At 48.0% G+C, this 60,948-nt stretch overlaps 1 protein-coding gene across 5 annotated transcripts; it reads left to right on the forward strand.

Moving 5' to 3' along the window:
- Positions 1–4,376: 4,376 nt before the first annotated feature.
- LOC144169426 (uncharacterized) lies at positions 4,377–54,917 on the forward strand. 5 transcript variants are annotated; one of them, XR_013322444.1, is made up of 14 exons: positions 4,377–4,624; positions 13,783–13,868; positions 17,710–18,144; positions 27,855–28,472; positions 30,618–30,788; positions 31,803–31,901; positions 35,858–36,004; positions 40,279–40,440; positions 44,770–45,030; positions 48,731–48,862; positions 50,151–50,246; positions 52,006–52,176; positions 53,533–53,813; positions 54,233–54,370. XR_013322444.1 is itself a non-coding variant. In XM_077698564.1 (14 exons), exons 2-14 carry the CDS (start codon positions 13,795–13,797, stop codon positions 54,456–54,458), a joined length of 2,787 nt encoding a protein of 928 aa, XP_077554690.1. In that variant the 5' UTR covers positions 4,381–4,624; positions 13,783–13,794; the 3' UTR covers positions 54,459–54,917. The 5 variants fall into 5 exon arrangements, 4 of the variants coding, with proteins under 4 accessions (XP_077554690.1, XP_077554687.1, XP_077554691.1 ...); XM_077698564.1 differs by having other exon boundaries at positions 4,381–4,624; positions 17,713–18,144; positions 53,533–53,730; positions 54,233–54,917; XM_077698561.1 differs by having other exon boundaries at positions 4,383–4,624; positions 53,533–53,730; positions 54,233–54,917.
- The last annotated feature ends 6,031 nt before the right edge of the window (positions 54,918–60,948 follow it).

Raw genomic sequence — 60,948 nt, forward strand, 5'->3', positions numbered from 1 at the left:
AAGCTAATGCTCAGTGTGACAAGCTAATGCGGGGCCGTGTTCCTGCCGCAGCATCCATCGTTTTCATGGTGAGGGCTCAGTGATGATGGCGCTGGTGGGACACGTAAACTCGATAGAGGCCTTAAAACCTTCGAAGTGGCTGGAAGGGTGACTTCCGGCGCAGTGGTCCAAACAACTGATCGGATTGCTCAGTGTACTGCAGGGAATGCTTCAATCGTGAAACTGAAACTGTGTTTTTCTTCTGCCAGTTAATTTTAAATTTTCTTCCAAATGAAGAGTGCCATCCTGCGCTGTTTTCCTGTTCCATTCACCTGTATTTTTTCTTTGGAGGGGGGGGGGGGGGGGGGTGTTAGCAACAAAATAGGGAATATTATTACTTCACCTCGTTTCGTTTTTTTAAGTGCGAATGCACTTTATAAGCGACCCCAAACCATCCACCGCCGCCGGCGGCGGCGGCGGCGGCGGCGTCCGCAGTGCTCCTCTATATTTAAAAAAGAAACAGCATCCGGCGCCAGGTTTCGATCCGAGGACTTTGCGGCCGCAGCGCGACGCTCTACCGACCAAGCCACGGACGCGACGCTGATATCAGTGTTAGTGACGCGGCTTATATGTTTAACGCATTCAAACTACGTCGTCAGCGGCGTGCGTTGGCGACTCAGCGGCGTTATAGCGGCTTGATAACTGCGTGGTGTACACGTGATACTACAAACCCGATGGAAGAGATGGAAGTGAAGGCGGCGAGGCGGTGGGCTGCGGGGGCCGAGCGCAAGCGCCGCAAGCGGGCCGACAACCGTGCATTCGCACTTTCACATTCTCCCCCTCGGGGAAATGCGGGGGAATTTTTTCCTGAACTATGAACAAGGTTGCGTCACCAAATACATTTGTCTCCTGCGGATCTTAAGAAGAAAATTCAGTTGGTATTCGTTTTATCTTATTACCATATTACCGCCATATTGTCCTGTCTGCTTCTATCTTGGTCCCGGTGTTTTTTCGCTGGTAATATGGTTTTAAATGGGAACCTCTAGTTTCTGACCGTACAGATGGCCTTCGAACGAGGCATAACGTACCTGGTGTAATGAACGTTTCGGTTGTTCATTTTTTATCTGTCAAAGCAACTGACATTGACAGCAAGTGCAATGTATTTACCAAACAAGTTACGTTCGCTAGCTGTTCGAATGAAAAAAAAAAAAATTGGAACGCGGGACCCGTGCGAAATCAGTAGCGTTCAATTGCCATACGGATATGGCGGGTCGGCTCTTTCCTCCACGTTCCGCCAGTCCCGCATTTCTGGGGCGTGGAATTACTTGGGGCAACCACGTTTCACTTCTGGTATTGCGGTGGACAGTTCGGAGTCCATCGCCGCACCGCAACTGTGAAATTCGATAAACAAGTGTCGCGTAGAAGGTATACCGCGCTCATTCCGTTTGCAGTCACCACGCCGTGCCTGCAGTGGCGCCACTGTCTCCTTATCGGGTGTGTCTTCTCCACCATCGATGTTGCCATCCTTTTCCCCTTGCGTCGTTTTATTCTTCTCTAGCTGTTAATTTACCGAGACGCTTGACCCTTTGAGGTCCAGCGTTACTTAGGAACAACAACCCAAACAACATATTTTTTTTTTCCTGCGCTTTGCAATTCTTTCTACATTTAATGGGACCTGTTGACAGACGAAGGTACCTGGACCTTAAAAAAAAATTAAAAAGGAAGACTGATCAGCACGTACTTCTGTGCGCTAAAAACCATTCTTGTTTATCCCATTGAGCCCGGCGTATCGATGGTCTCGTGACAGCTAAGCGAAATTGTGCAATTTAGTCGTTATTACAACTGATAACATTACAAAGTTGGTGTTAATAGTTTCAACTTGAACCATAATATGAGCATGTGGATATTTGGTGGATATATGGAACTGATATATGGAACTGGAACTGATGGAACTGATTTGTGGATATATGGAACTGATATTTGGAGCAGCAAGTGTCCGGTATTGCTGTAAAACAACACGTCATTGTGTCCAACCTAATGAACCTAATTTTTTTATAACTTGATATTTGTGACGTCTGGTGTCCTTTTAGAACATAAAGTTGTTTTGGCAATCTTGAGCAAGAAATGAAAGGTTTGGGCATCAAAAGCTGCATTGACCAATCTCCCTGGTTGGCCCTGATATCTCTATTAGCGTAAGCTTGCTTCGATACTTCTGCAATCAGCAAGCTCAAAGTACTCTAAGTAGGCTTCACTTTCATGTCTCTCGCACACATTTCTACGTCGAAGGTCACAGCGCCTTCAGAAGGGTTTGCTGAAGGGCCAGTTGGTACATTGTACTGCGAAGAAAAGCAGCGCAAAGAGACTAGACAAAGTAAGGAACCACAAAACACAGGCGCTGCACGTCTACCTTCACTAGGTCCTCCTTCAGTCAGCTGGAGTGGAGGATAGACTGTGTTGTTTGGGTACTAATTTGTGGAAGTGCAAATCTGCCTTCGTGAAGTGCTGTCAAGGGTAGAAAGAACCCTTGATGACACTTGAGGAATTTATTGTTGGGGCGAGTTGGTGCAACACTACTGATGACCATTGCACTTTACAATAACCAGAGAGAAACAAGGACTAAGGATGAGGCGGAGGCATAAACATTGTTTGCACCAATTTTTTTTTTTTTTCATTTCTGGACCCACATTGCGATGGGAGGCCTTCTCAGTAGAGGTCGAAGTTCTTGGGTGGTCGCTGCCTGGTGGGCCCTCTCGACCAGCCGATGCTGATCGTCGGGGTCCGGGTTGGCTAGCATGCCTTCCCCCTGCTTGTGGCTGGGGGAGGGAATGGGGGTGAGGGAAAGAATGCTGGAGCACTCCCAGGTCATGCGGTAGAGCGCGCAGGGTCTTGGACAGAACTTGCAGGTGGCGGCATGGGAGCTCGTGAAACAGGCGGGGGACAGAATTTGCTCTTCAGTTTGTTGTAACCGATAACAAAGGTACACTGCATGGCGATTGATAATACAAAAAGTGATTGATGATTGATGGATTGGCGACTGATAATACAGAATACAGAAAGTGCGGTGGCATTCGTCAAGAAGAAGCAAAAATGAAGGCAGTTAGTATTTTGCGCCCATTTTTGTCGGTAGTGCGTCACCAAGTTTGCGTGCAGGTATACTGCTCAAGCGGAAGCGAAATTTCCGCGAAAAAGAACGGTGACTTTTTTTGGCTTATGTCTACCGCTAACATGGTGCGGATTTGCGCCGTAGTGAAGCGGGGAGGAGGAGCCGGGGGTGCTGAAGTGGTATCGGTTGTTCCGTCTCGCAGACCACGACGGAGCGACAGCTGCGCAACTTGCGCGTCGACAATCCGGAGTTCAGCGAAATCCTGGGATCGGGACACCGCGAGAAGCGCAAGGTCACCAAGAGGATCAAGAACTTCACCGAGACCTACAAGTGAGGAGCGCACGCACGCCTATACTGAATTGTGCTTTTGCAGTGTTTGGCTTGCTTATATGGTGCTTGCTCGTATGGTTGCAGAAACTTGCTCAAACGATAAGCCTTCCGGCTGACAGCTCTGGAACGTGCCGCTGGATCTGCGTTTCAATAAGCTCCACATGGCTGGCCAGCGGCACCGTCATCTCGAGCTGTCAGCAAGGCTGGAGGTGCGGTCCCAAACTGACCTCGCTGGGCCTATCGAGAGTCGGGGACCACGCGAGTTGCCGCGATTTAATTTTCAATTCCTTCGAGTTTCAAAGCTCGTCCGAGTTTTGTCTTTCAGGATCGACCATGGAGGTGGCCAAGGTGGCGGCACGGTGACTTGACCGACGGCTTCGTTCGCGTCCATTGCTGCAGCCGTTCGCGTCACCGCGCCCATTACTCGTTGATTGACAGTGATGAGCAAAATTTCTCGTGTTGAGTTGCCACGAATTACTGCCGCGATTAGCAGCACTCGGCAAGCGCGATACAGAATGGAGTGAATCGGCTAGTACGCAATCCCTACTGGGACGTATGGGGTCGCACAGGCAAATTCTGGACCAGAATTTCTGGTACTCGACTGTTCAACAGCTCGTCTGCACGTGGCCTTAAAATTCATCTTCTTTCGTTCATTAAGTATAGTCTATTAATTTGTGGTATGCTCGTATACAGTTTGTATGACCTTTAGCGTTCTATAATTTGGTGCGAAAATCGCGTTGTCTTGCACTAGTAGAAATAAATCGCAGTTCCCCTTTTGGAAGTGCATCTTTAGTGTGCAAAAAAAAAAAAAGCATACGTTTTAGGCTGTGGTGCTACAACGGAAGACGAATTCGAACATGCGCGTGGATAATGTTATGGCGATAAGTTTTGCTCGCTGGGCGTTCATCGGCCTTATCGCGTCCTTTTTCAGTTGTCGACCAAGCTTGTCGATTACAACTGCGCTCGGTCAGTGGAATCACGTGGTCTCTACCGATTCGCCAAACGGAACATAACCGGCGCGGCCCTTTATGCCGGCCTACAGATTGCACTGCCGTCGGAGGCGCCACCGCTTCCTTTTCAGAGCTCTCCAAGACGCTCCTGCGATGGCGGCCTTCGTCACCTGATGGTGGCTGAACCATCTCTGCATCCCTCACGTTCTCGTCTCTACAGTTCCCCCGACCAGCGAGCCTTGATTGATCTACTATAGGCAGTGTAAGTACTCATCTTTTTACTTAATTTTAAGAACCGAAGCCGACCGTTATATTTCAATCGGGCTGTGAACGCCGTGTGTCTTACGTGATTTGCTTTACGTACAACTTTGTATAATGTGCACCGACGGGTTATGTTTAATTAAAACACAGTGTGAGTGGGGCTCGCTACGTTGATGATCCGTAGATATTTCGGATTTAGAACTGTAAGTTGCTCCCTGCCTATTTGACAATGCAGCTTCGCTCGTGGCGATTCGGATTTGAGGTTTATCTTTGGGTGACAAGAAGGGCACCATTTCAGGAAATGTTGTGGCGCACGTGTGCGCTGCATGTATATCTGACGTCCCTAAGCTTAGTTTCTTTGACACATGTAACGTCGCTCGATTTCGTGCGTCAGGGCTGTTCGCGCCTTTTATTTACAGTAGCCGCTAACACGCCCGACAATTAGCGTGGTGGTGCTGGTCGTCCAACTGTGGAAATAGCCTGATTTTGTACGTGATTTATTCAGTTCTTTTTGTCGTAATCCTGAATTGACTACGAAATTGAATTTTATTTGTGTATGCCTAACAGTTGACACTCGAGTATTTTTTTAAATCTTGCGATGGCAGTATCGGTTAATTAGATGTTTTCCTTCTCCGATCGTTCTCTATATGTTCAACTGTTTTTACGTTTTTTTTTTTTCATTTATAAATTTGTGTAAGTGAGAGCATTTATGCGAGTTTGATCTGGGAGTAATATTTCACTTATTTGTTTTTGGAATGTTTTTTTCAGATTGGTTCGATTTTTATCTGTCATTTACCGCAACCGGTACAATTTCCCCGACGGTCTACTTTGCGCGACTTTCACGAACCGCCCTCACTTCGCAAGCGTTTCCGTCAAAATGTCATCCCTTCGAAAGCAGAGATATGATATGTGTTTGGGGCCTCTTTAGGGTCATCCCAGATCATTAAAAATGCTGTTTGAAACGCCCTCGATAAAATAATAAAGCAACAATAAAACATCGCGTCTAGAGAAAAATTGTAGAGAAAAAATCGGCGCTCCTTGTGCTAAGTGCACTGCATCCAAGCTGTGTAGGCGCTTATTCGCCTCGAGCGAGGGAGTGCAACAGCTTGATACAACAGCAGGTGCTATCTTCATGTGCTGTCCCGGTGGGAGGTGACCTCAGTCGAGGATACTGGCGAAATGGGCCCCCTCCACCAGCCCACGCTTGGCGGATAGGGCCGAGCTTGTCTGCAGCACCCCGGCTTTCCCGCCCGTAATTTCGACCTCTGCAGGAACCTAGTAAAACTCGTAAAGAAAATTGATATTTCTCACAGAGAAAGGAGTCCACTTGGATATGAACGCTGTAAAAAATACTTTGCGGAACTCGTGATAGTGTTTGGGTGATTCGTTGCCAAAAGTTAATGTCTATGTGTTTCAATGGAATAGTTTCTATTGCTATGGAAACTGACACAGAAACGCGCTAAATTTGAAACGGCGCTCAGAAAGCTTTGTTTCGCCTCCGATACTAGCTGTGCAAAATGACTTTGCACTTCACTGAATAGCTTTGGAGTAATCACTTCTAAACTGACTCCGATGAGCGGGAAAGCTGCACCTAAAGTTGGTGTTTGTGGGCATGCAACTGTTATGTGAAAGGGTGTGCTATAGCTGATTGCTGGCAGTGTTATTAAATGCACACGAAAAGCCGTATAACCTAACATCACGGAATAGTATGTAGCTAAAGCGAGAAGTGAATCCGAGGTGCATACTTTCAGATATAATTAGTCAGGAGCGCACCGAGGTCCTTATCAGCGACCGACTACCAAGACATCTTATAGCCAAACGCGAGGCAGTCAACGTTGCTATTATGACTGACAATGTGTGCAGGTGACAGTCCGGGCAGAACAAACCGAAATAAGACATGTAGTGCTCCGGCAAGCAAATTTCTCCAAGTTTCGGGCGCACGCTACGGATGCAGACAAAATATCGCATGGCGGATGCGCTGCGCAAACACGCTATCTCGCTAAAACGCGGCGTCTTAAATATCTCTAATACTGCTATTACTTTTAAAACTGTTTATCAGTCCCTGGTGCTCTACAAAAAATAAGTAAACTAAGCATGGCAATAAAGCCGGCGTCGTTTTAAATGCAGAGCATTTCAGTAACTCACGATGTCACCCGCGTTGGCGTCCGTAGTCCGCGTCCGCATCGCTCCCCCTACACTATATAAATACTTGCCGGCGCCAGGTTTCGATCCTACGACTCTGCGGGCGGAACGCAAGGTGCACGGTGCTCTACCAACTGAGCCACAAAGCCGACACAGAACGGAAGGTTACGAACGTGCCTTATATCCTTGACTCATTCAACCGTCGGCCAGAGGTGCGCCCTCTCCCCCGCGTCCTCCTCGCCTTCTCTCCGCTCGCAACGCCCTCTCTCGCCGCGTTCGGTTCGGGCGCACAACAGGTGGGAACGTGCGCAACACCCTCTCTCGCCGCGTTAGGTTCGCGCGCAAGAACAGGTGGGGCGCTCGCATCGCGCTCTCTCGCCGCGGTCGGTTCGCGCTTAAACCACATGTCGTTCGCGCGCGCTGCGGTCGCTAACATCTGTGGCGTGATCGTGACGTCAGCATCACGCGTTCGCGTGGTGGCGATTTCGGCGCTATAACACTCTCTCGCGAGGGGCATTGGATTGGATTCGATTGGATTGGATTGGATTAAAATGGATTGTGTTGGATTGTGTTGCGTCATAGCCGCGCCACGTTGCGTCATAGCCGCTCCACGTTGCGTCATAGCCGCGGCAGGGGGTTCACGGCACGTTTCACCATCGACTTCATCGACAATGTCTACGCTGGAAGACAACAATTACAACAACAACAACCAATACGTAATCCATACGACTTGCAGGCGCGCCCCCCCGCAGAAATGCTCTGCATTTGATCGTGCCCCTCGCGAGGGGGATGTTTTTTTTTTTTAAATTACAGATGCCGCTTTGGATTTTATTGTTTCCATACATGCCAGTGTAAAGTATCCTCTGTTTGCAGTCCTGGACTGTCTAGAACTGCCTGAGGGTCGGTTCGGTATTCTTTTATTGATTGATTGATTTACGGTTTAACGCGCCGACGCAACGGAGGCGATGAGGCGCGCCGTAGTGGAGGTCTCCGGATTAATTTTGACCACCCGGGGATCTTTAACGTGCGCCGAAATCTCGCACACACGATCGTTCTTGCTTTTCGCCTCCCATCAGAAAAGCGGCCGCCGCGGCCGGGAATCGAACCCGCGTCCTCGTGCGGGTATTCTTTGAATCCTCGGATTCCTAATGGCGAGGAATGCCCGCGAACTATCCAGAATTACCCGGGCTGGTAATTCGAAGAGGCCAATATTTTTAAGTGGCGAGCAAAAGACAATTACCATTTTTTTTTACAAATTTGTAAACTAGCCCCTATATAAACGGAAAGGCGTTAGTATCGAGGCATGTTTGCGGGAAAGCGCAGTGAAATTTGGGTCAGGAGACGTGTATTGTAGACGTGTAAAAAGAAAGCGGTGTCTCAAATTCGACTGCAACAAAGCGCGTCTCTTGTCAAGGAGGTTTCAGGGGGAGACAGTTTATCGGTTTATGCATCGCCTACAAAGGCGAAGGCGAGCGGTGGCGGTATGTCCTGTGCCGTGACGGTGCAGATTTATGGGGCGGGATCAGTGATGAGTCGGAAACAAGCCGGTCACCGCAGTGAGCGTGCGGACAACCTCAGACTCATCCGCGTGAGTGCGAAGTTGTCATGTGTGCGGTTGTTGCGGGTTTCGATGCAGTGTAATTCCGCAAGAATACCCGCTTTGCACGCATTTGTTTTTGTCGAAAGCAAGTGTCCGGGAAGAAGTTTCGTTCCGTTCGAATTCCGTTTTGTATTCCCGACTGATTCACGGTGAGAAAATCCTTGTTTGTTTGTTTGTGAGGGTGTGGGTAGCATTCACAATTTTACCGCGCAATTTAGATGAGCTAGGAACTACGGCTGCTATTTTTAGTTGACAGTGGCATGACAACTAAATTCATTTGCGGATAGCATTAGGGCCACAGCATAGCATAAAATATGCAAGATGTCTAATGCCTTCCCTACATAGGGGTCCTTACGTATACTAAACAGGAATCTGGCTCTAGCGTCATTGAGGCTCGCCCGGGGCCGTCCGTGTTTTGATGGGAATTAGGGGAAGAGTGTTGTATTCCATTAGTGTTGTATGGCTTGTCTCGCAAAGGGTTAGTGGTCGTGATAACGCGTAAAGGGCAGCAAAAGCGACGATAAAGGCGTTTTTTTTTTACACGGGCAAAAAATTAGAACATGCCGTAGCGACGGGCAAGAGGAAATGTGCATCGGCTTCCGTTCTTAGTTTTCTTTTCTTTTAAAGACGATAGTAGTTATTGGGCTATTTTGGTCTGTCTGTATGTGTCTCTGTACCCCGATTCAGCTGCTCGGCGAAAGTTAAGGTAGGCGGTGAACCCTAGGTCTGTATACCCACAACCAAATCTAAACGCCTGAGTCCGGTGGCAGCGTCCATACTTCTCAACATGGTTGAGCCAAACCAAAATATTACGCATATCTGAGGCCAAACATAAGTGATGTTCGCAGTGTTCCTTTATTATAATACACGAATGGTTGATTTAATGAAAAATACGTTCAGAAAAATACAGAAGTGGTCGTCCGCGGCATGAAGAAATCAAACAGCAACGAAAGGTTCCACTAGGCAGGTTTTACGGTTTGCTTGGAGCGCGCGTAGAGTATGGTGCCTCGATTCACGCGCGTCTCCGCTGTACGGCAGCGCTGGCATCGAGGCACACGGCGTGGAGCAGTGGAACGCGGTAAATTTAAATTGATTTGAGCAAACCTCTAGCGTGTTTATCCTGGGAGGAGTGAAACAGGAGAAGAACAGCATGAAAGATGAGCGGGAAAGAGAAGGGAGGCATTTACTTGGCAGGGGCGTCAGACGACCATCGTCTTTCGTCGACATTTGCAACGAAGTGAGCAGATACGCGGTCTTTTTTTTTTTTTTGAAAGGGGGGGGGGGGGCAAAAGGTGTGTATATATATATATATATATATATATATATATATATATATATATATATATATATATATATATATATATATATATATAGGTCTGCAATTTTGCCGGGCCATGCCAGCCTCTACAAAATACTATCTCACAAAGGCACATTTTGATCGTTTCATTATTTAACAGTCCGTAAATGTTGTACTCACCAGAAAAGGAAAAAAAAAAAAACATTTGCACCGCGGCCGACCACACCGACACAGTTCGTCTGTCATTGCGAACTGCGCGTCACTTACTAGTTGACCAAGCTGTAGTGTTTTTTCGTTGGTATGCAACTTCTACGGGCTGGTATCCTTTAAACAGTAGTGAAACGATTGATATCCTTTAAAGCAGTAGTGAAACAATTAAAATGTGTATTTGTATGGTATTGCGAAAGCTGAAAGTATCGTCATGCTAGGAAAAAAAAAAAAAGAACGGATGGAAGCGCATATTTTGCTTCCTCGTTCCTAAGGTTAGTTTTTATTTCCCGCCTACGTAAATAAACACGTTTATCGTCGTTTTTTTTTTCTTTGCCGCGCTTGATGTGTTTTCACATCCCCTAAAACGTTACAAGCCAAACCCATTGCGGCGCAGATGGAAATCTCTACTTTTCCAATTATTCTCAGCGTTGCACGTGCAGCAGCGTCAGGTTCATCTCCAGTACATTTTGTAGCGTAAGCTACACTGGCCGAGGTTGAGCACTTTCGCGTGGACCCTGAAGGGCCGTGCTGCGCAAGTGCGAGGAGGACAGGATTGGATTAGAAATCCAATCCAATTGGAGTATACGGGCGTGTAGAGAATTGGCTCTGCACATTCGCCGGTCTGCGCATTCCAGAGGAGTGACGTCATAGCCGCGGCAGGCGCACTGGCGCCGGCGCATGCCCAGCTGTGCGCCTCCGTTGCGCAGTAGCCAAGTCTGCGTGGCTTCGCACTGGTGGCACGAAGACTGGGCAAACAGCGAAGCTGGCGGCCCCACCTAGCTTATCCTTGGTTCGGCTAAGTTTATGCGCGGTTATGTTTGGAGACTCGGTCGAGTTTTCTGCGTGGTTATGCTTCGAGACGCGGTCAAGTTTTCTGCGTGGTGTCGTCGTTAGCCCCCCCTAATGGCAACGAACACTCGGTCATTAAAGTAGGTCAATGTACGCGTGCCCACCGGCCAGGCGGTCAATCTCAAAGAGTAGCGGAGGGCGCAGCGGGGCGAACGAGCGTTAGCTCAAAATTTTTGTATTCGTTCGGTGGCCACCGCTCGGCTTGGGTGGTCTGGCGAATGGGACGCTAATTAAGAAGCTGATTAACGCTATCGCTTCTCGGCCTTTTGGCTTCTTCCAACTTGACATTTATTCTTCTCTTTGCACCGTCACAACTGCAACACTCGTCGCAACAAGCGATAGAGCGAGCCACCCTGCGACAGGTGGCGACACGGGTCCCGTCCGGGCGCGGCGAGGTTTTCCTGCGCACGTTCGCCGGCCCAACTACTAGCGTAAACAGCGTCGCTGTTTAAAAAAAAGCTACACGTCATAGCGCGTTGTCATTGTCGCCAATCAGTCAAAGCTGTGCCGTTTTTAACGCGTAGTGTCAAGTATATATTGGGTCCCAGAAAAGCCGTGGTCATCGGAGGCGTTGACCGTGAGCGAAAAATCCACTAACGCCTTCTTGCGGCGCCCACTGAAGCCCCCGGGATCGTGCGAGCGGGAGCCGGAGTTTCACCGCTCAAAGTTTTCGCGTGATGCGAGCGGGGCCCGGTGACGCTATCGCGCTACCGCGAAATTTTTGCGTATATGTATATGGTCGTTTCGAATATGTACCGAGCCCTTTCTTTCCCTTTCATTTCCCGTATCCCCTTCCCCCTGAGTAGGGTAGTCAACCGGACAGTATCCTGGCTAACCTCCCTGCCTTTCCTGTACTGTTCCTTCCTCCCTTCGAACTTGCAGTACTATTCTACTCGTGGTTCTGCATTCGTGCAAGCGCAAGAGGCACGGCTCTTAACTCGCTCATGACGCGGCTTGCTTACATGAAACACCAAACCTTTACCGATTGCCGTTTCCCGAGCTTTATTTTGGCCCCTGTAAAGCGAAGAGAAAAAGACATCTACGGCACGTGCAACGACGACAAAGAGGCGGCGAGCGCACCCTGCTCGAGGGTACTCTGCCACGAGCGTTCGAAACGCGCGGTGTCGCAGCACACCTCGGAGCTGCAGCATCGCCGTTCCTGCCGCTCCCCGCGGACCCTGGCCGCTACCGAGCACTGTTCCAACTCTGCTCTGTCGGCACGGCTTTGTTGGCATTACTTTTGCTTTTATCGTCGCGGTACTCATCGCGGGCGGCTTCTTCTGGAAGAAGCACCTTTCGGCGGAGATATTGCTTTTCCTCGGACATCGCCGCCCTTTTCCCCTTTCACGTGAGCTTGCTCTTATTGCTATTTATTACTCGAGCTTAGCGTGTACGTTGCACTGCACCGATTTTCGTTTGAGGGAGGCAGTAGTATTGTGCAAGGCTGTTTTCTTTTTTTCTCTCTCTCTGCGAGGTATTGGTGGCCCTGCAAACTGCAAAAGCGCGTCTTCGGCCGGACATGGCGAGAGCAGGTTATTACGCATTAAATTACTCGATTTGCTGCAGTTTTGTTTCGTGTTCACTTGCCTTTCGCGTTGTGGTTTTTGCGGCTCTAAGCAGGATACATTACTTCGCTAGCAAGCCAGAACACGAGAACCAAAGACGTGATCCACTTCGCGGTGTCGTGAGGGATCGAGCGACTCGAGGGAAGGCATTTCAAGGAGGTGCTCGGAGGCGAAGTCAACAAACCGCGCTTTAATGCTGCACCAAACGTGCAGCACGCACTGGAGCGGCTGTCGTGAGATTAGGTGGGAGACGATGTCTCCGCGAGCTCGTAATGCGGTCAGGTGGTGGCATACTCATCAGCCTTCCCTTCGGGGCTCGCCTCGTCTCGTGGTCGAGGAGCAGAAGTCCCCAGTTCGACTGCTCGTTTCACATCATGACATCATGGACGCCCCTGAGAGAGCCTCTTCGGCGCGCTGGCCAGCTCGGTCTGGAGATGATGGTCTCTAGAGGGGAGGAGGATGACGGCGGGAGCGGAAGACCGCTAGGGAAAGCAGTCTTGTGTCACGTCCGCCGGTAGGGAGGAACGCGCCCTTGCCGTCAAGGGTGGTGGCCCTGACGGCGGCGTTTGGCTACTAGCCCTAACGGCGTCGCAGAACATGGCCTGGGGCCACACGTGGTCCCACAGCGTTGTTTACTTGTTACTGATATTCGCTAAACTGTTTTTCGTTGATATGGTCAAAATCACGGAAAAAATTGATGCACAGCTCGATGGCAGCGATGCTGGGTTATATAAACTTCCCGACAGTACGAATCTGCCGAAGTGAGATACCTTCCGTCACCGAAGACGGAGTTTACACGGCACTGATAGCGAGACAGGAAGAAAGGGAGTTACGAAAAGTGGTATAAATTGGTTGTATGACTGCAGATTTGTTAAGTGTGGGAGGATACTGTTCATCGAATCCGTCAAATACGTAAATGTTCCAGCAGTATGAAAAAAAAGTTGGCTTACCGCCGCAGTGGCTCAGTGGCTAAGGCATTGGTTGTGCTGCTGAGCCCAAGGACGTGGGTTCTATGCCGGCCGCTGTGGCCTCTTTTCATATGGAGCCAAATAGAAAAAAAAAACGCATGCGGAGAGTGGTTCTTCAGCGGTATCGTTACGCCATCCCTGAAGGGAGACTGCAACCGCGTTAACAAATCCTGTTTTTGCCGTGGGCGGCAGCCTTAGTCAGCATACTAACTTGACAACGTATCCAGGGCAGGTTTTAAACCTGTCCTATTGTCAACCTCACGAAACTCACGATACGGCGGGAGAGTTCAAATTTTGACTTAAATATTTTAATTTATCAGTGAATAAAGCATCGTTTTCCGCCGGACTGGCGCTCAGGGCACTATAAAACGCCAAATCTTTCGTATAACACAAACTGATATCTTCTCTTCATGTCCCCTCTACCACGCTGGTCGCGGGTGGACGAATGGGCGCGTGGGAAATGCGTTTTGGGTTGCGTCGCACAAGACGTTCCTTCCTGCAGCCGTGCATATCGTTTTCTGGTTGCAGAGTGCCTGAAAAATGGAGACTTCCCCAGATGGCCCCAGTGACAGTAACGGTACTCCCGATGCTCCGGCCCACTCCGATGACGGAAGGTGAGCAGTCCTTCTTTCTCTTTTTTTTTCTTTTTCGCTCCTCCGGTTTAGTGCGCAGTTAAATTCAATGCACTACTCATTCGAGGAGTGTAGATGCAAGCTGGCATGCGCTGACGTCACTTCAACTGCCGTGTTGGTGTGCTGCGTGCGCGTTAGAAGGCTGCGAAGTTGTCTTCCTCCCTTATCCCAAGCAGCGCTGAAAAAAGCAGGGCACTAGGAAGGGTGGTGGTGTCGTCATGTGCAAATCGTGTATGTGTACAGCAATTCTTGAATAAGGTAGGAAATGACAAAAGCGCGAAGCCTTGTATCACCGCCCTTAAAAATAAAAAAAAAAAGACAGGCTGCAGCTTCTAAGCATTCTAAAAACCTTGCAAATGATGGCCGAGAATTCAACTCAAATTTGTGATGGTGAAAGTGCGAGCTGCCGACATTCGCTGTCAACGGCAGGTGAATTCAGAAGACCAATAATAACCGTCCTTTTTTTTGCGTTCTCTACGCGCTTCTGCCGATAAACAATCGCCGCTAAACGCGCCCCTGTATCTTTCCACCCAGAGTTATTTACCCATCACTGGCCCACGCTGTAGCCGGACTTACGTGTCCACGTGCGCAAAAATTTTAACCGCAGTTTGGCATAGCCAGTATCGGGGCCACCACGCCCGCTGATGTGTCATGAACTATCCGGACAATAAATGAGGCAAACTTTTTTATTGAGCAAAAATGATGAGGCAATGGGGTATAGTGGTCAGCCTCGTATGTCCAGGATGCCGCGAGCCCGTGCTGAATCCAGGGCTTGTTGGCGCTCCGGTGCGGAGCTGGTCAGCCCAGAAGGAGGGGAAGTATAGATCGGATTAATGGGGCGTCAGAGGACCAGGTTAAGGTGGCTAGAATTCGAGCCACCTTAACCAGGTGGTATTGTAGGGAGGTGAGTGTCGCAGTGCGGACGGTTATTGGGGAAGATGGATGGGTAGATAGGATTGTGTGGTTGTATAAGGTGCCCGTTAGAACTCTGCGATGGATGTACGCTTGATATTTGGATAGCGGTAAAAGTGAGCTGTCCAGGTAATTTACTCGAACAGGGTTGGGAGTTTCGTAGTCCGGCCCTCTCGTGGCTCCTTGTCTTGAAGGAAGAACGCCCAGGCGTGAAGTTCTGGTGCCGCGGCATGGACCGCTTCGTTCCGTATACGAGGACGGAGTGGCCAGGGGTTGAGATAATGCTTATTTCGATAGTTTCGGGAATTCGCTCTAGGGTGCAGTTATTGTGCTGTTCTGTTTTCTTTGATTGCATCCACTGCTTTCCGGTCCGTATTCCCGGGGCGGACGCCTCGTCAGGAGACGTACGAATCTCCTTTTGCCACGCCTCGTGGACATAACTACATCTATGTATTCATGTCCGAAATAATAATAAATTGAAATTGAAAGTGGGAGAGCCTGTGGCGGAGCCAGTCCTGATTGGTGTAGCCGGCGTGCAAGTGAGAGCCAGATAGAATTGTTAGGTATGGCTGATCTGGATAGGTTTTACGTCGTTGCGCGAGCTTATAGCTAGGGCTTCTGCCGAGGACACGGTCATATTGGAGGAAGTGGCTGCCGTGGCGACGTGACCTTTGGAGTCGAGGTACCAATGTGGTGATCGGGTTGTTGGCAGTCGTGGCGATATCGGTACAGCGGTTGTGGTTGTCTTCGGTGTACCGGACAGGAGGAGGAAAAAACTTTATTTATCCCATCCGTTGTGAGAGCAGTCACTCCGGACCAATTAGGGTTGCCCTCAGTCCAGGACATCCTGGCTGTAGCCGGCCTTCCGTGCCCTGTTTACCAGCTGAAGCTGGGAGCAGGGGTCGGAGCTGGTCAGCGTCGCCACCCACTGAAGGGGTAGGGTGGGATTGGGACAGTGAAAAAGAAAGAGTACCTATGCGCGAACGCGGTTAGTGCCGATTGTGAGTTGCCACAGAACCACTTCGGCTGACTCGTTAGAATTATCCTGCGATCCACAGTCCTTTACAGAACATTCATTGCGCTAAATGTTCAACTGATTGTACTCTGCGACCTATGCTATCTTAGCATGATAAGTTCCGCGCCTTCGCTCGATATCACCTTGCTTACCATTTTTCGCGTACCTTCTCTTCCTTTGATAAAAGGGGCGGGGAACGTAAGAGATTAGATACTAGCTTGTAATAGTTTAGGATGGAATGAAACATCATTAGGCTTGAACCCCGTACAAGAAGCCTGATTCACAAAGTACTTTGGCGTTAGTTAAGCGCTACCGCGCAAGACAGCATTATACCCTAAAGTTAATCAAAACGGCCTTTCTAGATCCATACCCACATGTCTTTCTTAAATACAAAAAAAGAAAGGAGTCGAACTATAAGATGCACGCACACACAGCAAATGTTAGCTGTTGCTACTGCGACTGTTTCAGCACCCGAATGTATTTCCATTCCGGTGTAGTTAAACATGCATTGCGAACTTCCCATCGCACCTATGCGATACGAGCGCTATTGCGTGTGGTGCGGTTTTGTTTTCAAGCCTCGCTGAGGACGCACATGGAGGCATGTTTCGAGCAGTTCGGAAAGCGCGCCCCTTGCTCTGAAAGTCTCCAACAACCGCTTGGCGCTCACGAGGGCTGTATTGGCGAACTGAGTGTTCATTCCCGTTATGTGAGCAACGTTAGAGCGGTTTTCAGGGCTTCCGGCACACAGCTCCGTTTGGGAGGGTAATTACGCTGTGGTCTTGAGGGACGAGCAAGCTGCAGTCGTACTGGACAGGTCTAACAAGTACTTGGCGTAACAAAGCCCCGCCTCATTGTCGACGCCCTTTTGTCATTTCGCTGTTTCGGCGAATTCCTTAGCGACCTCTGTTTGGCTGTACCAACTCTAGTTTACGTTGCTTAATGCGATGCCATTCGGATCGACTCGACTCGCTCGATCGTAACGTCGATGGGATTGCGATGTCATGCACGTTGACAGTCGGTGCAGAAACGTTGGTGCTGCTTGCGGTGAAAGCGTCTGAAGACTGAGACGTAATGCTAAGTAATAAAAAATTGGTACCAGCACGTACAGGGACCACAGCTGTGATCAGCCATCATCATGTACCAAATAGAGGTGCAAGGTAGATGTGCGAAGGCTGCATTGCTGAAGTTCTTCAGAGCTTGCCTAAAAATCGACTTTCGAAAGCTTTAGTGAGGGAAAAAAGGTACAACAGAAATTGGGAATGATCTTCAGATTCTGACTTGACGTTCTAATCTTAATATTTCCTGTGAGGGAGCCGCAAAGAGGTAAGAAATGCGCCGAGGAACTGTACGGGGAGGCTGTAACGGAAGGAGAATCGTAAAATATGAATTGCTCTACAGAGAAGCAGATAATCACCAGCGCGGACTTATTTATATTTATACTGGACCAATAAATAACTATAGCATGTGGTTTTGTTTTAGGGGACGCCTTTTAACTCTTCCAACTTGAATGAAATAGTGCAGTCTATGCAGGCTGCCGCCGACAAACTTGCGGTCAGTTCACGAAAAGCAGACTCGACCCTGAAGCACGGAATGGAAGGGGGGAATGAAAAAAAAAACTGGAGGTATAACGATCATGGGCAGGAGCAGGCAGCCCCGATGCGCAGTTGCACGTGTAGTTTAGACAGGAGGGCGATGATGATAATAATGATGACGCAGTGCAGATTAAAACGAAATGCTAAGCATTAGTTTCAGCTCGCTTAACAAGAACAGTTTTGCATTTGTCTCCAAGGCAGGGTAGAACTATAAGCAGTCTTTAATCGTCTAAAAATCTGCAAATGTTAGTTGAGCACCGAGATGTGCGTTTCGCTAAGACGCGTCGTTCGGCGGCGCCCGCAGCAGCGACTCGTCTTCGAACGCCGAGGACGACGAGTGGAAGCCGTGCAGGCGCAAGGTGGTCCGCCGGGTGAACCTGGTGCGCTCGCAGGCCACCAAGCTCATGTGGCAGCGCAAGAAGGCCGCCGCCCTCATGCTGAAGCAGCAGCAGCAGCGAGAACAAGCGCTCCCGCTGGGCGGCGGAGCGTCCTCCGAGCCCTCCTCTGCGGACGCCAGTGGCCAAGATGGCTCTTCGCCATTGCAGCCGGCCCGTTCCTCGCCGGCCTTGGCGTCCCCGAGCGCTTCCGCTGCCCCGTCAGACGCCGGTCCAAGTACCAGCGCTTCGTCGTCGTCTTCGGCCGCTGTTCCGGCGTCTGGAACTCCGTCGCGGCGACCGCTGCAGCAGCCGCTGCAGCCCCCGAAGAAACGCCGGCTTCAGGGCAAGGCGCCCGGCCCCAGGTACGTGGGCTTCTCCTTCATGGAGTGGTAGCGCCCTGCTCGCACAGGCGAAAAGGACGGGCGCTCGTTATTTTGTCGCGCGGTAACGTTATTGGTAGCTGGTGGCTGCTTGGACAGGCTACTGTAGAAGCCTTCCGCGAACAACTGCAGACGCGTCCCTTGGCAGGTATTTAATGGAGCCCTGGTGTTTTGCACAAACGCGGTGCATTATGGTGAGCGCGTTTCGTGCTACTGCTTGCTTTTTAAAAGGACCTGTGACTGGCGTGTGTCCCTGTAACGCAAGGTTGGACAACAGACTGGGTAAAAAAATTTTTTTTTAAAGTTGGACGTCGGTCGGCGGATGCCCTGTAGTCGCGCCAGCCCCGTTTGCAGGATGTCGGATCGCGTTGTATTTGGCGTTTTTTGGATGTCTGTGTTTTCAGGTACGCTGTGGCCTACCATTCGGCGAATACGCTGGTGCCCGAGCGTTTGTTTTGTGACGCCGGGAGTTTTCCCGCCATATCCGAACCGCTCGCGTGGGTCAGTCGTGTTGCAATTTACGGGCGTGGATGACTTTGTAAGCATGGGATCCGGGTGTTCAATGGCATGGGGATTTGCTACTTAATGAGGAAGTGGTGTTACGCATGTGAAGGGATGATGTACGGAAAGTGTACGGAAAGGGGGAAGAGGGATTTACGCACTCTTTTTGAGTTCATGTTGCCTGCTTAGAAGATAACGCTATTTTCCTCGCTTTTTGTTGTTGTTGCATGTGGCCGCATGCTGTTGATGTTACTTGTTGTTCTACGTACTTGTTGTTCTACGATGGGTTGGGATTGGTAGCATAGCTGCACAAATTTGTTCTCCATCTGCTCTAGTTGGAAGCACGTTCTCTTTTTTTTTTTTTTTTTGACGCGGCATTGCCGCGCGCACGTAACCACAATAAGGTGCACGTTTTAAATTAATGGATTGCCCGAATAGTTTGTTGCAGGCGGTCAGTGCCAAGTGTAACACAAGCACGTTCTTTGCATGACTTTTCAGCACTGTACTTGTCGCAGCGCCGCACTACTCGCATGCTATTCGCCCGGTGCGCGCAAGTGGTAGCCCTAAAGTCCCTCGATCGGCGCTCAGATGAAGGGACTTTAGGTAGCCCCTAGCCCCGCAGGCATCGCCGTTTTATCGAGTGGCACGGGTCTCTGTAGCTGCCGCGCGTCCGTCGCAGCAGCAGCAGCAGCAGCAGCACCAGCAACAGCAGCAGCACCGGCCCGGGAGTCGATGGCGTCCCGGGCAAGAAGAGACGGAAGCGCGGGCCCTCGGTCAAGCTGAACTGGCAGCAGCGGAGGCTGGCCAAGCTACGTCTGTATAGGCACAGGATTCGCGACCCGCTTTCGCGGGCGATCCTCCGCAGGGACCCCGTGTCAGTATACGAGGCTCGCCTCTCTCTCTCTCTCTCTCACGCGTTGCATGCTGGGAGTGCTGGCTTTGCAGAAACGCCTGCCTTTTGCCCTGAACGCCTCCCGAGGCGGGGATTTGCGATAGTGGCGCCGCGACCGGTCCAAACGCATGCCAAGTATCTGAGGTGGTCCGAGTCAACGTTTGTCCGAGTAGAAGGCAGACGTTTTTGCACGGTCCGGCCCACGTTTGTCTGCTTGCAAGCTGTGTGTGAACTTCTGCACGTTTGCCTGAGAATGGTCACGCATGCCTACATAAGTGGTGACTGTGAGTAACCAGTGATGGTGTGCTAGTACCGCTAATACAGTGTGCTGCTTTGCATTTGCGGCCAACGCAGACCCTGACGCCTACGACACGCGCACTTGATGACAATTAAAAACTGACACCGACCTTGAATGTTTATAAAAACCGAAATGACGGGGGTCTTAAAACGTCTTTTCGGTTTTTAATAGTTATTACGTCTTTTCGCGACCACACCGGCTTCCGCCCAACTCTTAATTACACGCACGCTGCGCTTACTCCAAAGCGGGACCCTCAAAGCACCTAAGCAAGTAGACCAGCGGGCTATACTCGGTGACAACTTAAGAACGACACCGGAAGTTGCCGCTGTGCCTTATCACCGTAGCCGGATGTTTCTCCGCGCGGCGCAAGTACGGCGTTACTGGGAATATTTTGAACATGGCGTGAGCCGTTCCAGTGATTTTTTGGACTTAATATGCTTATAAACGACTCCAGTGACGACAAACTGCGTGAGACAAGACAGACGATATCACGCATTCATAGCAAACCCCTTTCAAAACGCGCGCGCACTGACGTCACGGGTCCGGCGCTTTGGCGGAGTGATACACTGCATGAGGTGGTGCCGTTCTTGAGTTGTAACTAGCGTCACTAAATAAAGGCTTTTAGAGTATCGGCACTCTTTTCTCTCATTGTTATGTGCCGCCGGGATTTCCATTGGTCGGTCGGCACCACGTGATGTTTGTTTACACATGGGCGCAGCCATTTTGTTTTTGGGCGCCTCCCCTCTCTCTCTCTCGGCTGCGCGGGCGCAAGAGCAGCCGGTCGCACTCTGCCCGTCACAACCGGCGGCGGTTGCGTTCGGAGAGATGGCAACTCTGCAAGCCAGAAACAAAATGACCCCCAGACGCCTCCGGGTGCGTGAAGTGGCGGTACTCTTAAGCGTAGCTTATTTAGTGACGCTAGTTGTAACCGAGTGTAGCAAGAGCTCCGTCTAAGGGTTTGAGTCCTATCCCAGATTTGGCGCGAAATTCAAACGCTTACTTTCGCGCACTCAATTTGATTTCGCCATATCGCGCCGTCTGTGTTGCGCGGTGCACTCGCCAGGGAAAGCGGCGGAACGCGATACCTGGCGTGCGCGATTCTTTCGCGCTCGTTGCGGGAGGTGAGAGCGCTTGTCTCCCGAATGGCGCGCCTTTCCGTGCAGTCGCGCGCGTCCGTCGTCAACGCTTGCCGCGCTCTCCGTCCGCGCACCTAGCTGGCATCCGCAAAAGCCGGTTCGGGATAACACGTGATCTCTCCCGCTAAAACTGACGCCAGCGCCAACACCTGCAGCACAAAATTTGCATCATCTAAGCAAGAAAAAAAAATCAAAGCCCCCCTTAAAAAAAAAAAAAAAAAAAGGTTTCTTCTACCGTGCCGGAGTGGCGCAATCACATAGACGTCAGCTTCATAACGCGAGGGACCAAGGTTCTATTCTGACCACGGGAAGCATTTAGGCGCTTGATGTGCGTCCACTTATCATCATCATCGTTTTTCGAAACCCATTCTGTACAGTTGGCTTTCCTGCAGTGCATTTCGGCGCCACATCGAACGCCATCAGAGAGGCGTATAAAGCTTTGCTTCCATAAAAACCATGCTAGGGACAGCACGTCAACCTGCCGTAAAATACTGAGCAGGTGCCCCCCCCCTCACCTTTCTTGGGGATAGTTCATGGAATTTTGTTGAGCGGGCCCTTTTTCAGAACTGCCCTGGAATTCAAAATGGCAGCGGAAAATTGTTAACCCTCCTCCTCCCCAAAGGAGGAAAGATGTTAATTTATTGAACATAAAAGTGGATGGCTCTTGTAGTCCAGAAAGCCGCGAGCCAGTGCAGCAGCCTGGTCGCAAGCGATGAGTCCTGGGGCGGTATTCTCGTGTTTCGTCCCTTTTGTGTCCGTTTCAAAAGTGTGCGTTTTGAGTGAGTCCTAATCGGCTAAAAGCAAACAGCCGGATGTGACGTATTGCAAGCGCAGCAGAGCTAGTTCGCGGATCCTCGGAGCACACGGAATTTCAAAAGGTCGCTCATGGAATTTCTGGTTATTGCCTTGTTGGCTAACCGGTGGAACAGGCAGTCGAGAAGTAATGTAGACGCATTCGAAATGCCTACTGAAGCATTTCCGCCCCTCAAAGAGGACTTTTCTTTGAGCTCTGGGACAAACTTGGCAGGCTGCAGCATGGACTCGGTGTTGAGGACCAAGTGATATGCACTCTTTGTTTTTCCGCTACCGGAGGCTTTCATTCAGCGGTCGCTAGTGAAATGATATCGCTGTCGCAGCTCCCTTTGGGAGCCGGTGTATCCACGCCATCGCCATCGCCATCACGCAGTGAAATAGTCGTCTGTGAGCTCGATAGGTGTCGTCTACGCTATCGCCATCACGCAGTGAAATAAACTGTCATCTGTGGGCTCGATAGGTGTCCACCAGACGACCACAATTACACTGCGAGCTCGATGGTGTCATCTGTGAGCTAGATACTAGGTGTCGACCAGACGACCACAATTACACAAGCACCTGTATTGGTACTTACTAACAATTACACATACGAGCTTAGCATTTTTAGGCTTCACACACAACAGGCACGCCGCCATGAAACGCAAATCCCCGCCACTTACACATTTTTTCACTCGTAGAGCACAACTGATCCATTCTTGATACACTGAAATTGTATATCGTTATCGCCAACTACGGCTTCAGTACCCTCCTCCTCACCCATCCCTCAGCACACAGCCTGCTTGCATTGGGCATCGACTACAAACAAATACATCTCGATATTGCACTTCTCTCCCCCCCCCCCCCCCCCCCCCTCCCTTCCCCAAAAGAAAAAAATAATGCAGTGCATCGGAGAATGCAACCGTGAAGCCCCTCGTGGAGCTACCAGTGTTAGCAATACGCAATGATCTTGCCAACCGCGTTGTTGGTCGGTCCTGTTAGCCAGATTATGTCTGGTCATTATTTGAAATGTTGATCGAGGTGTACTTGTGGTGCGTTCGGAGCGTGTTCTCGGCGGAGCAAGAGGCCTCTGAGAAATCTTCGGGTCTCTTCTGGCTTTTGTTCGTGGAGTGGCACATTGTAACGTCGAACCACTGTTTATCACTGGATGTACTGGCTTTATGCAACAAAATTGCCAAGCTGCAAGCTGTGTGCTATTAATGCGTACCATTCTTTGCATAGTACCCCCACAGCTAGGACCTTGTAACGCCGTGCATTTCCACAAAAATGCAGATTTGCAAAATTAACACCTGTAATCGTTATAATGGCATAGATGTAGATAATTCGTCAAACAGAATTGTAAAAAAAACTAAAGAAATAAGCAATGCAAAAAAGTTTTCACAGAAGTGATCTGACAAAGTAAAGAAATATGTATCTTATACATCTTCCCCAAAACCGAAGAAAAAAAACGAAAAAAGAAAACCATCAGAAACATTGGAAAGACGTGTAAAAATAGCGTAAATGGACCAACTCTGTAGTACGCCTCCAGTCTTCAAAAAACAAACATAATTAGCAGAGTAAAGGCACTTCACCACTATAATTGTATATATTTACATCATTGGCAAAAAGAAAAAAGAAAACTTAAAAAGAATAAAATAATCCAAAGTCTTTCTCTACTCACAGCCATATTTGGCTGTAAAGAACTCACTCTGCGAAAGCGGCATAAGAATGCTACACATTAGTGGACCAACTCTCTAAAATTTCTGAAGATTTTCTTATTAACTGCTTCTTCAGACAGAAGCCTGTGACACACTGCACACTTCGCGCATCTTTCTCATTCAAGAAACTTAAAAAAAAAAGACATCCACTTTTGTCAAAGCTTGGCCTTGCCAAAGTTCTGCTGCAATAAACTCGCGTACTTAATACCGAAGTGACAAAATGTCGCATGCACTTTTTTTCTTCCGGCGTAGTGATGCCATTCCACGACTCGAATTTTCTTCCTAAGTGTATATCAGTAGTACATAGCCTTCACCATAGGGGTCACAAAGTCACAAGCACATTCGGCAGTGTCAGTCAGCAATAACAAAATGGTGAAACTCAAATTCCAAAATTGCTAATCCCAAAAATACTAATCCCAATTTATTCCAAGAAATTGCGCTTGCACACAGTTTCTTGAATTGGATTTGGGATTAGTCCAGAGCACAGCTAAAAGTTTTTGGGTGGTTTCAATTTCGGTAATTCGGGTCGTCAGAGTGGTGGGGTGAGGGGTGCTTGTTTGGTAGTACGCAAAAACTCAAAATACTCAGGTTATGGGTGGGGGCGCTTGATCGGTATTTTACAGTAGGAATGCACAGTGCCAAGCATTCTTTATAACTGCTGTATGCCGAAGCCAGGTGGATCGTGGCATACGCGGCACTTTATTACGTACGAATGTGTGCTTAAAAGAAATAAAACTCAAAGAAGATTCGTGCACCTCTAGCTCCAACCTGAGGTTTACAAGCATGACACTATGCACTGCAAGTGGTTGGGCGCTGCCTTGCAGGAAATCCGCTAAGTGAAATAAGATCCTGTGTGTGCCACTTGTTCTATTTTGTTTTATATAAACCACTTCTACATATCAGTATGGGATGACTCCTTCAGTACCCCTCGAGACTGGAATGATAAAAATGTTTAAGTAGGCATGTTTTACATAGGTAAGACCTAGGGCACGCCTTTGAGGACCTCCTTTCCATTTTAACACTTGAGGCGTAATGAGCCATTAAATCATACAGACTCAAAGGAGAGGTGTTTTCTTTGCATGATTGCTACATTTAGTAGTCGCTTTATATCTTGAAATGAAAGCAATAATAGTGCAGACCGTGCACCTGCATACAGTAAAACATCGTTAAGTTGCCCTAAAATCCGCAGAAATATTTGGCTGAGAGTTCTGAAATAAACAAAATACCGAAAGTGTTGGGGCCCGGGTTGGCATAAGCTGCATCACATATAAGATAAATCCTTTAGTGTGTTACTACTTTACAAACCTCATGGAAGGCAAAGGTGTTCAAGATTTTTTCTTTTGGTAAATGATCATGTGTAAATGATCCTTTACCGAACGCGAAATGATCATTTACCAAGGTAAAAACGTCTCACTTTTGAAATTATGCTTTCTCATTCCTGTCTTCTGTAGCCCCCCAAAAAATACCTCTATAATAATGTTTCAAGGGATCATTGTTTTTTTTCGAGTTTCTCTCGAAAAATTGCTGGACGGGGCAATAATTGAATTCCAAGGAATATGCGTGGCAGGGTAGTTGAGTATTCTAGAAAAAAGTTTTTTTTATGAAGTACAGTAACCCCTCGTTAACTCGACCTCGGATATCTCACAATATCGGTGTGGTCGAAACTTTTCTTGACGTGCATTTAAAGGGACACTGAAGTGAATTTGTCAAGCTCCCGTTTTTGCTTGCACTGCGTAGACTGGCTCAAATTAGCACACTTTTCATCGTTTATCCGGTTGACAAATCGGTAATTATTTTACAAAGCGCGAAAGAAGAAAAACTACCATGCGCGGTTTGCGGCGGCCGCACCAACTAAGGCTGTGACGTTGGGAGGAGGGGCGCCGTGATTGGACGATGCCCAAGGTTAGCAATCAAACAAGTTTCGGTTTCGGTTCTGTAAAACATAACCAATGGCGTTGTTGGATGGGCATTCTCAATATCTCAGTAATCGTACCGCACTTCTGCCATGTTGTCGGCTGTAAAATGCACAAGATAAGCCTCCCAGGACGGCTTGTAGTCGTAGCATTCACTAGCCGAGACCTACACAGTGCATGAACGCCCTCCGCGTACCCGCAGACGCCCAAATGTCATGCGCTTTTCCCCCATATTTGGAGCTTGCCTCCCTCATGCCTGTATCGTAAAAAGCGTGTTCGCACCAGGCCAAGGGTCTGTTCATTCTGGCCTGTGCCCACTGCCTGCAAGCAGTCGGTGCTTATGGCAACAGCACGCCAACGAGAACTCGCTAGCGCGCCAGTGCCAGCCTGCGCGCGTTTTGTGAACTAGTTCGTGTAGCCATGAACGTTGCGGCCAAAAAAAAGGTGAACTCAATATAGAAAACATCGGCGGAAAACAAAAAAGTTAACTTACAAAAAAAAAAGCACGTACCCGCCGGGATTTGAACTCGTGACTTGCAAAACATTTGCGGTGACATACCTAGCGCCCCAGACCACTGAGCCACGGAACGGGACGCAAAGGCCTTCCTAATATAGGGTATATATTGTACAACCGGTTTACACTTTTATTTAGTTTTGGCATTTCAAGTAGCTTAGGTGACTATTTGTTGTACTGCGCTCGTGCAGTAAGCGTCGCCCGAGTTTCCACAGTAGCTCACGTCTAGCAATTGCATTTCGTAGACGGAAAAGCGTTCGCAGATGCGTAGTCGTGCTGCTGACCGCTGTGCTTGTTCGCCCAGCGCAAAAAAGTGCTTCCCGTGCCCTAGTTTTACGCTGTACGGTAAAAATATCAGTTGATTTTATTTCCTTAGTACCTATATTGACTTCGCTGACTCTTCTTCCGCCTTCAAGAGGCCTTATATTTTCCTACTGGCGTACCAGTCAGCGAAGCGTCGCATGTGCGCTTGTGCAGCGCTTGTGTGAAGCAACCTTGACTTGGAGCTAGATATAGTGTACAAACAAACCAAGTAAAGAAAGGCACATTCTTCCATTCACAAACGTGTCCTGGCTTCGTTTCAACTAAGCGAACGAATTGCAACCAAGCAATTTTTTTTAACCTCCTTGATTGCGACGACCCGCCGGCGGCCGGCGGACGAAACGCTGGGCCGACTGACTCTGTCTGAAGGCCGGGGAGCCGTGCAGTAGCGCAGCCAATTGCCAGCTCATCCCCTCCTGACGTCACACGAAAACGCCACAGAAAATGGGCGAGCGTAAAGAGAGGAGGACAGCATTTTCGAATTAGTTTTTCTACTAAATAAAATCGCGTAAACGCGCCTAGAGTGGTCGAAACATGGCCTGGGGACTCCGGACTACAATTAGCACTAGTAATCCCGCAATGTTTACATATCACTTCAGTGTCCCTTTAACTCCCATACGTGCTATGTATTCGCCCCCCTTTATCTCAAAGAGCATCTTTGGGTGACCACGGATATCTCAAAATGTTTACAGAGAGGACACCAGGCAAAGTCACCCCTCGTTAACTCGACCTCGGATATCTCACAATATCGGTATGGTCGAAACTTTTCTTGACGTGCATTTAACTCCCATACGTGCTATGTATTCGCCCCCCTTTATCTCAAAGAGCATCTTTGAGTGACCACGGATATCTCAAAATGTTTACAGAGAGGACACCAGGCAAAGTCCGCTACAGGCAGCTGATAAAGTTTCCGTTCGAACAGTTAGCTCCCACTACGCGCCTAATGCAGTCATGAGCGGCAAATTTACGAGGAGTATGCGCTGTACGAGGCTGATGTCGCCGTTGCTGGAATGCTGTCCAGCGTCTACATTGTTGAGATGGCTGTGGACGATGCAGCTGATCATGTGGACGACAAGGAGCCTCGAGAAGTGCCTACAATGGCAGAAACAATAAAGAAGCTCCGCCTGCTTCGCAACAAGGTACAATGTAGGGGCGGCAGCCAACAATTGATGCAGTGTATTGAGCAGCTCGAGAACTCTTCCCTGGGGCCGGATGTGAACGCAAAACAGATGAGCATCACACAGTTCCTTGCAATAATGAAAATTCACTTTTGCTGCTAAGTTTCTTGCCTTTATTAAAAACGCTCTGCTGTGCAGTGGATCTTTTGTTGCCATCATGCACTAGCTCTTATTTTAGTTACTTGGCAAGTTTTTTGACATTTCGCTAAACTCAAAATTATTCTTATCTTGAACTTTTTAGTGGACTGTGTGACTTTGAGTTAATGAGGAATTACTGTATTAGAAAACTAAAACGGGCTGTTTCGGCTGGAAGACTATCTTTGGCAAGTTGTAGCATGTTGGAGTTAACATTGGCATACATCCCCGAACTTGTGTTACGTTGAAAATACTCTCGCTATTCTTGGCAACTTTCATGGTGCTATATTTGTGCAGGAGATTTTCTATGTGTTGGGCAGACACCACTTTGGGATCATCGCGGGCTGGCAAGCCTTCACCTGGCAAGCCTTCACCCGACAAGCCTTCACCCGACAAGCCTTCACCCGCCAAGCCTTCAACCGACAAGCCCGGGCCCGACAAAGTCTCGCACGAAAAGATCCTGCACGAAAAGCTTGCGACCGAAAAGCTCCCACCTGACAAACACTTGCCCAACAAACATTCGCCTGAGAAACACTTGCCTGAAAAGCTTCTGCCGGAAAAACCCGTGATTGAAAAGCTGCAGCCCGAAAAGCCCCCATCCAACATTTCACCCTGCAAGCCTTTGCTCGACAACATATTGTCCTACAAGCCTTCGCCCTACAAGCCTTCACCCTACAAGCCTTCTCCCTTCAGGGCTTCACCATACAGCACTCCACCTCACAAGGCTTCACCCTACAAAGCTTCACCCTACAAGACTCCACCCCACAAGCCTTCCCCCTTCAAGCTCTGGCAAAACAAGGTTTTGCCCAGTAAGCCTACACCCGACAAGCCAAGTAATGCTCTCCCTAAGGTACCCAAGACTTCACCTGCTAGTCTGTTTGCGCCCAATCTTCATGACTATGCTAGCCGTCCCAGGTGAGTCATTGGGGGTGACTAACAGCTTGGTCCAGGTTAGAAAAGGAAAAAAATGATTTAAGCTTGATGAAGCTTATTCTCTCTCGCACACGTCCATGGCAGAACACTTGGCGATTGTTCTTTAGTGGCAGGATGTAAAGGCAGGTGACAAAGTATATCTCCAAACAGAGGAAAGACAATGTAAAAACAGTGTTTTCTAGTTGCGTTCAGTTCTATGGTAGCAATAAAGATATCTGTTCTAGTGTCGAAAGGTCAGGTTTCAGCCTTCTCATTTAACTCTGCAAATGTCATTGATGACAGAATGCAATGGGGTTGAAGGCCAACTGCACTCAAATTTCACTTCGGCCAAATTTAATTCGAAAGTACGGTACATATCACCAAACCAACTGGGAAATGAGTAGTAGCTCCGTGAAATGTGTTGTTAATCAGTAAGAAAAGTTTAAAATAGCTTCATCGCAAATGACTCTGCACCTGCCGGCAGATCATGCAAATGGCCATGAAGCGGAAATGACATGCTGGCCGGCCTGTGTACCTGATCCTCCGACTAACCAGGAGAACTAGTCGAGGCGCACTTCTCTGAATGCTGTCGCGCATGCATGGCCGTTGCGCGCAGGTTTTCTCCAACCGGCTAGCCGCTCACTCGCCGGCGGCAACATCATTGGCCATAGTCTGGCCAAAACGGCTGTGCTCTTCTCAATTTCGTTTTAAAAATCGCCGATTTTTGCTGGGGTCCGTTGCGCCGTGCGTGCACGTAATTCAGCGGTCATATTTTGTATCTGTCTTTTTAGGGAGACCTTAAAGAAATGGGGCTTTACAAAGTCGGAATTCAGTACAGTTGGCCTTTAAGGGAAGAAGGCGAGATGGGGGCTGTAGTGGCTAGCTGCCTTACCTAACTATTGTGGTGTCATGATGCACTACACAGGTTTCGCGAAAGTGGGAGTTGTACGAAAGGAAACTTTGTCCGTGCTTATGAGGATGTAAGGTGTTGGTTGGATGCAACCACACTAGCAGTGCCTTTGCATGGGTTTATATGGAAGAACTTTTGTTCTGAGAAGTAGGTATTGCCCTCATACACTTTTCCAAGCAAACACTTCATTAGTTTGATGAGGGGACTCTTTAAAAACCATGCTTAGATTAATGTCTGTGGTCAGTAGCGTTAGTGGTAGACCAGCAAAAAAAGTGTGAAAATTCTCCTTTAAGAAAAGTGTTTGCTTTGCACACTGCCACCTCGCGACTGAAATTGGTACTTTTTAATGTGTCCGCTAAAATGGCTAGGTGGTTGGGCCAGGTTTTACCTCCCTACACATTCATTGCTCTTGTTCATTGTCAGCTGATATGAAGCCACTGCCTCTTCAGCAGTTCTGGCAACGACGGGTGGCTGTCCCAGGTGTGCACCTGGAGTTGTAATAAGAATTTTCCACACAAATTTCAGCATGTTTGTTGGCCGTGGTAAATAAAGCTCTGACTCTGGTGCACGAATTATTGCTTGAACGAATTTGGGAATGGGTTGGAGAATGGTCCTCATTTAAATTACATGGCCGTTGTGATTCTCACAACCGTTGGGATCATTATGAATGCACCTATTTGCCCTCATAATGACCACATTTGTTTGGTCACTACAAATATACCGTGACAGGCCTTCTGTATTGGGTCCAAACATTCGTTCAAAGTGGTATTGCTTGGCATCTTGTTTCTCCCGGGTCTTGTGTCATTGCTCTGGTCATTTAGTTAGTTATTGCAGCAGGTTAAAAATAAATATACGGAATAGACATACTTCAGGTGATCTTGGTATGACAACCGCACTTTACAGTAAAAGGAGCACTCTACAGTTTGAGGCAGTGTTTCACCTACATTGCATGAATTTGGTGAAGTGGGTGTCCTTTATTTAAATATAAATGGAAACTTACAGATCTCTTTCTGTAGTTTACACTTATGGGAGTGCGGCATGTACTTTGCTTATATTTTAATAGTGGCTCCATTGGAGAACGCGTACAATTGTTGCATTGAGCAAATCTGAGAATCGCAAACCACCTTGAATGGGAGACAGCCTCCATGTGACGTCATGGTGGATTTTCTATTGGATTGGATTAGAAAAACTTTATTGATGTCTGCAGTGTGCGCTTTCGCACGATTGCAATTTTTTAGCACCAATATGGAGGAGGAAGAGCGGGAAATGGCACCCAGCCAGACGCCCGTCTGTGAAGTGAGCACCACCAGGCCAAGTTTGGAGCGGGCATGCAGACCTAAGATGTCACTGAAAGAAGATGAATCCTCCTCTTCTGAGTATTCCGATGACGGAGACGGCACGCCGAGAAAGTGAGCATCATTGTTTGTCAGTGTGGAGTTTGACTTGAGCCATCACAGCGCAGAGCCTAGCTGGTTGCCTCTCAGATTGATGAAGGATAGCTAAGCCTTGTTGCAGTGCCATAAAATTTCTCACAATACTGCATACTTCTAAGCTGCTTCTTTTCGTAGATTTCTATGAGAGCTGAATACCAAGGGCTTCTTCACGCCACGAGCTATGCTAGTGCAGAGACAGTGGGGGCTTCTTACTGAACTTGCTTTTGAAAATATTTCCTGTTGTTCAAGCAGAGGGCTTGAGGAGGGCCTAGATGCTCTAGGCCAGGGTAAAGCATAATTGCCCGCCAGCAGGGAGAATTATTTTCACCGAGGAAAAGTGTCCCACACTGTATGAAGGACTGGTGGCTTAGTTTTGAACCTACACATTGTCCGTGCATTGAACAATTGGCAGGCATGGTTCATTGTTTGCTTTGAGTTGACGTAATTTGAAGCATAATGCTAGAGCTGTGTGAAAGCATCGTAGAGTTTAGCATAAACCAACTTCCCTCTTCTGCTGTTCTTTGTTCCCAGGTTGTCCTTTATGTAAGGGTTGTTAAACTTTAATTGCAGCCACTAGCCAGCTAATCTGGGGAAAGAGCTGTTTGTAAGTGGACTTCGGTGTTGACTGGCGGTGTTGTGCAAGACTGAGTGAGCAGCCCTCTTCGGCAATTGCTTGAATGTGGGATGAGAACGAAATGCGGTCACTGACCAAGTCAAGGTGAAAAACACAGAGACGTTTCGGAACCCGTACGGGTTCCTTGATCACACACGGTACAATGCGAACAGCCATTGTTTTTTTTTATCTTTCTTCAAGACTGAACCGTCAGTTAAAAAAGGAAAAACTGGTGATCAAGGAACCCGTACGGGTTCCGAAACGTCTCTGTGTTTTTCACCTTGACTTGGTCAGTGACCGCATTTCGTTCTCATCATGATACCTGACCAGACGAACTTTCGTCGAACTCTTGAATGTGGGATATTTGTGCTGCCTAGGTATGCACAGCTTATCCCCTTCAGAAGGCCCCAACTGCGACCGAGGCTTCTGCAAACGTTCAAGACGGAGCCGGAATCGGATGATGATGACCAGCTTCGGTGAGCGTTCCTTATCTTGCCATTGCGGTTGGTTGGGGATTATTCTTCGCGTTTGCCGATCTGTACTTCAGCCTTGCTTCAGAAGAAAGAATGTATAATTGATCATACGGCTCCAAGGTTTTGAAGTTGCCTCAGAGGAAACTTTATAGACAAGGATGTGAATTTGTCTTAAATGTGAAGGTGGTTGGTGCCAGCTAGTTCCTTCTCTTGTGAAAACATGTGCTGTACAGGTTTGTATGGCGGGGAATGCTTTGAGGGTTTTGCAACAGCATTTTTCAGTCTCGTGTGAAGCTGTCAAAATACGACTGGATGCCCAACAAGGTGTGAAACTGGCTGTTCATTGGTAAATTAAAGCTGCGTCGACATTATCGGTGAACACAAACACTGAATGCTTTTTGTTATTTCAGCAGCCTGTTGCAGTGGCAAAGCATGGGCTTTGCCTATGGCAGGGTTGATTCATAAATGTGGCTGCTTGAGTAAATAAACGAAAAGTAAGCTGGCAGGGGAGTATGTAACAGTAAAAGGATATGTTCTGCTCTAAAAAACAACACAGCCACTGGTGCCACCCCAACAATGTGGTGAATGCCTTGTATTACACCCTTGGCCCCAAGAACTTGTGTGGGCTAGTGTGGAAAAATATTCGGAGACAAATTTTGGGGGCACATATCCTTAACTACAAATTCTCGATTTTAATGAAGCTAAGTACCCGTTCAGTTACTGATTCCAATATAAACTTGCGCCCTTAGGACTCAACTTGAGAATATGCCATTATTCTTGCCCATTGTGCACTGTTATGCACTTATATTGCGTGAGCAATACACGAGGCCTGTGGTTATAATTTTTATGTAGATTCGTATCGTTCTGTAACTGGCGAGTGATAGGGGAGCTCAGAATATGAGTGGAGAGATCCCATGGGGATTTCTCCACTTTGCTATGCTTGCGCATTTGCCAGGGTGACAAGTTGAAGTTAATCGACCATATTGAGGGGAATTCCCCAAGGTGGAGTAAGTTTCTGCGAAGGAAAGTTTGACATCCACCTAAATGCAGCCGTACGGCTCCAAAGGAAAGCTATACAGCTTTCTCAGAAACTTTGCAGTTGAAGAAAAATTCATCCTTTGGAGCCGTACGGCTGCATTTAGGTGGATGTCACTTTCCTTCGCAGGCAAGTTGAAGTGCGGCTTGTCAGCTACCTCTGCCTCGTAGGGTCTTGTGACTCTCGCCACCACTTGTACGCATTGTGGAATCGAGTCTGCAGCCAGTATAGGTGGCAGAAGAAAAAGGGGATGATAATGGGTGTAATAGAGAGCCGATACTGGGGGGCAACAAAAGGAGCTGCAGGCAGCCAACACTACTGCTAAAGCAAGCAAAAGTGACCATTGAGATGGTTAGTGCTGAGCACCGCAGGCACGGTGTATGAGGCTTGCACCTGCCTGCCCTGAACACTTTGAATATGCCACTGTCAGCCTTCCTCCGCCCCCTCACATGGCCATACCCTGATTGGGCTCCACTCCCTATACGCAGTGTTGTGATGTCATTTTGTACTCAAAATTTTCCTATAAAATGAAGACAGCAACCATCATTCAGCTGAAATTGTCTGCATAGGTGCCAAATGGACGCGACCACAGTGTTGATGGGCTTGAACTGCCGAGTTTGAAGGAGGGACACAAACTTTATCATTCCATTCACTGCTTAGGACTACCTGTAGGATCTCTCCTTATCCTTAAATGCATCTTTTGATTGCCAGAGCTCTGAAGCCCCAATGTGTGATTAGAAAAGTGCCATTAGGCCTCAAACAGAAGAACGCATGGGTTGGCCAAGATGACGGGAACCCCGTGCTTTTAGTCTTTGCTGTGCAGCATGAATCCAAAAAAAAACTGCCCGCCCATTTCATGCACCACACTTATCAGACTCGCCAACCTTACCACAGGGGGTGCCTTAGAACTGCTGTGAACAGCTTGAGTGGAATGGAATGGCTGAATAGGATGGAAACGTAGACATTCTACTCGCTGCAGCTATTACCGCTGCATTGTTCGGCCAATTTCAGGGCTCATACCTTATTGGGGACCCATTAAGGAGCTTGTGCTTCCCATTATCTATTTTAAGAACCAGAAGTTTATGTTAAATTGTTTACCAAGCTTTGTTTTATTGAAATTTCGGCAAACAGTGCCGGTATGTTGGCTGGACCGGGTGGTCGAGCAGACGCACTTACACTACTCATCACAAACCCAGACAAACTGAAACTCATTAGCGTGGCTGCTATAGATGGTATTCACTGAAAAGTTTAGCTGTCAATTTCTTCACTTGGCAACACTGAAAATGGCCATGTTTGCGCCACTTCAGCACAGAAATGGCGTGGCTTGTGCCACTGCACCCACACCTTGCAGAAAAAAAAGACCGGCATGTCGTCTGCCCTATTTCAACCAGATTCTCAACAGTGGGGTCAACAGATGTGTTACTAATCGCACTCCCATTGGAGTCAAGGTGTCACTTTGCACTTGGTGGGGGACAGTTCGGAACATCAAACACTCGTGTATTTAGCATGTGCAACTACCGCCATCTTGTTAATCCTCATGTGACCAGTGACGGTGCACACACATGCTCCCCCGCATGCGTGCCACGCCAGTGAATACAACCTATAGGTGGTATTCACTGAAAAGTTCAGTGGGCGATTTGTTCGCTTGGCAACCCTGAAAACCGCCATGACCGTGGCCACTGTGCCTGCGCATGTGCTTTGTGCCCACATTTCTCTGAAAAATAAACACCAGCGTGCATCGTCTGCTGCATTTCAACTCAATTTTCAGTGGTGGCTTGCACTTTGCATCCGTCGTCTCGTCCGTGGTGTCAAGAGATATGAATAATAGCAGCGACATTTTGAAGTGATGCTGGGATCGACTAGAGAAGTGTAAATTAGAAAGACTAGGAAAGAGCAAAGTAGTTCGACTGTAGTTGATCCTGTCACACACAAAAAAGCTGGCTGGCATTATGCTGCATCCGAAAGACGAGAAGCCTCGAAAGGAATGGTGAAGCGTGGAGGCAAGCGAGTTTGCTGTAACAAGGAGCGAAGTCTGCGGCGGTTCCAACCACTTCGGAGTTCGCTGGAATGGAGTGTGGGTGACAGACTGGTACTAAGGAGCGGGAGCTGGCACTCGGATGGCCCACACCAGCAGGGCGGAAGCTGGGCGACATCCAAATCCTGGGTGGCGGCCTGCGTAAACAACGGGCCGCCGAGACGAAGTCCCTCCGAGAGCGCCTGATGGCGAAAACGCTACGAGGTACCCGCTGTCTCCATAATCGAATACGCGCAGTGGAACCACGCGAGAGCTGCAGGCGCATTCCGCCGTGGAGAGGAACACTTGTGGTACAACGCTTAGAGTGAAAGGAATAAACCAATGCTTCCCCACAAGGCATTGCTTTTGATCTCTGTGGGACAGGTCGCCTGATGTGTGTGCCGCCATGATGGTGGCCGCGCGTCCCCGTTGCTGAGACGACGCACATGGTTGCCCCGGCATACGCGCCACGCCAGTTAATACAACCTATGCGTGCAGGTAAAGAGTATGGTGCCACATCTTGATGTTTACAGATAACAGTAACTAGTGACGGCACCTGGTGCTACTGTGCAATGCTGCAAATACGTACTTCATGACCTGGCTGTCAAGATGCATTGTTCAGGCATACTAAGTTAGAATAATTTTATTGTCTATTTCATTACTTTGGAGGTTTCTTTACATTGAAGATGTTACATCGGCATTTGATTGTAAGTGGGTTCGACAGTATGGAAATTACAGTAACACAGTGCCGCATTATATGTGCAGAGAAGGGCCTAATAATTTTTCTTTCCTCTGTTGAACCTGTGTTTTATAAGTTCCACGTACACGGTTTTTCTTCTTCTTTTTTTTTTTTTGCATTTTTGCGGATGTGCTTTATAGCTTTTGCCATACTGTTTTTCTCTGCTGCAGCACCTGCGAGTTGGAGGCAGAGGAGGGCGAGAGAGATGAGCTGGAAATAATGCCGCGATTAGTTCATCAGGGCAATTATGTCACCGACGGGGAGATGCCTCCACCGGGGGAGAAGTACGGGCCCCCTATAGTCACTCCGATTTTTCGGTGAGTAGCTTTTGGGGCATGTTGTTGTTGTTGAAAATACAACCGTTTCAAGGGGTGCTGGCTAAGAGAACTGGTCATCAACTCTGCCGAGAATCCAAAAAACAAACAAGGAGAGATTTATGTTTCAAAAAGGCAAGGTATTGTACAAGCACAAGAACATATGAGAGAGGTAACTCAAAACACAAATGAGGCGAGGGTTGTGAAGCGAGTGAGGCGAGGGTTGTGAAATGGTACAAATTAGGAGAGTTAACAAAAGGGACATTACAAAGTATAAAAGATAGCAGAAACAATTTGATGCATATGTAACACACGAAAGTTCAAAGATATTCACTGACTGGGCTGATGATGCACCGCTGCCTCGGAGGCGAAAGTGGCTCCCTTCAAAGGGTTGCTACCAAAGCTGCTTGGCCGTCTGATGACGAACACGGAAATTCAGGAATCCAGGAGCATGTTGGAGTTCTTACTGATGCGGCCCGTTGATGCCAATGGAGGATTATGTGTAAACAAAAACCACTGTTGCATCACAACATTCTAACGAGACTGCCTGGTTTTGGCAGAGGCGTGTATTTATAGTTTTAAAAAAGGTAAACAAGAAAATATCCACCGTGGTCGTACTGTCTATCTTCCTTCTTTGCCCTTCCTTGAATTATTCTTTGTTTGGCACAGTGAAAGTTCCATGGCCTCCAGGAACTCGCCTGAATTCTGTTCATGCCAGCAGGGATTTATTCTTTACTTTGCCGGCGAGCTCTGTTAGAAAGTGAACCACCCTCGAATACGCATGAATGTGTGGCTATTTGTTTTTTTTGTGTGTGTTTGTGCGTGTGTGTGTGTGTGCGCGTGCGTGCATTTGTCTGTCTTTCTCGTCACGCGGCCTGCCAAATCATGAGTCGGAGACACGCCCGACACCAGAACGTTCTAGAGGCCTCTCAGAATCAAAACACAATAAATGAAGTGACTATACAATAATAATAAGATGCTGTACACGTGAGTTTGTGACGAGAACATATTAAAGGCACCATGAAGATAAAACACAACTTTGCCGCAATTAAAAGAGCTAGTCTTTGGCAACTCATTCAGCTCCATTTCAGGCACGAGCGACTAAATAGCTCTAGACTCCTAGAGCGACTAAACTAGAGCACTAAACTAAGGTTCTAGAGCGACTAAACTAAAAAATAGCAAGGAATATTGAAAAAAGTTCAAATTTCACGCTACGATGACGTATAGCCAGGAGTGATATGATGTAGGTCAGCAGTGAAAACAGTTATCGGTGTTCTAACTGCACGTTAGCATTCCAGTTAGGCTATGAAACAGAACTAGTTCCCACTGCAATCGCTCAGTCGTGTTTCTTGGCGGTGGTTAGGTTGGCGGCTGCCAATCACGCAAACAAGGTTCCGTGACATCGTAGAAAAATAGCTGAAAAGTGGCTGGCGAGGCACCACTGCCTTGTGGGTTCGCTTTAATAGCTCGAGTATTTGTTTGAAGTTCGCGATAAAATTGGCATCATTGTTATCGGGACAACGCAATTTTTTTTAATGGACCCAACGTATTTTTTGGTTCCGGGTGGTGAAAGGGGGTGCCAGTTTGGTGCCAGCTAGTGCATAGAATCGTGCATGCCAGCTAGGTGCCAGCTAATGCACTTGGGCATAGAAAGCTTTGCTTGTAAGTTTGAAGAAACAGGAGAGCCATATAGGTTAATGTGAACAGAAACCCTAAACACAGGGACTTGCTCTTAGAGTGCTTGTGGCGCTTTGATTGTTTTTAACTAGCCTCGTTAAGCCATACCTGGCTGGGTGGCAAAGTTGGTGCACCCCAAATAGCAGTATGGCTTAACTGGTTGCAACATAGTTGGGAAGGTTGGCTTGGGTTGAAAATTAAGTTCTTCTCAACCAGGAAACTAAATCTTAAATAACTCAAGTACATAATGGCGAGGTTTCTTTTAAAGGGGAACAGGTCCTTTCCGTGCACTGCCATGGTATTCTGAACTGGGCTGAAACAACTTTGGACAGCATTTATGGCACATTCGTGCACGTGTGGGATTTTATGAAATCGTGTGCAAGAGCCCCCGTCGACATGGCTGAAGGAGGATAGGAAAGTGAGGCTACCGAGTATGGGTGAATTGAAAGAAGAAAGACTGAAAAGTAAAACTTAAGACCATTTTTGCTATAGTGCATTAAACACAGTCTTGGGGTATGAATAAAGTGTGCCATTGAAATTCACTGCTAGTTTAAAAGTCCTGGGGTTCTTACTTCTGCTACCAACCTCTCTTTGTGTCGACAATGATGGCTAAGTATTAAAAGGTCAGTAACGTGTAAAGGCAAGTTGACTTTTGGCAGATTAGAGTGTCGGGAATACCGCAAAAATATACCACTCTCAGCAGCAGTATTTGATAACGCAGAAAATGCCATAAACTTGACTGACAACAAGCATTGCTGCCCCATACATTTTCCCATACTACGGCTTAGAACATCACAAACCTTGACTGGCTAAACAAGATTGTTTTGGCTTACCTAAGCTTTTTTAACAGCGCAGCTGTTTGGGGGCTCGGAATGTTTGTTGATGACGCCTGTTGCGCCACGTGAAGGTACCCCACCGAGCCGACAAATGGTGCCACTGCTTCGACGGCCGTCCAGTGTGTGATCTCGGATTGTGCGCCAGAGCACGCGACACGCTACCACTTACAAATATGCACCGATAAACTACCAGACCTCCATGGGTCAGCTTTGAGTGTGTACATACTGCAGTGGGTAGCGTTGTGAGCGATCCCCGCCCCTGCAGGAGGTGGCTGAAGCTGAAGTCAGCTCCTCCGTTTAAGCAGATTTCACAGGCGTGGAACCGGCTTTAATTTTTTGTGAATCAAGCACTAAGGCAGAAAAAGATGTAAATGTGAAATGTATGCAGGAAGCTCTGCTTGTCACGTGCTTTTTAAGACACAAACCTTAGCTAGCAAGCATTATAACATGCTGTTGCTCAGCGCAGGCTTGGCTTTGTTTCAGTTATTGTTTTGTAGGAATGCTTCATTTTGCGTACAAGCGCAGTCAAAACTGTCGCAACTGGGCTTACTGTATCTACTTACCACTGTGCATATGTATGCTACAGCCAGTCGCAAAATTAGATTATTAGTGCAACTGGTTTGAAATGAGATGGCCAACAACTGCCTTTAGCCATTGCGTGTGTATTTTGTGCACCTGCATCCAGGCAGCAGCGCATCTTTAGAAAGCTTCGCCAGGGTCATCAAGCCCCACTAACAGGAGGGGCTGATTGGTCAACTGATCCTGGGCGCTGCCATGCCATAATAATATCAAAGTACTACCCCTTTCTGATCGGCTTCCAGCCTTAGTTGAAAAAGTGAAAGGCAATGAGCAGGCTCTTTGGAAGTGGCAATGACTTTAAGCACTTTGGGATGTGCTCTTAGTCATGAAAAAAAAAAAAGGGGAGAGAATTGGAAAATAGATGCCTGCTTCAGTTATTTACCGTAATTACCCGATTCTAACGCGCACATATTTTCCGGAAAAACAGGCCGAAAAACCGCATGCACGTTACAATCAGATACGAAACCGAAACTGCTGAAACGGCTGAAATTTCGTCCCACCCATCGCTATCGCCATCTCAAGATGGCGCCAAAGCTTTTAGCAACAATTTTTCGGATCGAGGCGCCTAGACTTTTCTATCGGCGTTCACACACATTGTCAAATTATTCCACTTGCGCGCTTGATAACAGCAATGGGAGCAGCGGCTCCCACACGTTCACAACGAGTGGTTTGCTGAAGCGTGTGCCTCTGGAGAAGCTCGCGAGATGGGCGTGCGAGGCGTGGGCCACGATCCCATCGACCATGGTTGAACGTTCGTTCAGTAGTGTGGCATTGCGAAGACACTTGATGGCACTTAAGAACGAGATGTCGCGGTCAGCGGAAGGCGACAAGGAGCTCTCGGAGAGCGACAAGGAGTGAGATGCGTGAGATTACTTTGGGAAATAAATCACCCGTTTCTCTCGCATTCGTTTTTCTTGCTCACAAAGTTCCGTGCACGTTACAATCGGAGGTGCAAGTTTTTTCGGTTTTTTGCCTCGAAAATCGGGTGCGCGTTATAATCGGGGGCGCGTTAGAATCGGTTAAATACGGTATTTCCCAGCAAACTCACCTACATATATATAAACATTTGTGTTTCGTGAGTAAAGCAGTTGTAACTCAGTGTTGCTTGTGCCAGGTTACTGTTAGCCATTCGTAAATTATCAGGGCGACTTACCTGACCATGCACTGTATTCTCCGCTCGTGCAGCATCTCAAGCCGCCTGCCATCTGTTACTTATGGAAAGATGAAGCCGATGACGGCCGCTAGCCGACGCAAGTCATTGGCAGCCAAGCTGCGCTGGGAGCGCAGGCGTGCCTTGCAGCAGCAGGAGCAGCTTCTCGCAGACAGCATGAGCGACGATCCTCAAAGGTACGTGCGGAATGCCAGGGGCCTGTTTCCTGTCTTTCTTGGGAACTGTGAAATTTGCAAGCAAAATGCCCTGTTGTGGGGATCAGGGTTTCGGAACGAAATGTTTTTCGTTTCGTTTTTTGTTTCGTTCCATAAAGAAAATTTCCGTTTTGTTTTCGTTCCGGAGCGAAAAATATAACGGTTCATAACAGTTCGCGTTTGAGCACAAAAAAAAAAAAAAAAGAGAACAACAATTAAAAAGAAAAACAAAAAGCGATGTTTATTGATTTTTTGGTAAAAATTTAAGTGGATAAAGAGCACTCACAACTGCAAACAAAAACTGAAGCACTTCTTCAAACACATCTTATGGCACTGAACAGAAGCTGAACGTCCTCAAGTGTCATAACTGCACACCAAAATTCAAGCACGTTTTTAGACGCATCTTATGGTGCTGAAAAGGACCTCAGAAGCTGCACGTCCTCAAATGTCACTGACAAGCACACACAAAAATTGAAGCATTTCTTCAGACACATCTTACGGCACTGAATATGACCTCATAAGCAGCATGACCTCAAGTGTGCTAGAGGAAAGGCGAGACCTCTGGTCAGAAAAAATAAAATTTAGCGACGAGAATTCCCGCTCTACGCTTACTTGGGTGGCTGGAACACCAAGGGTTACCTGCGCTCGAAACGGCCGTCCATTTTTTGTGACAAGCCCGATGCAGCGTTTCATTCGACCGTCCTCTGTCATTTCAAGTGAAACGCCTCTTGAGAAAGTCGGCTGAAGCATGCTTGATATGTCCACTTGCCTTAGCTTTGCAGCAAAACGGTCTTCGTCCCCGCTGGATGCAACACGCCTTGTGGACACGACTTTTACGGCGCACAGTGTGTCGTAGACCTCTGGATGGTGCTGCTGCAAATGCCGCTCCAAGTTTCCACCGTGCTCTCCAGAAACGACATGCTGGCAGTTGTTAATTTAGCACGTAGATTTGTTCAAGATGCTGTCATAAACGAAAAATCTTCGAGCGCGATTTGTTCTGTCGCGCCGCACCGTAATGAAGTGCGACTATGTTGTGCTGGAAATCAAGCTGCTGCACTGAAGCGCGAGTGCGTGTGTTCAATGCACCTTAATTCTTCCAGTACTGGTCCTCCTAGCGGTCGCCACAGTAACCCTAAGGCATGTCCAAAGAAATGTGTGGCTTTCAGGCAATCCGTACACAAAATATCCTGGTCCTGCAGTACCACACGCACCCTACCCCCTGTCACCCCTTCCTTTCACATGAATGTCACGGTAGCAGGCGCACGCTCGCGTGACTAATCTGCAGTGGCCGAATCGCCCCTTTTTCTTCTTTTTTTTTTTTTTTTTTCGTTGCTCTCACACTGGTAGCCAATTAAGTGCTCGCGGCATGGTCAGCCTCAAACATTTTGGCCCCTTTCCTTTGAAAGCCTTTTTTGTGTGCACAAACGAACTCACCGAGAACTGTCCGAAAAAAGGAAATAAAAACGTGCAGCCCTAGAAAGCATAGCCGCTCCCCAAGCAGCAAGCTCAGGGGGCACCCTTTTGTTTGTTTCGCCAGGGGCTACTTCCAAGAATGGCGGCCGGCAGCCTAAGCATGCGCAGATCGCTACTGGAAAAAGGTCCATTCAATCAACCTCAAAGCATCTGCACAAGAGTGCACGTACTCAAACGCACTTTGTACTCGAACCGAAAACCTAAACGTTGTTTTTTTTTTCGGTTTCGCTCCGGAACGAAATTATAAATAACGTTTCGTTTTCGTTTTCGTTCCGGCCTTTTTTTTTTTTTTTTTGTTCCGGTTTTTGTTTCGTTCCGACACCCTGGTGGGGATTTGCTGCTGTGGGAAGGCTGATGAACGTCAATTCTTCCTTATTCGTGACAGTGAGCAAGTTATCCAAAAGTTACCGTATTTACTCGCGTAATCCTCACACCCCTAATGTGAGCCACCAAAACTTGGATTTTTTGGTTCCTCGCATAATCCTCGCACCCCCAACTTCGCAGCGGCGAAAGTTGCCTGCTCGCGAAACCCGCATGGTGCACGCGCTCTCCAACGTGCGCCCTCCCCCGCCGCCTCTCCGTTCGGCGGAGAGCGCTGTGTATCCAAGGCCATCCAGGCGCCCTAACAACCTGCATGGCTAATCCCCAACAGCGCCCATAACACGCTACTCACACTGTCCTTGAGCCGGTTTCGCGCATGTTTCGCGTGCGCACAACTAGACGGTGTTCGCGCAGCCCGCTGTCATGTCGTCGTGTCGCCGTCGTGGTCCCATCGTTGAGCGGCAGCAGTCAGTGAGTCACTCGCATCAGTGGTGGATAGCTCGCTGCCATTTTGAGAACTTTTTGATCTCTTTGTTTTGTGCTTGGTGCCGTTTCGCCATGGGGAGGAACGCCAGCTACACTGCCGCTTTCAAATTGAAAGCGAAAGAGTACGCGATCGAACACTGCAACTGTGCCGCAGGCAGGCGCTTCGGCGTCACCGACTTCAGCGTGCGTTTTACTGGAGTAGGGCACGCACATACGACGACGAGATAGGGCGCACGCCAGAAAGCAATGGCGGCAATTTCATGATCGCTGATCGACGGGAGACTGTTTACGTTGTAAATAATAAAATAAAAAGAAATAGCTGCTGTTGGCAACACTGAGCTTACATATACAAAAAACGACCGCTACATTTAGCGGGACTGGCATACGGCAAATTGGCAACACTGTGCACCGGATTTTTTTTTCTCTGCATAATTCTCACACCCCTAACTTTGCATTGACTTTTCCGAAAAAAAAGTGTGAAGATTATGCGAGTAAATACGGTAGATGGAGCACTCATGTGGCGACCGAACAGGCCAAACTGCATGCGAGCAGGATGTGCGAGTAGATGTTCTGAAGATGGTGGGAGCGCGTTGGCATATCTGGCTGATCTGTCTGGGAATTCTGATGCTCGCCTCATCGCCAGTGAAGACTCGCTGCTACCCTCACTGCTTGCCAGGGGCACAGCTGTTCGAAATTTGAACCGACTGTTTTTTTTCTCCGCATCAAGGGATGGGGCTCTTGCCAAGTCATGGCTGCGTTTGTTGCTTTGGCCACTAACAAATATTCACTGCTCATTTATATGGCTTTACTTGTGCTGTAGCAGTGTTTAGGCTAGAAACAGCAATGTGGCTGGTGAATTGCACGTGCAAAGTCACTGTTATCTTTGACTTGCATTTGTCATCATATGGACTGCATTCTTTAGTGTATTTTAACTGGGGGATCCTCCAGCTGTTTAGAACTGGATCAGCAGTCGCTGATTTACCTTGGACAAATCCCCTATCACACCAACAGTGCTCTCAGTGGTGTCCGATACAAACCGGACTTGTGCTCTGGTGTGTGCTTATCAAAAAAATTTAAAGCCGTTCCACTCAATGCAAAAACTGTCAAAAGTGCAGAGCAGCGATTCACCATAATGGGCTGTAGCACCGTTATCCGCTCACTGCTACCACCCAATGCAATTCAGATTTCCCGCCTTCACAGTGCTCGCGCGCCCCCTGCCAGAAACTGCGCCAGCGGGAGTTCTGTTCTTTTTGTGCTTGCTTATCCTCCCGCACTTGCTGGCATTGCACTGCCACTTTTTTTCGCTTGCTATCGTAAAAACCAACCCAGCGAGCATTCATAACTAAATGAACGCAGTCGCTGCTGGTTAATTATGTATATTTTGTCTCAAATGTACCTACAGTTTTTTTTTTGTGCTAAACTACGGGGGAGATGTAGGACAAGCACCAACGGTTCACAAGTTTTGAACGCTTATGACTATATGAACTGCTTGGCTTTCGAAGCCTCTGGGTTACGCCGCGATGATAGTTGCTACGACGAAATGCAGTGTGGCTTTACTTGGGTTCAGTGAGTGAGCTACAACGACAAGGCGAGCCCCTAAGGTGCTCTGCACTTCTCCATAAAGTTCTACAGAACATGACAAACACTGGTTGCATTTGATCATGCGTCACCTTGTATTTTAGCAGCACAAATATTTGCCCTTGTTTTGTTGTGAGGGCATTCAAAGCAAATACATATTGTGGAAAAAAACTTAGCATAGGATGTATGTATATAGAAAATTTTAGTTACCGTGGTTGCGATACACATGCGTTCATTGTCAGTGGGACGTTTTCAGCATACATCGAAATTACGGCCTTGTGCCCATTAAAAGAAAGTGCAAAAACTCTGATGTTTTGACTCGATTTGGTTGCTGCTTTGCATGCCCAAGGGGATCGGTGAGGAAGCATTGCTGCGTCTAAGCATTGCACCTAGTGCTGATGATGGCCTGATGAATGCATCATTAGTATGGCCCTTTTTGTAATTTCGTTGCAGTTCGACCGCCTCTTCTCCCGTGTGTGTGCTCCCCGCCAAGCTGCGCTGGAAGGGGGACAACCGCAGCGCCGTCCCGCCTGAACGTTCTGAGCGCTCCTTCCTGAACTCGCTGCCTCCCAAGCTGCGGTTCAAGAAGAGCCACAGCGTCTTCTCCATGTTCAAGAGGGACGGCACTGCCGGTGGTTCCGGCAGCAGCAGCAGTGCGGCCAACGGGCTGCTCACCTCCATCAAGACTGAACCCGACGATGGGCGATGCACACTGTAAGAGGAGCTTCTCCTGCATGCCCCTTTGCTGTGCAAAAACAGCAGCAGGCCGAGGCATCCGTCCCTAGTGACTTTGGATTGACACTGCCCTAGAAGAGAGTGTGCATTGACTGTGATAACGAATGACGGCAGGGGTAGCGCCCTTGAGGTGATGCAGTCAAGTGCGATTAGAACCCTGGTCCATCTTCACATGTAGGAAAACTAATGAAGCTGAAATTGTACGCAGGCAAAGGCGTGTCTGAGCCGGTTCAAAATGGAAATGTTGAGAGCACCCTGGAAAAGAGTTCTTTTGTTGTCGGAACGGTTCATTGTCGGCTGGCCGGTTTGATAGGGTGTGGTAGTTTTTGTCTGTAGAGGAAAGTCCTGCCGGGAAACATCCTGCACTGAATCTAGAAAGGATTTGAGTTTTGCTTCTAACTGTTACCAATTCAATCAAAATTCGTGTGGCACCTTTGTGGTCTTGTGTGGGCAGCCAGGAGAGGCAGCGTGGCTTGCTTGCTGCTCGAAGGGCAATTGGCAAAACTTGTTTCACCTGGGAGCATTCCAGTTGAAATGCATGTTATTCAGAATAACACTGTGCATAGTGATTGTTGGCAAAAGGTTGAAACGAGTGTTTACTGCCATCAATAGCAATCAGTTTTGTGGGGTAAAGTAAGACGGGAGGAAACACACAGATCTCGTTTAGCTAGATATTTTTAAGGATGATTGAAAATATTCAGGAAAGCCTGGTGAAGGATTCTCATGTTGGTAATTAAATTACAAATGGGGACACTTTTATAGTTAAGACATCTTCTAGAAGTTAGGAGTAGCAAAATAAAATTTTATTTGTATATGCACCTAGCACTTGTGATTGAAGACAAACCATACAGTAGCTTAGGAAGCTGCACTGTCTCCCGCAGTTCTTAGACTAACATATGGACTCCACGCAGAATAATATAAAGATAGGTGTCAAAGTTAGGAAGCATTGTTAATTGCTTTTAAAAAATACTGACGAAAGAAGCATCATTGCATAGCTTTAGTAAATTGAATAACAGATTGTGTTGGTGTTGAACATTGTCAGTGCCTTGTCTTGCACGCTCATGCAGGATGTTGTTTTCTGGATGGAAGTATTTATGTTTAATAAAGTTAAACAAAAAGAAAAGCCTAAGTAAATTTTTAACTTGAAGCGTTTTCAACACTGAGTGGAAACCCTAAAAACAATCAAACAAAATGCATGTAGGTTTTAGTGGAGCAAAATCAAAGACAGGATTTATGTTTCTAAAATGTTCGGCGATTCTTATTTTGGGAGCTGAAAGCTACCTTTGCTGGCACTTTATTGACATAGATTTTAATGGGAACTCCCATACGCACCTGACCCAAAGATATGCAACGTGCCAAAAACTGTCTTCTGGAGATGTTTGTCTGTAACTGCAGGCTGGACACAGAGCTTTCATAAATTGGGCTGGATAGCTTTATTTCTTGTCGGCCTTCAGTTTCTTAAATTAAGAGAGCACCCATTAGCCTACTGATTTTAGTTATTTTATCATTTAATGCTCAAGCGCCATAAATTTGCTAATACATTTGCTGAACTTGTAATAAAATGTACCCTTGCAGATTAATATGCAGACAATAGCAGCTACTGCATTTTTTAATAAGAGAACTGTATTTTGGAAGTATTCTGTAATAAGACTTGTGCCTGCCAAAACATCTTGAGATTGGTTCACAGTCAGAAAAAAGAAATGGTGTGAGGAAATGACAGGAGCGCAATAAACAAGAAGGAACACAGACTTTTTTTTGCGCTGCTTTTGGGATCGTTTCATGAATATGCCCAAGCATCTTGTCGTCTGGCCATGCCTTTAGCTTAGGTGTTGTCTTCAATTCGTTGAAGATAGACGACGGATTGGTGTTCCTTGTATCTTGGTTAGCTTTCTTGGGCTACCCTAACATGAAAATTTTGCTCTGTCTGTTTGTCACTCAATTCAGCCACCTGAGCGAAAGTTGAAGTAGTAAATCTTGAACAAGAATGATGTACAGGCAAGACTTTTCCTAGGTACTAAAATTGGCATCATGCTTCATGCATGAAAACATTGTTCAGCAAAAAGAAAGCATTAGGCATGTTTTAGGGAAAGAATAGGTATACTGTATATCCTTTTAATTAAAAATTAGACACTAAATTAAAAATTAGACACTAAATTGGTTTTTGCAAGAGCAAAAAAAAAAAGCATGAAAAACGATGTCAGAAGAGGCAAGATGAAAGTTAACTCAAAGAAGAGGTGTCCCCCTCGAGCTGTTCCAAGGACCATGGAAAGAAGGTACAAAAAAATAGTGCACGAGCAGTGAAACATTGAAAAACTGAATCAAATTGAGCAAAATTTATTTTGATTCATCAAGGAAGGGGGGAAAGGGAGGAGTACCACGTTAAAAGGTAGGAGCAGAGAGCAGAGAAGGAGTTACGCGACACGGGCTGCAGAAGATTGTCATCTTTTGGCATCATTCGCAGCGAAACAAGCAGATACACCACTTTTTTTTTTTTTTTTTTTGAGCAGGTATAATGTTGTCACATTCACTTCCCAAATGTTTTCACCTTATACAAGGCAAGTGCTGACTGTGGGCAAAACAGCGTGCAATGTCTGCAGTTCCAACAGTGTGCAATGCAGACTTGAGGTGGGGAGGAACACCCAGTGCATGTCATCCCGCTGTGCACCCTAGAACTGGGCACCATGCCATGCATCCAGTACACTGCGCCTGCAAAGCTTGTGTGTGCGATATGTAGCAGCATGAGTGAGCCTAGCAGAAAGCGGAAAGACGAAAGCATGACATCTACTGGAGAGAGGCATGATAAAGGCCCTTGCTGTTGCCACGAAGAGGGCAAAGTTAGCAAACGATTAAGACGTTTTAGTGAGTATGCCGTCTATGATCTCGAGTAAAAAGTTATTGCTAACACTCTTAAATGCGGCATGAAAAGAAGCACGAAAAGATGAGAGCTCCTGCTTTCGACGTGTTAGATGGGGCTGACCCGCTTCTTGCTACTTCAGTGCATACTGGGACGGCAGAGATAGTGTGAACCTGAGACATCGTTCTTCCTAGGATGAGGCAACGACGATTGGAAAAGGGAGGAATGGGGCGATTTTATTGGGGACTGCCATGTGGTGAGTGCGTGTTTTGCCTGCTGTTTGCTTTGGGTATGCACAGCACTTTTAGTGCATATTTGCAGTGAATGTCTGCTGCTGCTGGAACAGAATGATTATTATAATGAGCAAATTGCAGTGCCCCTTCAGTGTTGATGCGGAGAGGCTGCACTAGTATGAATTTTCTCACTTTCTTAGTGTGCAAGTTAAATGTGAATTATGCGTTTGTGTCTTGCTGCAAACAAGTCGACACCTTTTTAGTGCAGACTTGATTGCAGCACTTGTAGCTGGTTCTAAGAAATGCAAGCCTACCTGCAGGGGCTGTCAGATTTGTATGCTGGTTGTTTTGTGTTCAGAAGTGCTTCAAGAAAGCACACTTGGTGTTCCACTGGTTTTGCAATTTTTTTTACTGATGCTTTCTCGTTAGTGTTTTCGGGTTGAAACTGGGACGTCCAGAGTCCCTGTGAAATCGGATTCTGTTATACATCTCCATTAGACACAGTGTGCGTGTGTGGCTTGCTTCCTTCGAGCTGTTTGGACGGGACTGCTTCACAGGACGCTCTGTGTTCCGGCCTGTTTTCTTTGCTCAGACGAGCGCCGCTCGCGGTCACGACAGCCAAGACTGATCCCAAGGAAGCGCCGTCCGAGCGACGTTCACGGGCCAAGCGCCTGTGGTGGGAACAAATCAAACAGCTGAACGTTAAGCTTGCTAGCAACGGGAGGTGAGCCCCGCATACCGATTGGCAACGTGTCCACGGAGGCAACTGTGCAAGCGCTTGCTCACATGTGTTGACTGAAAGTTGAGTCCACTTATAACAGTACCGTGTATAACAGTATATCGGATATACAGTCTAGTCCACTTATAACAATATCCAAGTGCCAAAGAAATCCCATCGTTATAACCGATAATTGTTGTAAGCGGGTTGCGAAATAAAAAGACGAAACAGAGCTCTAAACATTTTATTCGCATGCCAGCGAGGTCGTACTATTACTAATTTGTGGAACAGAAACCACAGTCGGTCATCTTTGTTTGCCGCGTGTGAAGCTAGTGCAAATCTTTTCCAATAGAATCTACAGGTGCTTCACCAAGCTGAGGTAAATGTCCTTGGCGGAAACAAAGTCTCTGAGGGACTGTGTTACACATTGGGCCTCCTACGAAGACACTACCTAAGTAGGCTGCGCAACCGCGTCGTTAGAGTCATCACTGTTGCACTTTTGGTGTCAATATATAACCGGATTTAATCGTTATATCCGATATCGTGGCACTGGAGCATTGTACTGAGTGGTTTATTTTACCATAGAAAGAATACAGAAGTTGACGGTGCCATAGCTGTTCATCGTCATATCCGATATATTGTTATAAACGGTATCTTTATAAGTGGACTCCACTGTAACAATGAACAATTGTGGCACCATTAACTTTCGTTTGCGTTGTATGGTAAAATCACCGCTAGTTACAATGCTCCAGTGCCGCGATATCAGATACAGTAGAACCTCATTGATACGTTATAGAAAAAAATGCTAGGGAGAAACATACAATCCCGAAATTGTACTACCCGGTAAGAAACGTGCTGTGGGGAATTTTCAGTGTTCACAGTTGAGAGTATGGTAACTGGGAAACCTTAGCTTAGACGACTTTTTGCAGGAAGGTTGTGGGGCCTGTAGAGGTTCGGCTTCCTGTCTAAAATTTTTCTTTGAAACCTTTCACAACCACTTTGAGGAAACGGTAGACAATTCGAAAGAAGTTTTATTTGTTCAAGCAACATCTGTTAATTACCCACTGCTTTGCTTTTTTCACCTTCTTTTAATGTGGGAATTCAGTTCCTGCGTCTAAGTTCAGCCTCTTGGCTTTTGCTTGAATTAGGTAAAAAGGCTCGCAAAAGTGAAGTTGTGGAGAGGGGAGGATAGCAAGGTTTAGAGGGCAGAGATGTAACGTTTTAGCGGCAGTGTTCCAGTTGTGTGGCCTCTGTTTGACTGGATCACCTGTGCTGGTTCTGTCTCCTGCCCCAGCTGTGCCCTTCCCGAGGGGTCTGTAGAAGATCTTCTGAACACCTTGCCCAAATTCTTGTTAGAGGAGCTTTTTGCCGACAAGCCCTCATCAACCAGGTGCAGTGGCGACTTTTTGCATCTTGCGAGCTGCCCACGAGCCATGTGCTAGACCTTTTTTCTTGTGTGGATTAACGGTTAAGTGAAAACTTGTTTTGATCACTGTTTTTTGGTATGTATCCACAGTGTTTGAAGACTAAAAAGAAAGGTAGTCTTCATTGCATAGTCATCCTAAAACAGTTGGCATGTCTTGCATTCCGAGTGTAGTTTTCAGTTCCTTTTTGTAACATGCATTTCGCAAAGAGCTGCTCCATGTAGAAGCTACTGCTAGCACATTGTAAAACACATATGGTACACTTATATATTTTTTTATTTAGTATTGTTCTCGTTATTGTTCTTAGAATTTTCTTGGCATCTATTACAAGTCCGATTGTCAGATTTTAAATAAATAACTTATTCCTTTTTTTTTGCCCTTTATTAAATGTGCATGCAAACCTTGCAAAAATTGACTTCTTTTTAGTGCTCTCTGCTCTAATAGTTGAACCGTGCCATATGTGCAGTTCTGAGACGTTTTCACTTTTTTCAGTAAGCCTTTTGTGCAACTGCTCATATTGTCATCTTGGAAAGCCGAGACATTGCAGGCAAGGAGCACCACTAGTTGCAGGGCAGGCAGTGTGGAAAACGGGACTGGGGAACAAACAAGACAGCCACCATGAACTTGTAGAACCTGTCTGTTCTCTGTGCTCACCAGTCATGTTTTTCGGGCTAGTGCTTGCACTATGAAGATATACAGTCTCTATCAAAGTTTTCTGGCCCACACCAAGGGTGTCAGGGTCACAAAGAAAAACCAAAACCTATGGTGGCCAAATTATTTCACGTTGCCTATTGTGTGGTCCAGACCACGCGGTTATGTTCTGTTTTGAGTTACTGATTAAAGGGCTCCGCTGGTTGGCTTCCCTGGCCCAGTGGTAGAGCATCGGATTTTGGCGCTAACACCCTGGGTTCGATTCCCAGCAGTTATGTTTTTTTTTACAAGTTAGAGAAAGAGAAGCATGGGGGGAGGGGGTTCAGGAGTTGGGTAGGCTGGCAGTCCCTTCCCTCCCTCGTCAGCCATCAACCATTCTCCTTGGCAATGGCCTCTGCTATTCAGACAGCCCAAGACTGAGACTGTGTCGGAGCTGAGCAGTATCTCTCCCACTGCTCCGGTGTAGTTATCCTCCTTCTTACTTTGTCTGTGGTTATGATAGCAAGGCAGGCCCAGAGCATGTTTCAGGCCAGCCCTTGCTGTGCAGTTTTTACATCTGTCACTGTGCAGTTGTGGATAATAGTGACTGTGCTATACAGGTTTGGGGTCTCTTGTAATTGTTGTAACCTGTTCTCTTAAGTCAATTCTACACATTATTTCTGTAAATAAGTTTGGATTGCTATCTATACCATGGTACGGTCCACAGAACGAACCTGAACATTACCTTGTGGTCTGGTCCACAGAATACTGCTGCACATTATCCTTTGTTTATATCAGCATCATCCACTGGTCAACAGAATTGGCACTTCCAAATTACGTATTGACAATAAGAAAGGTGTTCTTTCCAGTGTTCTGACTTAAAACTTTTCAGCCTCACTCAAGAGGTAAGCTTGCTCTTTGTCACAATTTTCTGGACCAAGCCGCAAAAATTTCAAAGATTTCACTAACTGGCTGTTTACCTTTCCCCTTCTACATTAGTTGTGGTGGGCTGTGTTGGCCGAGTGGTTTGTCACCCCCTCTTCTCAATTTCTTGCCCCTGCCACGCGTGCCTGGTTCGGCGTGCCTCTTTCTCAGGAAGAAAAAGACCCCTGCCTCGTCCCCTGTGGACGGTTCTGCCCGGCTGCCCGGTGCTCCCAGCCGGCGTTCGCTGATCATGAAGGAGAACTGGCGCAAGAGGAAGCAAGCCTGGCTCATGGCAGCTGCCCAGAGCCTGGCAGCAGCTTCCTCCTCGCAGGCTGGTGGAAGGTGCGCCTTCATTTCTCCACGGGGGCTCAGCAAAGTGGAACGTTGTTGGCATTGATGCAACTCTGGCCTGGTAACTTGATTGAATCACCAGCTTTGCAGCGAAGTATAGCACCGTAAGGGAATAACGCATCAGATAAGGCTTGCTCAGCTGGAAGCGCACTCCTTACTTGTCCCAGAGCTCAAGAGGCAAATGAGCTAAAATTTATCTGGGGATGCACTAGTACAAGCATGTAATGATGGTTGAAACTTTGTGCCGCTGCATGCGAAGTCGCTGTTTTGAAACCAGGACACGGCGACTACTTTTCTTCTGATAAAAAGAGATGCACATGTGGCTGCATTCATGTTGTTAGTTGTACAATCCAGAACCCCTCCTATCCTTATTCATTTTGATTGAACAGGTATGTGAGCTAGGGTACGAGATAACAGAGGACCCCGGCTAGCCCTGCTAGAGTAAGCACTGCCAGCTGTACACTAGCCCCAGTGGAATCCAAGGACTCAAGCACTGGTTTGAGTACTGGCGCATGTTGAGCTTTGGCAACAGTGGTGAGGCTTTATTGCCTGGTTAAAAAAAGGAACATACCAGACAACACAACTGTCACTTTTGGCAAGACAAGGGCTCCGTTCTTCGCTTCAAGCCACAGGGACCCAGGTATCTGTCACCGTGGTTGCGAGAAGGACTCTCTGCCAATCGGGCCAGACTGAATCTTCAAGCAGTCGCATGAGTCAACTAGGCTCTCTGTCTGTCGCATTGCGAGTAGGGACTTCTGATACAACCAACGTCGACAGAATCGCCCAGCCGACTCCCTGTGAACTGGATCCACGTGTCTCGAACAGGACCCTGTGGAAAGGGGGTTTCTTTGGAAAAGAGGGTGTCGGTGAGAAACCAATAAGGGGCTGCCTTCCGCCGTCCTTGTTCGCAAGTCTTGTGGTATCGGGTAGGGAGCGCCACACATAGCCAGTGAGGAAGTCTCCAACGAGGCAACTTCACGCTGGCTGGCTGAGATGGCCTCTCCCACTACTGAAGAATCCCAACTGCGTGTGCAAACAAGGCATGGGGGCAAAGAGACCCCCGTAAGTGCTGACATTCTGCTCATCCCATGGGTCTTTTTCAGGGGTAAAGATAGATTTGCCTTGCTATCCAGTATGCCCTCTGTGCACCCATAGGGTGCTGAGTAGTGTCGACCCTTTTATCATGGCATGCCTGAAGGTCAGCTGCTGTTTCAGTGTAAATTAAATCGCATCATGTCTCAGACGCAGTGTTTCAAAAGTGGTCATTTTATGCCCACCCTGTTTGTTCTGAACAAGTGGGGGAGGATGATAAAAACGGGCCAACTCCATCCTCTGTGCCCTTGGCAGCAGCTCTGCAGGCGCAGGCTCGAGCACCCCTGGGGCGTCGTCCTCTGCCGAACAGCCCTCCGAGCAGTCACAGCCGCAGCTGTGCGAGGACTCCGGTCCCGCCGAGGGGGGAAGGCCGTACCTGGAGAGGACACTGGCACTGCAGCGATGCCGTCAGTATCGGCACGGCTTGATTGCGCAGGGGGACCTCCAGCAGAGGTATTGCAACCCGTGAGAGGAAGAAACGCGTGCCCCGTTTTTTTGCCCCCATCTTCTAGTCGCCCCCGCAGGGGGCCAGTCAGGTAAGCCCGGGCTTGCCACAGGGATGTTGGACAGCTACTGCAGTGTGCGCTCCCCCAGGCCTTCAGTGACAGCTAAGGCCATGTGGAGTGACCTTTGGTACTAACTGGTAACGTTTGGGGATGCCGCCGCAACTGAGGCGAGCTAATTATCGAAGACCTGGCGGAGTGCACCGGCGGCTGGCGCATTTGTGTACTTTTTGTGTGCGAGGTGTGACTGGCTTCTTGTACTGTGCTTCAAACAATGCTTTGCTTTGATCAGTGCCGTGATCTGGAGAAGTGTCATCACTTAAACAAGCTTTTAGTGGAGTACTTATAATTCGCATGCGCACGGTTGCCCTTCCTTCTACTCTAGTAATGTGGCTGTGCAAGCGGCCTTCTCACGTAGGAACCCTCTTTGGGGAATTCTCCCACCATCGCAGGGGCCGCACAAGTCGCCACTACAACGCCAAAGGCATTCACATCAGCTCCAACAAGGACGCCTGCGACTGCCTGCAGGCCGACTGCCCAGGCTGCCACTTCCCGTGTGCCAAGTGCGGTTCGACCAAGTGTGGCGTGGAGTGTCGCTGCAACCGCAACTGGGTCTACGAGCAGCTGGAAATCGACGGAGTGCCCGACACTGTCTACCAGAACCCCCTGCTGAATTGAGCTCCACCATCCCCGTGTGAATACCTTCCCTGTTTGACTCCTCACCTGGGTTCCTGCCCTTTCACTCCTGCTGTCCGCCTTCCATTTCATTCCGTCATTCCTACCTTCACTTTACGTCCTCTGCCGCATTCGGGCTCTTGCCTCGTTGCTGCCACTGACTCTTTCGGAGCCAGCAGTTCCCATTGTCAGGACGACGTGTGGACATTCGCTCTGGCTTTTTTGTCTTTGGCAGTGCTAAGCAACATTCCTTTTCTTTCTTTCTTCTTTTTTTTTCCTGCTTTCGCAGTCGTCTTGCAGGATTTTCTTCCTTTCCTTGAATCATTTCTTTGCAGTGTAGATTGCTTGCGTCTCACATTTGGTTGTTCCTGGTTCTTTTGTTTTTAGTGTGTTACGAGTTTTTGCCGAGCTTGTTACACCATCTAACCTGAATAAACCAAGTTGTGAAATTTTCTGCAACCAGTGCACTGCCTGCTTTGGTTTTAGAATGGGGTTAAGGGGTATAGGAGGGTTGCGCATGTTTTTCTACTGCCACAATTTTTTCCAGAATTCACGGGGCCGGAATGCGGGGCGTCCTTTTTGCACAAAGCAGAGGCATTGGGCAGCCATTGCAGCTGCAGCTTGTGGCGTGCCTACATACTAGTATATTTGTCATGCACTGTACCCACCACGGTGGCTCAGTGGCAGAGGCATTGGGCTGCTGATGCCAAGGGCACTTATTTAATCCGAAGCGTCGCATCTGTTTCTTTAGAATGAAAAGCAAAATGCCCATGCCGAAATTTTGACCCTTGTTAGGATTCCCTTTTTGTAGCTACACTACAGTGCAAGCATGGGCCAGGTGTACCTTTGGTGCTTAAAACACCGTTGATTTGAAGTTGTTTCACTGTTGTGTCGCATCAGCGCTAAATAGCAGCTTCACTTTCCTTTAGCAGAAAATGATTCCGGCTGTGAAGGGTTGCTGCAGACATTGCAAAGGCTCTCGGTGGATTGACAGGTGGTATTGCCTGAATCAGGAATGGCTCTAACCTTTCTTCAGCATGAACACTGACGCTGTGGATGGAGTACACTCGGTGCGTTTGACGGGCTGATGTGAGCAGAAATTTTTGTGGTAGCTTTGTTGCGAGTTGAAGGCCTCTTATTCTCGAAGTGGCATGCACCGCGGCAGCACAGTCCTTAGTGATGCATGAGGCGAGATACCCACTCGGGGGTGGTATTGGCCAACGACGATGACTGCTGCCATCAGAAGTAACATGGAGACCACACGGAGCAGCTGCTGTGTGTTATTTCCAGAGCTTGTCAAAAGTGAGCCGAGAGGCACAAGGAATACCCTTGAAGGAATGTGATGGGTGTCATCTTCATTGCAGCTAGTGGTCCTGTGTGGCACTGGGAGGCTAGTCTGCTGTGGCAGCGAAGGAAAAAAAAGACATTTTATGGACTCGTGAGCAGGAGGAGGATGTTGGGGCCTCCACCCCGCTAGAGGCATCCTCAGTCCGAGGTTCTTTTGTGCTGGCTGGCCATCCGGGCCCTTTACACCAGTCATCGCTGGTCCAACCGCTCAGAGCTGTTCAGCGGCTCCACCCACTGCTCATAGGTAGAGTTGGGGTTCATTGGCACTCCTGCACCAGGGGAATCAAGATGCCAGCAACAAGGTAGACGTTGCAGGTATTGGGTAAGGCACACAGCGTGTAGTAGGGTGTCGTGAGAACTTGTATTGGTTCTATTGTCATCTGAGTTGTGAATGGGGTGGTGGAAAGCCACGGCAGTCATTTTTGTAGCTAACTAGAATTTTGGTGTGTGCATGGAGTGGTGCTGGCTTTGAGGTTGCTCGGTCTAGGGAAACGGCCAGGTGAAAATAAGCATGGGCAGTGACGTGTGCCGCGTAATTCCCTTCAATGAACTAGAGGCCTGGTGACCAGATGATGTGAAGTTGGGGCAATGTTTTTGCTTGTCTTAGAGGGTTCAGTGCTGGTTGTGAGACGCGGCTATTCAGAAAGTTCCTGCAGGCTGTCTGGGAGTCTGATGATAGTCAAATTCCTCATCCATTGTGGCAGCAAAAGCGACGGCAGCTTTGGTTACTGCTGCCAGTTCAGTGCCTTTTGTGTTGACGATGCTGGGTGCATGTGCTTTCTATAAAACTACAGTGATGCATCTGTGTATCGAGTGCATGGCAAGTGGTGATGGTTCTTAGGGATTATGCGAGCTTGTGTCGTGTGCCGTTGTTTGTTGAAAACAGGATGCATAATTTGGGATGGTACGGGTGCTATGCGGTGCTACGGGTGGTACGGGTGCTATCCGCCATGTTACAGTTAATCCCGGCATGCTTCGCTAGCCGGACGCGGAAACGCCAGAGCAGCACGTTGCCAGATTACTACCCATCGCTTTCGCCGTTTTTAGTAAGCAAAAGTTCAGCTGGCAACCTAAATCGTTGTATCATGTATTCCACTGTGTGTCGTACAGTTCCAATGCATTGGCTCAGCAGCGCGCTTTCCCTCTAGAGTCAGTATACCATCTCTATGTTATCGATGCTACAAACATCGTTGGAAGATTCCCCTAATGGAACTGGACGAAATTAGAAAGTGACCATGCCAGTGAAACGGACTACAGGGATAGGATAACTAGTTTATTCACTCTGTTGGGGCGGGGAGGATGTTGTAAAAGAAGTTCCCCGATTCCTGCGCATCCTAACATTATCATCATCATTATGTAAATAGAATTCATCGTATACCCTCTGCACGTCCCGGCAATTTGTCTTCTGGTTTTCAACTACAGTAACCGAGCGAGCGAAGACAAAGAAAACGGTGGAGGAAAATGTGGCGAGACTCTCCTTGTACTGCACATTATTGTTCTGTTCCAAGGTACGTGAAGGAGGTACGTTTGGCTTGGGTCCCTGGCCATACGGACATCAGGGGGAACGATCTCATTTAGCTAATCTCGCTGTTACAGCTCCCATTCAATTCAGCATGCCTAATCTGGCTCTTTTTGCATCTTCAAGATTACGACGTTATTGGCATTTAGACGCCACTCGTTCAGACGCACCCCTGTCCTTTCAAGAGTATCAACATTTAAATTTCGGGTGGAATGTTCATTTTTGTGGCCTAGGCAATGCAAAGTGACCTTCACCGAGCTGCGCTGCAGGGTTCCAAGACTGAATTTCTAACTGTTTAAAACAGGGCTTTCACCTACGGAACTATGTGTGCGGTGCCAGCTGGTCCCTGGAACAATCTGAACATTTTTTTTTTTTATCGCCTGTCGCCGCTTCTCGGCAGCTAGACAGCTGCTTTTGAAGGACCCAATTGAGCGTTTGGGGTTGACGTTATCAGTTCCACTTATATTATCTATTGGCGCAATAAATTTCTGGTATGCGAATTCAAGCTTTTCTTTCTGCTTCAGGTCACTTGAATTGCTGAAGGGGAAGAATCAATAGGTAATTCGGGTTTTAATCGTAACGAAGTTTCATTTTACGGCCTTGTTCTTTCCGGTAATAAATTAGTATTTTGAGGTCCTCGCGAATTTCAGCAATTGAGTTAGCCCTCACCAATTCTCCCTTGTGGGTACGTGCCAAAAACTTTCAGGGTATCATCATCATCAAGCGTGAGGCAGTGAGACATGCGCCTAGTCGTGGCTTATCCGAACCGCGTGACATTTGCGTAGGAGGCTCAAATACGATTTACAGTAACGTGTTGGGCGGCGGTGACGCACTCAGAGATAACGGCAGAGTAGTGCCCACCGCCGTGTGTTCCCTGATCACGCGATCACAACGCAGCAGTTATGCGCAGTGACCTAGAAGGCCGCAGTTCGCGCTGCGCACAAATGCCGCATTAGGGAGTGTAGTAATCGTCGATACTTTTTTTCCTGTGGTTATTAGTCTCTAAGTGATTTCAAATTTCCTTGCGGAATATTTGTATTAGCGTTAATTTCGACAAACATTTTAAAAATAGGAGTTCGAGAAATGCGAGCAGCAGCTCGTCAATATCCTCCTTGGCTGCGACCATTGAGGAAAGAAAACGTATTCTTTCCTCCAGGGCTGCGACCTGGCGCACGCGTGTATTGGCGCAGTCTGCAGGGTTTATCACAGGCATAGTTAATATCACATAATTGTTTTTACATTCGAAGCAATCTTTCCGCTTGTTGTTATAAAAGAAACATTACCGTATTTATTGGTTATAAGCTTGAATAATTCTAATATTATTAAATATTAAAAAATCGTATTGTACATCATTATTAAAGAAGCTGTTACTATATTTATTGGTGTATAAGACGCAGCTTTTTTTTTCGAAAGTTTTGTTAGTGCGTCCCATACAAATGGTGCGTCTTATGGGGAAGGGGGTATTTGAAGGGGGGGATAATTCCGGTTGATATTCAGGCTTATAATCGGTGAAAAAAACTCCCACCTCCCCTCGCGGGAGCCCCTGTGTAGATGCGACGCATAGGCGGAGCGGCGAAGGGACCGCGTTTTATAGCGCGCATAACGTTGAGGGGACTGCGTAAGCCGGTCCCAGTGGATGACGACGTTGGCGTACTTGTAAAGCGGCGTGGACTCTAGGTATTTGAGCCAAGCGTGGATGTTGCTTCGCCGGAGAACGGCACACCGGTTATATGCGCAGCGCGCCCAAAGGAGAGGAAACCGCGGAAGAGAGAGTACTGCACATGCGCCGGCCCCAGCGCGTCTGCCGCGGCTATGACGCAACACAATCCAACACAATCCACTTTAATCCAATCCAATCAAATCCAATGCCCCTCGCGAGAGAGTGTTCGCTATCGGAGAGGAGAGGGGGGGGAGCGACGAAGAGCGCAGCTGGCGCGGTGAGGAGAATGGGGGAGGGGCGGACAACGCTGACGACGACGACGTACGACGCCGGAGGTACAAGGCGAATGAATCAGATGCTCTGCATCTAAAAATTAAAGCTCTTAAAAAGATGGGTCGCTGACCCAGTGAACTCTCGACATGTCCCGCTCGCAACCGACAATTGGCTCACTCTTTTGTAACGCACAAAAATTACCCACAAATAGCTCGTGGTCATAGCGTGAGGCAGTAAAATAAAGTCGATTCCCGGTAAGTAAAACTCAAAACAATTTTTATTCGTCTCGTACTGTAGTAATGTACAAACCCATTTTGTTTTTCCGCGACTCTCGCGGTGAATCCTCATATTTTCACACTAAAACTCCCACCTCCCCTCGCGGGAACCCCTGTGTAGAGGCGACGCATAGGCGGAGCGGCGAAGGGACGCGTTTTATAGAGCGCATAACGTTGAGGGGACTGCGTAAGCCGGTCCCAGTCGATGACGACGTTGGCGTACTTGTAAAGGCCGGAATACATGGAGCGAATATGCGACGAAAAGTCGACGAACAACGCCCGGCGGCGTCCGCCCGACGCGCGGTGGTGGAAAAAAATTCCCCCGCATTTCCCCGAGGGGGAGAATGTGAAAGTGCGAATGCACGGTTGTCGGCCCGCTTGCGGCGCTTGCGCTCGGCCCCCGCAGCCCACCGCCTCGCCGCCTTCTCTTCCATCTCTTCCATCGGGTTTGTAGTATCACGTGTACACCACGCAGTTATCAAGCCGCTATAACGCCGCTGAGTCGCCAACGCACGCCGCTGACGACGTAGTTTGAATGCGTTAAAGATATAAGGCGCGTCACTAACACTGATATCAGCGTCGCGTCCGTGGCTTGGTCGGTAGAGCGTCGCGCTGCGGCCGCAAAGTCCTCGGATCGAAACCTGGCGCCGGATGCTGTTTCTTTTTTAAATATAGAGGAGCACTGCGGACGCCGCCGCCGCCGCCGCCGCCGGCGGTGGATGGTTTGGGGTCGCTTATAAAGTGCATTCGCACTTAAAACGTCGTCTGCCACCGATCTGTCGAGGACAGATAAGTTCGCCCGGCGTCGACGGCACCGGAGCGGCAAACAAACAGCGTACCAAAACTAGCCAATCAGGAGGTCTCGCCGCTCGCCCCCATTTCCGCCTGCTCCGCTTGCCTGCGTCGTCTGCTGGGCGTGATGTTCACCGTTCACGCCGATCGCGCGCTTGGTACACTGTCGTCGTCGAAAGTAGCCCGGATAGAATTAAATGACCGTAACCATTCAGCGGAGATAGTGACAAAAGCTTCCCGCGGAACTGGAGCAAACGATGAAGTGCAGACGATTTTCTCCCAGTGTAGCCAGACCACATTGAGATCGCCGCTTTCTTTCAACTGCAACGGCACAAGTGTATCGGCAATACAAGAAGATTAGAAACTATTTTTAAACAATAATTTTACGCTTTTTTGGAGTGTTCCATAGTTTTACAAAAAGTTGTAGTGGTACCGAGAGTTTTTGCTTGTGATGCGCTTCATTTCGCTGCATTTGCTTGATCTAGCCACACTGGCACCGACCCAGCGGCGAGGCAACGGCGGACGCCGTGTCTTCGCCCCGTGTAGCGCAGCCCGACGAACACTCGGCGCTGCGCCGCGGCGGATTTACCGCCGGGCGAACTTCGTCGTGAAAGTTCGCTCCATGTA

The sequence above is a fragment of the Haemaphysalis longicornis genome, unplaced genomic scaffold (assembly GCF_048455015.1).
Source record: "Haemaphysalis longicornis isolate Haplotype H1 unplaced genomic scaffold, Haemaphysalis longicornis Haplotype H1 scaffold_2, whole genome shotgun sequence".
NCBI lineage: Eukaryota > Metazoa > Arthropoda > Arachnida > Ixodida > Ixodidae > Haemaphysalis > Haemaphysalis longicornis.

Excerpts from the sequence above, each read along its gene's own strand:
- LOC144169426 (XM_077698561.1), top strand. The coding sequence starts at position 13,795 with ATGGAGACTTCCCCAGATGGCCCCAGTGACAGTAACGGTACTCCCGAT. Across the intron at positions 18,145-27,854 it reads GGCAAGGCGCCCGGCCCCAG|GAGATTTTCTATGTGTTGGG; the intron begins GTACGTGGGCTT and ends ATATTTGTGCAG. Across the intron at positions 40,441-44,769 it reads ATGAGCGACGATCCTCAAAG|TTCGACCGCCTCTTCTCCCG; the intron begins GTACGTGCGGAA and ends ATTTCGTTGCAG.